Source organism: Necator americanus, chromosome II (genome assembly GCF_031761385.1).
Source record: "Necator americanus strain Aroian chromosome II, whole genome shotgun sequence".
NCBI classification, from domain to species: domain Eukaryota; kingdom Metazoa; phylum Nematoda; class Chromadorea; order Rhabditida; family Ancylostomatidae; genus Necator; species Necator americanus.
The window spans coordinates 12806041-12875814 of NC_087372.1; the positions used below are offsets into that span (position 1 = coordinate 12806041).

General features: G+C 39.5%; 8 protein-coding genes across 12 annotated transcripts in view; 5 read left to right on the forward strand and 3 right to left on the reverse strand.

Moving 5' to 3' along the window:
- Positions 1–2358: 2358 nt before the first annotated feature.
- Positions 2359–14425, forward strand: RB195_017668 (uncharacterized protein; the record flags this gene model as incomplete). Its single annotated transcript, XM_064184762.1, has 7 exons — positions 2359–2405; positions 2527–2662; positions 6285–6451; positions 6558–6743; positions 8168–8294; positions 8354–8470; positions 14258–14425. The coding sequence occupies 7 exons, from the start codon at positions 2359–2361 to the stop codon at positions 14423–14425; spliced, it is 948 nt and encodes a 315-aa protein (XP_064040643.1).
- Positions 14426–28294: 13869 nt separating this feature from the next.
- On the forward strand, positions 28295–29030 carry RB195_017669 (uncharacterized protein; the record flags this gene model as incomplete). The annotated part of the gene is made up of 2 exons (XM_064184763.1): positions 28295–28381; positions 28815–29030. 2 exons carry the CDS (start codon positions 28295–28297, stop codon positions 29028–29030), a joined length of 303 nt encoding a protein of 100 aa, XP_064040644.1.
- A 3274-nt stretch (positions 29031–32304) lies between these two features.
- On the forward strand, positions 32305–33938 carry RB195_017670 (uncharacterized protein; the record flags this gene model as incomplete). 2 transcript variants are annotated; one of them, XM_064184764.1, is made up of 6 exons in its annotated part: positions 32476–32546; positions 32609–32798; positions 32886–32999; positions 33586–33661; positions 33724–33788; positions 33891–33938. In XM_064184764.1, the coding sequence occupies 6 exons, from the start codon at positions 32476–32478 to the stop codon at positions 33936–33938; spliced, it is 564 nt and encodes a 187-aa protein (XP_064040645.1). The 2 variants fall into 2 exon arrangements, with proteins under 2 accessions (XP_013305155.2, XP_064040645.1); XM_013449701.2 differs by lacking the exons at positions 33724–33788; positions 33891–33938 and having other exon boundaries at positions 32305–32546; positions 33586–33723.
- A 1016-nt stretch (positions 33939–34954) lies between these two features.
- Positions 34955–38783, reverse strand: RB195_017671 (uncharacterized protein; the record flags this gene model as incomplete). Of its 2 annotated transcripts, XM_064184765.1 has the most annotated exons (10): positions 34955–35090; positions 35560–35720; positions 35774–35864; positions 35933–36040; positions 36121–36238; positions 36318–36461; positions 36538–36659; positions 38250–38336; positions 38430–38631; positions 38711–38783. In XM_064184765.1, the coding sequence occupies 10 exons, from the start codon at positions 38781–38783 to the stop codon at positions 34955–34957; spliced, it is 1242 nt and encodes a 413-aa protein (XP_064040646.1). The 2 variants fall into 2 exon arrangements, with proteins under 2 accessions (XP_064040646.1, XP_013305154.2); XM_013449700.2 differs by lacking the exon at positions 38711–38783 and having other exon boundaries at positions 38430–38476.
- Positions 38593–42267, reverse strand: RB195_017672 (uncharacterized protein; the record flags this gene model as incomplete). The annotated part of the gene is made up of 4 exons (XM_064184766.1): positions 38593–38631; positions 38711–38786; positions 40141–40192; positions 42189–42267. The coding sequence occupies 4 exons, from the start codon at positions 42265–42267 to the stop codon at positions 38593–38595; spliced, it is 246 nt and encodes an 81-aa protein (XP_064040647.1).
- Positions 42268–53827: 11560 nt separating this feature from the next.
- Positions 53828–54205, forward strand: RB195_017673 (uncharacterized protein; the record flags this gene model as incomplete). The annotated part of the gene is made up of 1 exon (XM_064184767.1): positions 53828–54205. The coding sequence occupies one exon, from the start codon at positions 53828–53830 to the stop codon at positions 54203–54205; it is 378 nt and encodes a 125-aa protein (XP_064040648.1).
- Positions 54206–59949: 5744 nt separating this feature from the next.
- RB195_017674 (uncharacterized protein) lies at positions 59950–64867 on the forward strand (the record flags this gene model as incomplete). Of its 3 annotated transcripts, XM_064184769.1 has the most annotated exons (10): positions 59950–60071; positions 60585–60694; positions 60773–60891; positions 61773–61910; positions 61991–62173; positions 62448–62592; positions 62732–62865; positions 64402–64536; positions 64590–64688; positions 64754–64867. In XM_064184769.1, the coding sequence occupies 10 exons, from the start codon at positions 59950–59952 to the stop codon at positions 64865–64867; spliced, it is 1299 nt and encodes a 432-aa protein (XP_064040649.1). The 3 variants fall into 3 exon arrangements, with proteins under 3 accessions (XP_064040649.1, XP_064040650.1, XP_013298020.2); XM_013442566.2 differs by lacking the exons at positions 59950–60071; positions 60585–60694; positions 60773–60891; positions 61773–61910; positions 61991–62173 and having other exon boundaries at positions 62430–62592; XM_064184768.1 differs by lacking the exons at positions 59950–60071; positions 62448–62592; positions 62732–62865; ... (1 more) ...; positions 64590–64688; positions 64754–64867 and having other exon boundaries at positions 60783–60891; positions 61991–62377.
- Positions 64868–67343: 2476 nt separating this feature from the next.
- RB195_017675 (uncharacterized protein) overlaps positions 67344–69774 on the reverse strand; it is a gene marked incomplete at both ends in the record, with an annotated part of 3870 nt that continues 1439 nt past the window's right edge. The window contains 4 exons of the mRNA XM_064184770.1: positions 67344–67430; positions 68458–68595; positions 68771–68870; positions 69410–69474. Of these exons, the coding sequence (XP_064040651.1) occupies positions 67344–67430; positions 68458–68595; positions 68771–68870; positions 69410–69474 (390 nt within the window). The remainder of the gene's footprint in view (positions 67431–68457; positions 68596–68770; positions 68871–69409; positions 69475–69774) is intronic.

Consider the following 69774-nt stretch of genomic DNA (forward strand, 5'->3'; position numbering starts at 1 on the left):
AATAGGAAAAATATACTTGAAAGTATTTAGTTTTATACTGAGTTAAGTACGTTTCGTTCCACTGGTAAACTTGTTTTGTTGTGCAAAATTGCGTAAAAGTGGCTGCGTAAGGAGTCAAACAGCTTCAAACTGTAGTATTTTTCTGCGGCCATTAGTGACATTTTCTCTGCTACGCACGCATGAAACAATTTTAATCACCGAATGTTGTGGTAACTGTCGGATTAGGAGAGGATCGCGGCATGTGTCTTACACAGACACGCGACAGTGGAACGCAGCACGGCGATCAAAACTTTTCATGATTTTTCAAAAATAGCTAGTATCTAACTACGATACAAATTCAATGAATATTCCAGTTGCTGTTATTTCAAATTACTTCCGTTAACTTAGTACATAGGCTAAAGAATAAAGATTAGAGCTTTTCTGGCTCATAGTCCTCATTTATGGAATGATACCATGCAAAAGTATGTGTAGATCTCATCTACCTTTATGATCTTGGCTCTCTTACTATTCTTTTCCTGAATGTGTTGGGTTTTCTCTGGAGAAGGTCACTGTATGTCATTATAAGAAACTCCATCAGCATGGATATTCGAAATTTTCCATTCGGAGAGTGGCTCGAAAAGATTCATGTTTGAAAAAGAATGTTGGTTTATTCAATTTAATTTTTTTTTTGTAATTTTTTCCAGATTTTCCTTTCTTTGTAATTACAACCTGTAATTTCTTAAACTTTCGGTCTATTTGCTGCAATGCTGATGCAGTAGGAATAAATAGAAAATCACCGAAGATTTTTCTGATTTTCTATCACTTCCTGGAATCACTCCTCAACTCTTGTAACATGGTTCGTTCCTTACAAAATAGCAGAATTATCATCGAGAGGCATTTCTCAGAGGCTTTTTGCTTTTGTTCCTGTTATTTTCCATTTTCCATTTTTCTTGTGGTAATGCGAATTTGTGGACCAATATTCTGCACCATCGATCACCCGTTTCCCATTTTTTCGTCCAAACCTTTACGAATTGCACTACATTCTCTTTTTCATCGTGATCAGGATAAGAGGCGTTCCCATCTTTTAAAATTTAAGGGCAGAATAAATGAAAGTTCTGTTCAGTGCATTACACTCCTCTTATCTCATCTTTTCTCCCGGGTCAAAAAAAGAAGTGGTTTGCGCTATCGATTCAGCAAATCTCAAAATGGCGCTTCACTGTGCTGAACTGGAAGCGATTATCTATTAGCAGCAATTATCTTTTTCCACTGGTTGATGGACTGTGCCTTCGAATTTCACATTATTTCCATCTTTCTTAATTACTTTTTGAAGAACATTCTCTTCTCGTCTCCGCAAGAAATTGTGGACCCTCATACTTCCTATTGTCTTTCATTCCCTACTACGGCAACAATTTTTCTTCTTATTCTCCTCTCCACATCTTTTAATAGCGCGTTGTTTTTTTGTTTTCCGATCCTATTCGGATAACTTTGAATAGCAACTACTAGTCGACTTATAGTTGTTGACATTCTACGCAACTACCTGGAAAGAAGAAGGAGGTCCAGCTAATCTCAGCAGATTCTTCAACGAACAACTAGCTGATTATGCAGGAACATCATCTGTAACTCACTCCCACTCACATGGCTTCCAAGAGTTTTCGCATGATCCTTAGTGTTTTCACAGATCCTTAATGGAGTAAATAAAACCGTAGCTGAATTATTATTCTGATGATAAATAAAGAAATAGGTATAGAAGTTGTTAAAATATGCATTAGCTTACGTATGATTCTGCTCTGTTGGCTTCCTGGAGATCTATCGTTATAAAGTTTTTTTTTTCCAAAGGTTTCTTATAGACTTCATATACAAAAAAAGAGGTCTCCTCTTGTTTTCGGATCTTCTCAAATGACAATGTCTACTCAAAAATTTTTGTTCCTTCTTTTCTTATGAAAATGATTCAAAATTTCACATGACAATCTACTGCATCTAAACATATTTTCAGTACAACTTTGGGTAATTTCTCTTTTTTATTTTCATCTACAAGTGCACAGATTCTGATCAGATTCGGAGTTGTGAAATATATAATATTCTACCACAATTTCTATTCTTTCCTATTTAGTTTCTTCCCCAGAAGATATTGTCAAGAATTCTTCATTTTCTTCTATTTTTTTTTTCTCGTTATTTCTCAGGAGGCTCCTAATCTGACGGGTATAGTTACTATTGCTAGCTGATAATGATGTGAGCGTGTTTTTCAAGAAGATCTCACAAATCCACTCTTCCTCTTCTTTGAAATCGGATTTTGATGAAAGTGTTGCATTTGCCGGCCGATCAATGACCAAATTCTTTACATGTCGTATCTTCCATCAATTTTAGATGGATTGAAGAGGCATGCTGAATGTACTGCTGTGGATGGCAGTCCTAAATAATGCAGTCGGGTTTGTGGCTACGGTTTTTCTTTGCATTCTCCTTCTCTTTTCTTTTTTTCACCACTTTAGCTTCATTTATCTTCGAATTATCGTATTCGAACGCACAGGCATGTAAATAGATGCATTTCAGTTTATCTGCTCTCTATCGTAATGGACCTTCTCGACGAGATTCTTTCTATCATCCGAGCACCGTCTCAGGGCCTTGCACTTTTCCTCTTCCATACACGAAAGAATTCGATATTTTCTGCCAGTTGGACTACCACAAGGTACAAAATATTTCACTATTTTTTTACAGCTTGATTTCTACCCATTAACCGTCCAATAATACCACTGGCGCTTCTTTTCAACTGCGTTTCTTATTTTCCTTTCCATTAACTCCTTCTTTCTTTGATTTTACTGCTGTTGTTTTTCGGATTGTTGAAGATTCAACAGTAAATTCTTTCTTTACTCACAAAAAATGTGTTTTGACGCTTCGCCAAAGTTTCTATTAGTTACGTAATAATCGTAATGGCGTAGGCCACATTTTCTTTTTGCTTCTGCTCTTTCACGTTTTTCTTTTTTCCTGCGTCTCCAGTAAGAAATTCCTTGCTAGGGAAGGAAGCACCATATCTATTTGCAAGATGAAATTTCATTTTATAACACTGCGCATTCTCTTAATTACCTCATCCGTCCTAGGAATTACGACGAGGGGTTTTCAAAAAAGGGAAAATACATAATTGGAGGTCCTGGGATGCACTGGGTACCCAGGAAAGGATAATGTAGCGAATTAATTCAAAAATCAAGTTGTTCAAAAATCCTCTCTAACCTGTTTTACTGGAAGAATTTTTTTTACTTTTTTTAAATTTCATTTTATTTTTACTTTTTTTTTACGCGAATTTAAAATGTACGTTAGGTTAGAGATGTTTCTCTCTGTGTGCAACTGGATAGGAGTGCTAAATTTTCAAAGCAGTTGCCATTGAACGTGCTATTGGTATTTTTATTGAAAACAAAAGTTTGTAGAGGGCGGCCTGCACGTACAAAATAGAAACTCACAATGTAGCGTTTCAAGATTTTTTCTTTAATTTTTCAAAGTCTCCTTTTTTCATGTAATTGTCGTCCATAGCAATTTGAATTGCATGTATTGTGGTTAGTCGGAGGTTTTTAAACTTGCCTCACTTTTCTTTTCCATTCTATCTACTGGAAAGTAAAAGTACTGGACAACCATCGCTGTTGTTGCCGTTGTCACCGCCTTTGTCCACATCACATCTCGTACAGAGTTGACTGGAACAGCACCTGATGATCCCTTATGATCCCATTGTTCTTTAAAGGCATCACTCCACGAATCTGAGGTGGTGCAGATTTCAGGTGGAGTATTCTTTTGAGGGATAGTAGATTATGGTGAAAAAGGTCATTCCGTCCATTTCTTCCAAATTGCCGTAAAAAACGGTCCGGAAGATTCGGCGCCGCACAAGGTTGGCGCGCTCCAGTCGAACTCCTTGTAGAAAATAGTGCGCCAGAACGCTCGAAGCCGTATCTTCCGGGCCGTTTTTTACGGCAATTAGGAAGAAATGGATGGAATCACCCCCCTCTTCATAATCTACTATCCCGTATACGAATACTCCACCTGAAATCTGCACCACCTCAGATTCGTGGAGTGATGCCTTTAAGGTATCATTAGGTAACCTAAACAAACAACTTTAATGTGCACAATAGTCATTACTGAGCAGAACTAGCGACAAATATTTCTATTTCCGATATTCTGTTGGCCTGAGCGTTACCTCTTCACCGAAGACCGAGCACTCCACCGATCAATTGGACAATGATTTATACGACGATTGCTCGAATGCCAATGAAAAATTATTCCAATACGAAAAAACATTTTTATAAAACCCTAATCAAAATGTGAATATGAAACTAAACGATAAAGAAGCAGATAAACATTTCAAGAAGAACAAGGAAAAATGCTTGCGCTACACTTTTTTCAGTCTTTTTTCTTTCTGTCTTTCTTTTTTTCCCGTTTTTCTAATCAATCAAAGGAGAAGGTATCGATGTCCTCGGAAACGAAATGAGGAAGAAAGTGACTCGTCAGGTCGGTGCAACACGTTCGGCGGCAACTGTTTCTGTGTTGGCGAACAAATTCCTTCGAAAATTACTTTTATTCTTCCGCTTACTCCGCTTATTTCCATAATTTATTTGTTCTCACTTCCTGTTGGCGTCACTCGTCGACATAGACGCTAATAATGCATAATAATCCTTGTATTACTTCTTGATGTAGCTTCGCTTACTTCCTACTCCGTGAACATCAAAAACCTCTCTATCATAAAATCAGGAAGGATTATGTGATGTTTGTGATTTTTTATTAAAAGCTGGGGATTACGCCACTTCCTCGTGAATGTTTCTTATTTGAATTATTATTGTTTAATTTATTTTATTCGATTCTGTTTTTCTACGTAGCTGTAATAAGCCAACCAATGATGGGACCTACAAGTTGATAAGGCGTTTTTTTGAAGTCGTTTGATACGCTTTATTTTAAATTCTATCCTTTTTGGAAATTAAGTGAACCAACAGTGACAATCCGTAGGGATCTTCATCTGAATCTACGGTAGGCCGACTCGCCCATAACCATAGATCTTCACACAAACCATTTCATTTTGTGCCTAGAATGTGAAAAAATTAACTTTACATCATTCACCTATACGATTAGAAAAAGATAACTAAGAAATGGAGTATTTTTTTGCGAAGCGCGGACTATTAGAACTCATTTACCAATCGAACTAAAGTGCAGAAAAAGCTATTAGGAACATTATTCCGATAGTAATCCACATTTAATTAAATTTGGTCGTTATTTCCGATTTCTCCTCTATGCTGATAATTCATTCCAACAGCAAGCTTTAGAGGCGATTGATGGAATGACATCATCGATAATTCCATCAAATTAGTGCCGATTTTTCCATTCACGGTATAGGTCTTCAGCGAACGATCCGAATGAAAATGAAATGGAGAAATGAAATGGAGTGGAAAAATAATGTGAATGGTAGCCAAACTTTCTTAGTCGTGAAGGAATCTGACACCGAAATAAGTTCAAGGGCAGCGTTTTTGAGAAAATTTTAGTTGAGCCTCTTCTTCATAGCAGCAAAGGTGCGGGCCAAACCCGGCCAAAACACGAAATTTAGGAGTCTCACGTCTTGGAAGCACCAGTTCATCTAACGACGCAACTGAATGCATCTATAGGATTGAGAGGAAGCCCATAAAGTGGTTCTTTTAAGTTTAGGTGAATAAAGAGTTGTGTCCCTTATTCTAGTTCGGGACCCTCTTTCACATGTTCAGCTAGAGTGGTCAGCGTAATTATTGCTGGAAGGTTTAATTGTCGTGAAGTAATCTGTCTTACATAGCAAAACAATAATTCTGCAGAAAGTCCACCTAACACTCGATTTGACCTTCAACTAGGTCGCTTTTATGAATGTAAAGCGTAGTCCCGTCCGCGTAGACTTATGTCTCGGAAGTTCCTAACACCTTCGGATTTTCAACGTTGTACATATTTGGTCTTTTAGATGCGATATTTGCAAAATACATTCTCGTCTTTTCGAACCCAAGGGATACACGTCAACTTTGGAAATTTTCCCGAATCCTGGGTTTAAATTCCAATGGCGCTATTCACGGAGAGCTTGATCCAGTAAAAGTTGTCATGTAAAAACGGAATGATTTGAAACAGTAGCGCAGCTATCGGGTAGGGAAATTATCTGAACTCTCAATCCTCCTGCGGTCACAAACACTTGCAAACATTGGTCCTTCTGTATCATATTTTGAAAACATTTTGGAAGGAATTTTGAATATTTTGAAAAGTGAAAACTTCCTTGCTCCACTCCATCCTCGTCCTTATTGTTACTGTAATTATCTCATATCTTTAAGACAACGTACATTTGTGATCCGGCCGGCATCCTCTCCCGAACCGAAATTGAAATGTTGGATCACACCGTCCGTGAGCTTAACATGACATCGTGCTTCTGTTCGTCAACATGTGGACGAAGTCGGAAAAAGCTCGGGATTGTCATAGTACCTGCCGCGAGTATAAACAGGTTGGATTTCTCATGCACAGCGTTTTGGATTTTCATTGCCTAAGAGACAAAAGTAGAAATTAGTTTAATTAGTTGATGTCAAAGATTTCTCATGTTTTCTTTGAAGCATAATCTCGTGCGACTCGTCACTGGATTACGCACCTCCTACTTCATTGCCAGCAGCAGCCTACCTTTTCGCTCAGCTTTTGAATAGACATTGGTCCGGACATTGCACAGCTGATCTGATGATTATTTATATCAGATCGTGGAATCCGGATCGAATTCGGAAACCTTTCATCATTCCCATTTATTCGTGAGTTCCCTCAATCTATTGACAATTAAACATGGCAGCATATCTTCAAATTTTTGTAGATAACATAATTACGGACGCAAAGTGAATAGAGAGGATGTCAAACAGAGCAAGAGAGCGTGCGTTGCGGTAAATGCGTTGCGTTCACTTGGTTAAACACATTTGGCGTAGACTACACATCCATCAGTATAAAGTCAAATACTCAGTAATCAGAATACAACTAGACTACGTTATCCTTAAATTAACCTGAACCTGAAATTCGCAAATTTCAAAGGCTACACGCGTGAAAGTATTACTTCCAGCTACCTATAGGAGCTATATTTTGCTTTACATATTTCTAGAGATAGGTGTTAGGAGCATATCTCACACATCGGATTTCAAAAATCTCGTTCAGTTGTTCTTCTGTTTTTTCCGGTTATGGTTTTTCACGAAAATTCTTCTTCGGCTTGACACATTTCCTCACCAGTGACACCAACGGAGATTTCCACTGTCAAAAATGAGAAGCCATTGGACGAATGGTTACAAAACTCCTCATTTCTACCCCGTTCGTGCCTCCGATATTTTTGATCCTGCCGTTTTTTTAAAGAGAAGCTACTAGGTGAACTACGTATTGTTGGTGGAATTTCTCTCAATTATTATCGTAGAAATAACGGTAGCATATTTAACGCCTATTTACTATTTACTTCGTATTTTTATGCGGCTGTTAAACGCTTCTTGTAGTACATTTATCAGTGAATCCAAAACATAATTCTTCCAGACCAAAATCACTTACTAAGTTAGTGAGCATGGTGTTTTCCTAGTTGAGGTCTTCTTCTAATTCTTGATGAATGCAGAACTAATGGCAGCCTGTTAGTCTTCTCATCTAAATTTTTAAAAATAAATTAATCGAATATTACTGTAGGAGATCCTTCTAGGATGTTAGATTGACCTACTTGACTCAAACAGCGCTATCCGCATCATCACTGGAATATTATAATTTGATATGAGGATCTCTTGCGAAAATCGGACACTGAATTTTTGAAGAGCAATGTGAATCAGATTTGATTGCACATTCGTCTGAAAATATTTATGTTCAGAATGCAGCTCGTTCAGGAATTGCACTCTTCGAATTTTCCATAATTCGGTCACAATCCAAGTCGGAAAGCCTCCATGGTCACTTAATTTTAACGCGAAATCTAATCTAAGCTTGTCTCCGAACCACGCTGAAACACAATATGAAGCTGTAATTCTTTTTCCAGTCATCACCGCAAAAAGATCCCCATCTCCAAATTCCCAGAAAACACATGTGTTTTCCTTGTTTCAATGTCTGCCATAAACATCCGAAAATGAACACGGTGAAAACAAAGTGAAACACTCGCAAACAAACCATCTACATTTGTTTTTGCTGTTCTCTTTGCGTCTCCTCCTCATAACAACGTGAATTCCAGCAACGCCCTGGAACGACTGCAGCGATATAGCCATCCAACATCAGTATCCTCACGGGAATCGGTGCTTGTGGCGCTGCAAGGTGCTGTGCGACACGCTCATCGCCTTATCGAAGCCGAATGGACCGATGTGGGGATTTGGCGATATTCTTAGGCTTGGGGAACCGAAAGTATTACGGAGAATTCCAGATTAACACCTCTATTCCCCATTGGGCGATGGGGCTCGCATGCGGAATGCTCGCCGTCGTGGTTCTATCCGTCTACACCGCGAACTGTATCACTAATCGGTTAGGGAGGCATCCACAGGTGAGTTTCCAGAATGGTTCTGCGGGCGATGCACTCAGAAGTTGGACAGATAATCAAAATAATCGTTTTTCTAGTAATTTCTCTAATCTTTCTCGATGGGTTTTTTCAGCGATACATTCATAGTGGGAGAAATAAGGAGATACGCAACTAGTTTAACTAACTTATCAAAAAAGAAGAGGACGAGAAAGCCTAAAAAGGAAGAAAAAAGAGGAAAGGGTATTTTTGGAAAAAAAAAAAAAAAAAATTTTTTTTTTTTTTTTTTTAAAAAAATTTTTTTTAACTGAAAGACCCAAGCACTGGGCAATTCGCGGACTTTTTCCACCAATAATTTGACTTTCTATTTTCGAAGATGAGAAGAAAATCGCAGCTCTTTTCCCTCACTCTTTAGTCTCCTCGAAACGATAGCGATATCACACAGATTTATCTGCGTTTTTCTATAGAACCCAAAAATTGACTTGAGATGTGATGCAGTTCTTTTTTAGTGGTTCGCAGAGGTTCTCATAGCCATTGCACGCTGATTTATTACCACCCAGAGATTACCAAGCGCCTCGTTCCTCTGGAGTCGATGAATCGCTATCAGATTTGTATGCGGTGGATAAAGCACTGACGTGAGACATCGCTTGGCCCGAGTGGGTCATCAAATCATCGTGCGGGCAACATACAGATCCACAAACGTTGACGATGCTAAATTCGAAGGAAGTCGAATGAGACATTTCAAAGGGGTTCCTCATTGTCATTCATTGTCAGAAAGTACTTTCTCAAGCTGACAATTTCAGAGCCTTTTCCTCGGCAATAAACTCTCCATCACAGATGAAGTTAGAATTTTCAGCCACTTTAATGCTACTCGAACCGCGATTTGGGTTTAGTAGATCAAATACACCGGGGGTACAGCTCCGCCCAACCTTTAAGTGTAGTTTTTTTTAAACATTTCCCTACGTGGACCTCACCGAGCTTCTTTTTTGACGAGAGGATTGTATGTGTATGTATCTTTAGTTTGTAAGTTGAATGTCGTCGCGATCATTTACATTTACAAAACTTCTAGAGAATAAGTAAAACGAAGTGTTTTATATTTCTCTTTTTATCAATTTTTGAAATATGTCTGCACTAATTTTATGATTTTTTAAGGTAATCTTATGATTTTTTAAGGTACACTTGTGTTGTGTTTCTATGTGTAAATTTTTTAATCTGTAAATGAAAAAGAGTGATCGTCAACAGAACAGAGTGACGGGTCTCAAAAAACAAGTTTGAGAATATAAAAACAATTTGTTTTATTTATTCACTAGAAGTTTCCCAGTCAAAATTTTCCTTTACTTAAAGTTATTGTTTTTCCATTTTCAAGTCCAGCTATGTTGACCTTGTCAGCCCCGATGCGCGCCTTATGATTTGAGCAACTTCTCGAGTGCAGCAAATGTATCCCGGACAGGAAGAATCAGCAAGCTGAAGCTCACCCGCTGGCAATTTTTTGAAAACAACCATGTTTGTCTGGTGCCGGGGATTTGTTGCTAAGAGTTTCAGTTCTCAAAACTTTCAGCATAGCTAAGTCACGTGCACAAAGAGAGAACGTCACTTTTGTGAGTTCTCTTGAGGAGGTGGTTCCTCTGATATTATATGAAAAAGGGCGAACGCTCAGAAACAGCACGAAGATTTTTTCTCGCAAAATTCTGTTCATTTGCAAATTGTTTGCAGAAGACGCGCTTGATGCATCGCTAACGAGTCTCGAACGAATTCAAAAACCTCAGCAAACCACGTTATATTTCAGAGCTGATTTCGATTATGCGGCTGGGTCTACAGGAATTTGAAAACTAAGTACTCTTGGATGGAATTTCCATCAAAATATTGTCTTATTTTCTGAATTTTTCCGAAAGAGTTCAAGATTACCATGATGCTTACCTTCAAACTTGACTGTACTGTAGTCAAAAAAGAAGAGAGCTATTTAGCACATGGAACTTCCCCTCTTGTACCACTCCGACTGTGGTAATTGATAGTAGTGGTGCTGGCTACCTTGTTTTTCCGTCTCATCATTTTATTAACCATTTCACGTAAAAGCCTAAGCCTAATCTTTAAGTAACCAGTCAAAAAAATTAAAATCTTGTAGATATTTTACTGTCGCATCGCTGTTCTTCAAAATTCTTTGGAGATTAGTTTACAGTCGCCTCCGGACGTAGTGCGACAGTGTGACGCGTTGCCGCCAACACGCACGCGAGTGTGCTGCCTCTCTGTACCACCCAATCAATGAGACAGTAATCGATAGGCCGAAAGCATCGAATCAGACAAAAATTTGCGATTCACGAAAAGATTTTGTTACGAATAATACTATGAATATTTCTACTCATGCACAATAATACGAATAACGGAGATAAGCTTTAAAAAAAGAAGAGTACGCAGCTTGTCGATGCCGCCGCGCTATCGATTACCATCTCATCGATTGGCGAGGACATTGCCGACTAAAACGCACTCCTTCGCCACTTTCGTAGCACATCAAACCTACAAAATGCGTTCAACAGCACTTCTCAACCATTTGTATCGGAAAAGCTGGATTTAAGTGATAAGATCGAAATTTAGCTTTTGGTGACTAGTGTCGCAGTTTTTCACTATATCCACTATAGTGTATTAAAACCATGCAGGCTCTGCATAGTTTTTATTTCCGCATCACTGCGAATATATGAGCAATTGAAAACTCGTTATGGGTATTGTCAAACACCAGCTTGACCATTTCTTTTTTCATTTTTTTTTTTTCACCATGTTCATTCTCACGACGAGTTTTCCCAGAAACTACCATAGATTCTCGTTTCTTTTTCCTGGTCCTTGAATATCGACTTTTTTGTGAAGCAGTTCTGCAGTGTTTTGTGTAGATCGATATATTTATGGTCAAGATTGATCGGAAAAATGATCGAACTAATGTTTAATCTGCATCGCTCCCATAAAAAAGAATGACTGAACTGAGATCAGAGCAGCTTTCTTATGTGGAACTTCATGCTGGGTTAGCTGGTTCTGGATCTGGTTTCCAGTATCATTTTTCCAAATGGATAAAAGTATTTTGGCGGAGGAATGGGTCTGCACTTTGGATACATTTAAAGGCATCACCCCACGAATCTGAGGTGGTGCAGATTTCAGGTGGAGTATTCGTATACAGGATGGGAGACTACGGAGAGGGGGGTGATTCCGTCCATTTCTTCCTAATTGCCGTAAAAAACGGCCCGGAAGATACGGCTTCATTCGTTCTGGCGCACTATTTTCTACAGGGAGTTCAACTGGAGCGCGCCAGCCTTGTGCGGCGCCGCATCTTCTGTTTTTTACGGCAATTAGGAAGAAATGGACGGAATCACCTCCCTCTCCATAGTCTCCCATCCCGTATACGAATATTCCACCTGAAATCTGCACCACCTCAGATTCGTGGGGTGATGCCTTTAAAGACTGTAGATAAAATGCCTGACGGTAATCAATCCGCTTGGGATGTGTCAACGGATCCACTTCAATTCTGTAGCGTTTGAGGGTTAGGGACGCGCTTCTACCCTATACAATGGGGGCCAGCCGATGTGTCGAATCGGTGTTTTTATCCTCCCAGACACGTCTGGTACCAATTCATGGAATCCGGAGGAATGAAAGGCTTGGCTGGAACCAGGGCGGTTTCGAGCCATCGTGCAGTCAGAGTGGAACCCGTTTCTTACTGCGTCACACCCATCCCTTGGGCACATCGCTACCCAAGAATGTGTTTTCCAAATATAAATAGATCACGCAGTGAAAATACAAATCCACTCGTTCTAGTACTATGAGTGTACGTCCAGAAAACGGCTAGGTACCGTAACGAATTACTATTGCATCGAGTTCGGGCAAACCAACAAAATAATATTGGATAGCAGAATCGGAAAAAGACATCTCCGATGGTTTCATTTCCATCGTATACGTGCTTCCAGGAGTGAATAAAGTGCCACAGGTTTTGGCGACAATGTCTTCCTTATGCTAAGACTTATGTGGTCTTGAATCCTGCGCCGAATCTATGTGCGGGTGCTGGAGAAGTCTGGAAAGTGCAAGAGCTCTTATCGAATTCAAAATCCCTTATTAGATCTTCTCAGCGGTTGGAAAAGATATGTTTACTGCTCCTAGGCTAATTCCCCAAAATCATGTATGCTTTGGTGCCCATGTTTTTCTGGTCGTCACGAAATAACGCGACTAATGGATGGCGCGACTGCAAACGCATGACGACGACGAAAATAGGGAGATGCTGGCACAGCAAAAAGCCATCGAATCCAATCTAGTAAGCTTAATTTTCATCCAGTCGATGGTAACTGAAAGGTGTATTCATAAAACAAAATTGAAAGAACGCTAAACAGGCCAAGAAACTTTCAACACCACCTAAGATTAATCTGGAATTACCAGAGAGCAAAAGATCATACAAAGCGGTCTATTTTCATGTTCTAGTTCAAATGGGTTTTTATGAAGGGTTTTTTATGAAGTTCTCAGGGAGGAAGCTTTCACTTTGGAAAGGAGAGAACAACCTGATCTATTCACCATGGGGGAACTATCCCAGGCTCCCGAAAGCTATATGTAGAAATTTTGTCCTCATACTCAGTAACTTTCATAATCATAATATGTCGTAAAATTACTTTTTTTTTCCTTTTTTATGAGGACAAATTAATTGACACAGTCGTTGGTTCGAAGCCACCCTAGTGCCAACCAGGCCTTTCACTTTCCGGAGTCGATTGATTGGTACCAGACGTGTCTGGGAGAATAAAAACAGTGACTTGATCATCGGCTGACTTCTACAATTCTTTGTATAAGCTCAAGCGTGTTCCAATATCTCAACGACTACAAATTCCAGTGAAACCGGTTGACACATCCGAAGCGCATTGATACGCCAGGGACTTTATTCTTGAACCTTTTAATTAATTAAAAACTAAATTCGGAGGTCAATGAACCTTTGATATTCTTTCGCTGGTGTTCAATATCCTTTAGCTTTTTATCCGTCCTTCTTATTTTTGTTCATCTGGGTTCCGGTATTTCTTCTTGATTTCATTAAATGACTTCTGGGAACCCGAGCTATGTATTGCTCATATGCATGAGGTGCTTGTGCATTCATAGAGACCTTCTGTCGAGATCTTTGTCAAATTTGCCTCCTTGCCAATAACTGCTGGGAAATTTCATCTTTCTTTCCCAAAGCTTGAGGACTTGTCCGTGTAATTTTTCTGAACTTCTGAAAACTTGCGATAGTTTCTGGGGCGAGGTGAGGTGGGAAATTATACCATTGTATTACTACTCTATTTCACTGTTACCATTATATTTTTTAATATTCATTTGCTTATTTGAAAATACCCAGATGTGTTAATGTGCCATAAGCTCGAAGAAAAAACCCAAGGCTCAATAAAATCTCATCTAACCAATATAGAGGAAAGTTGGGTTTTTTTTTTGGACATCTGTGTGATGGACTCACAAGTGATTCTCCTGCTACAGGAGGTAAGAACTTCCCAGGCGATTCTTTTCCCAAGTCAAAACTCAAAAATAAAAATATTAAAAAAAGGAGTAGCGACCATTAATTGCTGTAGTTCGAATTCGTACAATATAAGAGTAGGAGCATATCGCAAAAAATTAGTTGTTCCTCTGAGAGTACCAAAGTGGCTTTGAGTTACATGCATCATTAATTGATAAACGCTGTGTTCATCAAATCAACATCCCTTATCAACATTTTAATGAAAGAAATTTCCTGAAATAAAATGGTCCGATACTTTTATCCACTAACGAGGAACGGTAAGACAGGCTAGAAATCCTTTTTTCAAATCCCATATTTTTCAGAAACAACGTTCCGCGGTGGCCGCAGTCCGTAAGAACAGCGACCGATTCCGAGCCGGCTTCGGTGGTGGAATGATGATGAATGCGTCAGCTCAACAGAAACGAAGTGTGATGATGTTCCGCACGTTCTCAAAGGCCCCGAACAGAAGCGGTGGCGGAAGTAGATTGTGAGGTACAGAAGAAAGTCCTACACACCAACGTCACGCTGGAAGAATGAGAGCTTTCTTGCTGAATGTAGGAGTGATCCCATGCCTTTGACGATCTCACTCATTTTTTTTTTCAACTTTCACTCATCGGAAACTTTTAATCTCCCTCTCCTCACTTATTGGGTATCTCTATGCAGAGTTAATTCCGCAATAAGAAATAAGTGGAACAAATATTGTAGTTGGAATTTTATCTATAAGAGGCTTTTTTTTCTTTGTCGCTTTTTCCAATTATACGTAAAACGTTCTACAGTGTATTTTGCAGATGTACAACTTTATGAGAAAAGTATTTTAATAGTTAGGGTTTATTCGCTGTTGTTGCTCAACGAACACAAAGTTCGAATTAAAGCTATAATAAAGAATTCATTTATGTATAGTTCTATCAAGGGAAATACATAGAGAATTGATGAAAATATGAATGGTTTCTGAAGCAACAGAAACTTTTCCGAACATATCTAAATTACTTGTTTATTTCATGGGAAAATCTGTTCTCAAAGAACTAAAAAAAACAAGCGTTGGAAATGACGAACAGTGCTTTGTGGTTACGAGATAAATCATTTTTAAAACTCAAAAATGTCGCTGAAAAACGCTTTAATCGCAGGAAAAATTGGTTTACGAAAACCGATGTGCGGGTTAATAATCAACCTTATTCTTCAAAATATATAGATACTTCCTCCAAGGTTTCTTTCCATCACGAAGTTAATCTGCCGCCATCGCCATCTAAAAATATTTTCATGCATTCTGAAGATTGGACCGCTCTACAGAAAGTGCCCGTAGCTTCCATTTGATCATGAGTAAAGGTCCGAAATCGGAAAGTATTCACAGTACTCGAAGGTCGAAAGGAAATTAAGATAAATCGCTTTTTTCAATTATACGTAAAACTTTCTCCGGTTTATTTTCTTATTAGGTAAATATGGAATTAATATTAGAGTTGCAAAAATTAATTACCGTAATGGTTGTGCGTCGCGATTGCACCTTAACACTACGTACAGCTATGCAATAAATCAACTTTAGACAGAAAATACCTCAAAAGAATCGAATATTTGGTTTGAAATGAATTTTGATCTACAACTCACAGCTCGTGGAAATTGCACACTTTACCGTGGTCAATTTTCACAAGTTATGAGTTGTAGGTCCGAAGCAAACACTTCGCCAAGCGAGTCCAACCGGCCAAACTAATAGTTGCAGCATAAACTAAGGTCAAATTATGTCGAACTTGGTCCGCAGTGGTTTCGCGCGAGCCAATTCGACTAGCGCGACCGCAGTCTGGGTAAATCGGCGACGAAATAGTCTGCACACAGACCAACAAGTTCAAGTAAACAGTAAGCTACTCTCCTCCCACTAACCACTCTTTCGCCTAAGCGATGCAGTGTCAGGTTAGTGTCGACTCATACGTTCTAAGCGTAACAATAAACCAAGTGGTATGTGACAAGTGGACGAGTTTACCGGTGTTTTCTGCAGACCATCAGAAGTTCCTTGGTGTTCACTCTTGCTCTCTTGATAGTTCTTATGTGCTTTTTTGTGCTATTTCTTCATTTTGTGTTTTTAATTGTGTTTGTACATTGTGCACTTTTTATATTGTAAAGTCCTATGTTGCTGAGACACATTTCCTTTTTTCTTTTCCTCTGGCTTTTTTTTTATAGTTCTCCACATTTTTGTGCTAGTGTATCGTAGTCAGTATGAGGTTCCGACGTGACTACATGATCAATAGATGGTTCAAGACCTCAGTAGTGCCAGCCAAGCATTTTATCCCTCCGAGATCGATAAAATGGTACCAGATTTGCTGGAAGGATAAGAACACTCTCGACACATAGCCCATACCCGCAAGTCATCTGCAGTTGTAGAGTCATAGGGCTGGATGCACATTTACAAACGTCGAACCGTCCTAAATTAAAGGCATCACCCCACGAATCTGAGGTGGTACGGATTTTAGTGGAGTATTCGTATACGAGATCGTCGAGTATGGAGAGAAGTGTGATTCCGTTCATTTCTTCCTAATTGCCGTAAAAAACGGCCCGGACATTACGGCTTAGGACGTTCTGGTGCACTATTTTCTACAAGGATTTCGACTGGAGCGCGCCAGCGTTGTGCACGCGCCGCATCTTCCGGACCGTTTTTCACGGCAATTAGGAAGAAATGGACGGAATCACCCTTCTTCCCATAATCTACGATCTCGTATACGAAAACTCCACCTGAAATCCGTACCACTTCAGATTCGTGTGGTGATGCCTTTAATTCAGGACGGTTTGGCGTTTGTAAACGCGCGTCCACCCCTACAATGACTTGCGGGGATGGGCTATGTGGAGACTTTTGGAAGCTGCGAGTATCGAGGCTTTCTTGATTATCTCTCAATTTGCATCGCTCTAAAGCCTAAAAATTGTATTAAATAAAGCAAAAAATTCTTCGTATTTTCAACGCGAATTCCCACTGAAAGTTAAGAATAAACGAGACCTCAAACTTGGAAATTTGGGGAGAAACAAACACCTACGGATGGGGTGTTTTCAACGCAAAGTTGGGTCTGTTGATAAACTGAATCTTTAAACTTTAACTTTGTTTGTATAAAGAGATCTTTAACAATGTGTATATGAACATCTAACATCTACCAACGAAAATTCGGAGGAAATCAAACTATACGGCTCTGGGGGACACGTCATTCCCTTCGGTCGTGCCAAATAAGCAAGACTAGGCCTGCTCGGATGGAAGGGGGACGTGTTAACTATCCCAAGTGTCATGAGCTTTTGTTCTGCATCTTTATATGAAGGTAGGAGAAAACTTGAGCTCGAAGGAGGCGCTGATCTAATCCCGTGTAAAACTTTGGTACAACTTTGGTATATCCGTCAAGCAAAACATTGTACTGACGACTATATAGTATATTTCGTTGTGGCGCCTCCAACAGGGCGATTTCCAGCATAGAAAAAAGAGCTTTAAAATTGCAAGTTTCCCTGTGTGGTTTTGTCGCTGTGATAAACTTGGAAAGACTTTCCCCGTTTGAAGGAAGCACACCACGAATCTGGGTGGTGCGGATTTCAGGTGGAGTATCCGTATACAGGGTCGTAGATTATAGAGGCGGGGGCAGGGTCAAGCGCATAGTTGGGAAAAATCCCTCCTAAAAACGACCCCCCTCGCAGACCCTCCCAAAAACGACCCCCTTATGTCGTTCCTACCAGTATAGCTGCCCACACAGCAATCAAAATTTGGGTATAATAATAAAAAGAATTTAAAAAACAAATGAACGCCTAATAAATAAATTAAAATAATACGATATAATAAATAAGTAACAAATTATTTTAAGAAATAGTAATGCTACAAGTAAAACAAAGTAAAAATATATATTATAATACAGTGATATTAATGGAATAAATAATAACTAGAAATTATATGTTCATGTTAATTATATGTTCAAGATGCCGCGTGACGTGTTCCAGATGGAAGAAGATCAAGAAAAATAATCGAGGTAGAAAAGCATTCAACCTCTCGATGGACCGATCTAAACAAGGTTAGAATATTGTGTTTGATTTTGTGTAAAATTTCTGTAATAAGGTGTCTTCCAGGTAGCTCTTCTGGAGATGTGGAACAGTGCAGTGAGAAGACAACAGAGGAAGATGTTTATTGGAATTTGCATATATAATAAATTTAATACATGGTTTTAATTTTCTATGTCGAGCAGCAAAGACCTCGAGCGAATAGACTGCTCGAGTAGTTCTTGATGTTCCTGGACTTCGCGGTCACGCTTCCTTTGCTGTTTCACAGCGTTTCGTTTCACAGCTCAAGTCTGAGCAGAAATAATGATAATAGCAGAAAACATTTTGCAACGAATTTCAAAAGCTCACAAATAGACTGGAAAAAAGTGTTTGCAAAAAAAAAACCCTTACCACTAGCGCGATGATCGTTATCAAAGCGATTAATCCGAGTACTGCGAAAAGAATAGTAGAAGATCGATCAGAGGGTGGAGCTGTCGTCGTCGTCGTCGTCTTATGTTGAGATGTGAGCCATGCATCTCTCAATTTTTTCTTCTTTGCCAGCCACTCCGCTGAAGGTCTTGGTTCGGAGTTAAATTCTTAAAACCGCATGAAGCTCTCGTCAGGAGTAAGGAAGGAAATATCCTGGTACATCTGTAAATACTGCAATTAGTGTATGAATAGATCCAATAAATGATTATCATTAGTCGAGGAGATTAAAAGACGTGTCAAGATAATAAAAAAGGCTAACTAGAAGGCAGTCAGTTTGTCGAAGATGCTACCGGTATGTCGCGACCCATTCCACATTGGCTACTCACCAAAAATATCCTCCAGGTATATTTGCTCAGATTAGTGCGAGGTAGACGTTACTGCAAGAATTAGAAGTGAGTCAGTGTATATGTAGACATATAATTTAAAAAGATAAGTGAGGTCTAAATGTGTATTCGGGAACACAATTGTACTGTTTGACATTGATACATAAAGAGATGATCAAAAGTTCGATCCCAGCAGGAACCATTATTTTTGCAAAACAAAAAAACAGCTGGAAAAGAAGGAGAACACCTTTTAAAACAATTTTCACACTATTTCCAACTATTAACAAACAATTTTACTCATCGTCAATGGAAATGAACAAATGAGAGTTCGATCCCCGCCGAAATCTAGATTTTTGCAAAACCGAAAAAAAATCACTGAGGAGAACATTCCACCGGTAATTTTTTGAAAATGTATTAAGAGCAGTGTTTGCCACATACAAGTGCTATATAGAGGTTATTTTAGCGATTAAAACCGGGTCTTAATTGGAAATTACTGCTGGACAGGTCGGATTTTGTTACCTTGAAATAAACATGAATAACTCACTAACGAAGAGACATAAAAAGATAAAGCTGGCTGCTTTGTGCAGAGGAAGATTTGCGCTATAAAATGATTAAAAAATCTTTTGTAGGGACCCTCTGGTTTTTTTAAAACCTAGTTGAGAAAAAGTTGAGAAATTTGGCATTTTTCTCAACTTTTTCTCAACTAGCTTTTCTAGAGACGAAAACTACCTGTAAAAAAGTAGAAGCAAATTATGATGGCAAAAATCATCTTCTACAACATGCTTCAAACCGAATCCGTTTTTATAAACTATGAGCAGAGTTATGGAAAATTGTTTGAAGTCACACAGATTTTGACGCTGCGAAAATGGAAAAAAAATTGCGAAAATCTGAGATTTCGCTCTTTCTCCCGTTGCGAGGATACGGTAGCGCCGTTGAAAAATTCGACTCCATATTTGAATAGAGGGTCAAGGAAAACCCTTGATTGCAAATTTTGGCCTCTGTAGGTGTTCTGGTTCTCTCAAAAGCTAGTTGAGAAAAACTCGGAAATTTGAGGCAAAAATTGGGATTTTTCGCAACTAGGTTTCAGAAAGACTAGGAAAGCTAGAGCTACCAAACTTTGTAGAAATAGAATAGAAGAAATCTCTCTCTACAGATCGCAGCCATTTATTGCATAAAGTTCACATTAAGCGTAGATATTCAGAAACTCGTGGAGCCCACTTTTTACTAATTATAACCCTAATTGCGCCTGTAGATGTCTTTTTTTTTTTGCTCGGTGGCAGCATCATAACTGCTTTTTCGACCGAAAGTAAGAATTTCGACCCTGTAGGATGAGAAATGAGCTCTTTAAAGTCTTTTACGCTAAATGCAAAAATAGCACTTTTGCAGGGATTGATCCCTGACCGTCACAATAAAAAAAGCGCGGCATCTCGTTGAGCCACCCAATCTTGGTGAATTAGCAGCATCAGCCCTCTTTCAACAGAGCATTTAATGGCCAATTAACAGATGTCCTTATCGAAGTCTTTGTAATCGCGCACAAATAAGTCTGCACTACACTTACCAACTTGAGCCAGCGTACTTGCTTTTCATTGCAGCTATGCTTCTACTTTTACTTAGTGCTTTTACACTTCTGTTAGCTTCTGAAGATCTCGTTTGTCATCCGTTCCTAAGCGAATTTTCGACGCGGCGTTCCCCTACAACTGTGCAAGCTATGAAGTTTGCCTTTTATGGTCTCTTAGTACTCAATACGAAGTCACCTCTGGTTAGATTCATTTCTTTCATATAAATTAGTAACACACAATTTTGTAGTGTAGGCTGTAATTTTGCGGTTTTGTTTTGTAGAACTGTAATTTTGCAGTGCTTAGACTTGATGGGTTTGACAACAAGTCGATTTTTTGAAAGAATAAAAACTTTTAGGTAGTTAGTTGCATTTAAAATAATTGGTTTCCTATTTTATCACATCACAACATTATCAGGTTATTTATTATGCATCACATTTATTCAAGATTTCAATTGAATAAATGTGTGCATAATAAATGTTTGTGCTAATTCAAAAGTAACCGGGAGGCTTGTTTATAGAAATCTTGATGTTTTAGAGAGGATGTTATTGTCACTAGTACGTTTCCTTCGTCTACGAGCTTCTCCTTTCTGAAGGCTTTCCTTTTCGTTCAGGTAATGTGGACTCCCTTACCGCCTTGCACGTACGACGACTTATGATTTTTCACGGTTTGTGCCACCGAAGCGACTCCGACGTCATCAAGCATCAGTTAGAGCGGCAAAAAATGCTAAGTCGTCCATCTTCAAGATTGGCTCAAAAAGCGCAGTAATTTCATCACCAGAATTATGAAGAATAAATTTTTTAAAAATCATTTTTTGGCTTGTGTACCCTCTTTTTATTCTAACTTTTTATGTTACAATAGTCTTCCTCAACTGCAACCGCGAGTCTTCTTCAATCGTTTGTTCGAATATTAAAAAAATTTATTTATTCTATATCATTTATTTTTATATTAAACAGAACTCAAGTACTGAATATGCATCATTGACGTTTTTTCTTCTTTGAGACAACTTTTCCATTTTTTAGTCGCAGATATCGGGATCTGAAAAAAAAGCCTTAGAATACGTTTCAGTTGTGAATATCTTCTGATATGCGATAAAAACATGCCATTCACTGCTGATCATCCTTCAAGTTTCAGCACTACGTCTGAAACGAAGCAGTTTTCACTCCTGTTTTTCTGCTGAATGTCGCATACCTAAATTACACTTCATTTTGTACACCTTAATATGTGTTTGTTTGAAAACGACAACCCCGTCTTCCTTTTCTCTTTGCTCCTTTCATTTTTTCTGATTTTCCGACCCCTACTTAAATTTTTTCTTAATTTTCCGACCCCCCCCCCCCCCTCCGATCCGACACCCCTCTTACGACCCCCTGTTGAGAAATTCTCAACACACGCTTGGCACTGGGCGGGGGTAGTTCCGCTCATCTCTCCCTGAATCACCGCAAGCAGCCGGCTCCGCGCCACTCTTGCACGCGCAGCGTCCCTTACTGCCTATCGGGGCAGTCCGAATTGATTTTCAACGAATCGCAGAGCGAAGGCGGCGCAAGGGGTGGAGCGTTGCAATAGATGGCGTCGTACAAAACAGCATTCTGGAGGCGGCTGTTTGCAGTGATGCAAGGAGAGATGAGCGGAACTACCCCCGTCTCCATAACCTGCGACACCGTATACGGATACTCGTGAAATTTGCATGGTATTATTTGAAGAGGGAATGGAGCAACATGTTCAACGTTGCTGCAGCGAGCAGGGATGAGGAGCGAGAAAAGGAAAGTGAGAAATAAAACTTTGCATAGGGGAATTATTGAGTTTCTCTTTTCTTTCATATGGAAACATGCAGTGATCACAGTTTTTACACCTGCTGAGAAGATTTCGTACTTTCTCAGCTAATCTATAGACTTCTGAGATAATCTATAATCTACTTTTGAACAGGTACTTAAGTATCTGATAAACTCACTAACTTTCTCGTATTAGTGTCTTTGTTTCAAAAACAGTGTTATAAGCGCATGACAACCAGCGCTGATTCTACATATCACTTTTGTCTTCATCGTCGAATCGTCATCTGTCTTTCGAATAAACCTTGTTATCTTGTCGAGAGTCCAATTTAGTAACAGCCAAGATTGTTAACAAACTTTATTACGGCTAACGTTTCGGCGTCATCGCCTTCGTCAGAGCCTGGAAAGTCAGATCATTTGTGATATATCTTCTCAAATGCCTCATCCAGAACAAGTAATCATTTCCTAAGATGATACATTCAAAATCGAAACCAAAAGAGTCCAAAACGTTGTGTTTACCTAAGTAGCCGCGTTGCGGATATTAGCGGACCTCCGCGTGATAAAATCGCTCCGCTAATATTAATTAGGATGCGACCTGAATATGACCCCGTAGATCAAAACCCGCAAAGGTCTTGATACAGAGCCAGCTCGTTGGTCACGGCTATGCACTCTTCCTTTCTATTCATTTGGACTTCTAGCGTTTATCCAAAACGCCTCCAAAGTTCTGCAATCTACAACTTCGGGTCGTGCGATGGATTCCGAGAGGAGTTGCTGCGTTTGAATGTTTCATCCCATCTAGTTGTTCTTTAATACGGACACAACGAGGTCGCTCTATTTCGCCTTGTTATCATTTTAATTTCTTTTCCTAGATATCCCGTGAATGTTGTCAATAATAACTAATGAAAAGGACAATTTTAGTCCTGTTCTGTGGCTGTGGTCAAGAGTAATAATTTCTTGGATGAAGTACACAGTGGACTCCTTAATGATTGGTGCATTTCAGTTAACTGCATGATGACGATGATGGAGAAGATGGTCTTAAATGGATATTCCGGGGTTTCAAATGCGATGTGCGCGTGATTGAGAAGCAAAGGATTTTATGCACCATTTGAAGTACCAAATGTAGAAATTAAATTCAAATAGAAGCACTGCTATCAGCGCTAGCAGCAATGTATACACTGTTTGAGCACAAGAAGCAAGCAAACAATAAAAATACGCTACCAAATTGTTTAACGACGTACTTGGTCTAGTTTTTGTTCTAGCGCGAATTTCCAGCAGAATGGTGGATTTTCTCGCTTTTCTCAAACCAGTTCTCATAAGTTGGATCGAACAGATGATCTATCTCTGTGAGATAATCGCAAAGCGCTGCGTGTTTCGCTATCGCTGATCATCTGTGAATCGTTTCCGTTCACAAATCCAATTAATCGGCCCCGTACAGCTACGGTGGCTGGACTCATAAAAGTGAATGTGGGATGTCCAAGCATTTGTTTGCTCTCATATTTATTTACTCATCATGTTGGAACGCAAGTGTTAATGAAGACGGAGGAATGCTAACGTCCCCAAGCGCGCGGACCACCTTCATACCTTTGTAGGAAAGGAGACCTTCATAGCATGGCATCGGTGGTGTCTGGTGTCTCACTTTGGAGGGCAGCTGTAGCTAAGGCGGGAGGAATTCTGTTAAACTGGTACTACCTACTCTTGATATTTAGTGCTAACAAAAACGACGAGTGGACTATAAAAGGCGACGAAACACACAACACGTTGCGGTTATCTCATGGAAAAGAGCCACTACCGGCTAGCTCCAGCTTCGGAGGCTGAATAAGAGAAACGCGAGACGGTCCATCACTTTACAGAAATTTGTGCCACTTTCGGAAATTATTTAGTGAAGCGTTTTAAGGAAAATTTTGCCAATTCAACTCAGTGTAAACAGATCAGATACGTCCCTATACTATTTTATAGCGTAGTTTTATTATTTACATGCTTCCCATGTTCAAACAATGTATATATTTTTCCTAGCACTAAGTGCACAAAAGGAAGGAGTGCTTCCGTTTGAGCGCTACATTTGAAAGTTGAAATTTTGAACAAAACATTGTGCTGCTCAATCACGCGCACATCGCACTTGAAATTAAAATTCGTCTTGTCTCCTTCCTAAAACACAGGATATCCATTAAAAACCATTATGTCCATCAGCGCCTAAAGTAAAGGTGCATTATGAACGATTTTAAGAAGAGCGCATAAAAGGAGCTCCTGAGAATATGCATAGTTCCATTTCGAGTTTACGCTTCTAATGATCAGCCTAACAATTTCCTTTTTTGGAGGCTTCCGACTTACAGTCGGAACTGTACTCCCTCAAATTGTCTCATTATTTCTCTGCATTCCTTTTCCACTCAGTTGACGGTACCTTTACAAAAAGCTTACGATGTTCCAGAATAAAGTTCTATGCTTCACTGATCCTTCTCGTTGCCATCGTTTCGATGGCTTCTGCCTTCTTATACGTTGGTCCTGGTGTTCCACCCATCAGAGATGATCCAAATCTAAAGAGGTGGTGATAATGATCCACAACTGGTGATAAAGATCCAGAACGAACTTCTATGCTTTCCTATCTTTCTCGCTACAATCGCTTCCGTCTCTTCTTACTGCTATGTTTGTAGTAATTAGGGAAAATAATAATTTTCTGAAATAAAGCTTATCGAGATGGACGGTGATCCTGAGACAAATCCTAGAAGGTTTTCTGGATATCTCAGCAGAAAATGTGATTTGTCGCCTGCATCATGCCAGTTTCACTGCAAAAAACTCGCCCAACCTGAGTGCCGATCGTTGGATGCTGCTTGTGAACCTGGCGGAACATGCGAGGTAATGAGTTCAGTGAACCAAACAGAGGATATAGAAGAACCATTTTCTTCATTTCAAGCACTTCCTACAATTATTTTAAGATCGGGCACGTAGAAGACTGACTGTAAAGTCACGATTTACTGCATTCTAGCGGTGGGATAAAAAGAGGTGATAGAAGTTCAATGAATGCTGGCTAAAGGAACGTTATCTGTCGTGAAAGTTGCGATGACACTGTTCAACTGATCGGGTAGTTTTGCTACTGTGAGGCGTTTACTGCAAATGGTTACCGAAAAGAATATCATGACAGATATATTACATACCAGTTTCCTCACAAAGTTATCTATTCGTTTATCCAATAGTGGACACAGTAGCCGTCCTCATTTCAAATCGTTCTCAATTGTGTACTGTTCCAAATGGTGAGAATAGGAACAGTTCAACTGCGGATGCTGCGACCTTGAAGGTTTATTATACTCTATTAGAAAAACATTTATGAAATTTAAATTTTATGTCGAACGCATCACTGGTGCTGCAAATATTTATTGTCTTTAGGAGAACGCAGAAAAAACCTTTCTTCATGTGTAAAAGCACAATCAGAAATAATCTATACTAGCAAATATCGTAGAAAGTTCCCAAAACTCTATCTCGATGTATACAACTTTGCCTATTTTTGTTGTAAAGTATCAGAGACTGAAGCAGTGTCTTGCGATTATACTAGCTACCTCTTCTGACACACGAAAGGACTCTGTCAGGCCACGCGGTACTTTCTCACTACCTCAAACTTGGGTAATTGAACCTAATTTTATTCAATGAATAACAAATTCAACGAACAGACAAAAATCAATATGATCTACAATAAATGAATGAATAAATGAACAGCAATGAGAATCTGCAGAATGAACGCGAAAACACTGACTACGGTTCGTGTGGACTTTTTATACGCGTCGATGTTATTTCATGACGCGCATTCCCTAACCCTTCAATTCAATCTCCGAGTTATGTAACTAAACATACACGCGTTTTACATACCAACAGACGCATGGCTATTGAATATATCAACCTTACAGATTACAATTATCATTAGCCGTTCGGCGACAGAGACTTCTATTGGCAGAAGCTACTGTCTACTATGATCCAAAACCAAACCGCGACAACTGCATTACGTCATTTAGTGTAACTTTCGTTCTTTATTTATCTGTATCATTAGATGGTAGATAGGACAGAAAGACTGTTCAAAACGTAGCTGTTTCCTTTTACATATTCAGACGAATCGATACATAGTCACACATTATCAAACAAGTCAAATGCAGTTGATAAGAATTGATGTGCCTTTCTTTGTCCGGTTTTTTCTGTTAGTTATGAATTCCAAGGTGTTCCAGAAAATTCCCTATCTTATGTTATTTGCACGCGAAAAGGGGTTGTTGGCAAATATCACTGCAGTAGCACAAAAACAGGCAGGAAGCTATAGGGTCCTCTACAGATCTAGAAATAAATGAAGATATAGAAATGGATAAGAAGTATCACAGTGATCAGACTACTTGACGAGGCAATTCTTTACACTCGTAAATGTGATGAAATGAAGCCGTCTAGAGTTCTTTCTGGTTACTTCTAGCGTGTAAAGAGTTATTTAGTTGGATGAACTGATCAGCATGCAGCTACTGATCTGATTTCTGAATATTAAGGGTGCTTAGCGTTCTCGGTGTGATAACTACAAAGTTCCGAACCCTACTCAGTACCGGAGAAAACGAGACATCATAAAATTTCCCAATTTGGTGTAAGACTAGCTTCAACGCAGACTTTCAGTAATGAAATCTATCCGTTCTTCTGCATTGATATGGTTCCTGACTCGCTTCATCAGATCACCACTTTCGCGAATAAAAGCAGAGCATCACGATTCTGAAGTTGTGCGAAAGCCACAACGAAACCATAGAGTTCAGACTGTAGATAAGGGAAACCAACTTGGTTCGATCATCTTTTCCTAATCGTCGTAAAAAAAAGCGGCGTGGGAACGGTGTTTGTTCCTACGAGACACGTTAGAACGTGCGCCATTGCGCACGCTCCGACCTCTCAACGGTCTGTTCATTGGTTATACTTGAATAGGCTGGTGAGGACATATCATTGATGTTCGACTGCTCGCCTGTGGCGCGTGAAGTCTGCCGTGTTGCAGCCGATTTTTAATAGGAGAAAGAACCGTATTCAACGGCATTTTTTTGCGACGATTAGGGAAAGATGAGTGAAACCAGGCTGGTTTCCGTAACGTACAACTCGAACTCTGTGCCTTTCCTGTGGTTCTGTGACCACATGTGCAAGTTCTTCCCGTTCTGCAGTAATAGGTAGTGGCAATTGACACAATGTAAGCACCTTTTTGCTGTCGATCACCAGATGCCCCAACTAATCAGCGTTATCAACGAATTGAGACATCGGGACATCGCAATGAAGATTTCCACTGGTGTAAAAAATATGATAATAAATATGTACAAATATGTATGTACTCATTAGAAATTTGGTGGTGCAAAACAGTCTGTTACTACAGATGTTGCTAGTATTTCCACGTAGAACGTTTTCTGTAGAACTCAGCTGTAGATCCTTCTTTTTCATGCGTTGAGTCTTCTCATTGCTTGACCGCTCATTCCTCTTTTATTTACCTTTTTCATTTCTTCGGATGTTTATTTCTTCATCGTTATTTTTCTCCTTCTTTTCTAGATGTGACCTGTGTTCCTTTTTTGGTAGGTTTATTCGTTTATAATTCCCACTTTTTTTGTTCATTGTTTGTCAACATGTCAACGAGCATGTGATCAGTAAATAAAGTCGAGCCAATCGTGCTGAAAATGGCCTTACTCCTCATCGTGGTAATCAGTTGGAACTAGAGATGGTCCCACCCTGGTCCCAACTGCTTGCACAATTCCTTCTGTCCGTTTTGATCCGAGTGGAAATAAACGTAATACAGCGATGCACTCTATTCCTTGTTCATGTACCCGTGAATAAAAAGTTCGGAGAATGCTAGCAATACATTGAAGAGAACACAGGGGATAAATAAGAAAAGTGGTGAATGAGAAAAATAGATTTTTTCCTTTTTTCCATGTTGGACTCTAGAATCTATGAATTCAATACCATTGCTCCCCTACATCCTACTTTTTTGCGAGCTGTTTCACCTACTTCTAACAGAATTGTGGGGAACTCTCCTGACAGAAAATGCGCTCAACAGCTTTCGCTTTCGAGCCACGCAGCTGTTCATATTCGTTTTTTTTTTGTCGGAAAGAACCAGTAATTATAACGTTCTCTGTTAACTGGCTAACCCTCACACCATTCCACTCTATTCGTAGCCATCGACAATTCATTTCATTTTGACGTGTGTATTTTTACTCGAAACAAAAGTTTCTGATAGAGTAGGCGGTATTTGTCCTTCGTTGTTGCTCATGAACGGTGCTCTCGGTAATCCGCTAATCCCTCTCCAACCATCCAAACTCATGGCATCGATGGCAACAGGCAGCTGCATCGTTGTTGTGAGTTGACCTCGTCTGACCCTTCAATTAACCCACCCGTAACCAACCCGAACAGCTGCATGTATATATCTATTACGCGGTAATATATCACAGTTAATTTGCATGCGTAATTAAAGGATAAAAGAAATGAGAACATCGTTGTTGTTGTCCTGTGTTCATAAATCATTCGGTAATGATAGGATAATGTAAGAATTTTTTCGTGGTGAACTTCTTAGAGGATAAGCACAGACCGTAGTGGTTAAGTTCAACGATGAGATGTGGTGTGCAACATAATAAGAGAGATAGAAAAAATAAAAAAGCCTCCAGAAAATTTTCAAAAACACTTTCCTCTCGAGAAAAAGGAAAAAAGGATCGAGCTAGAGAAAGCTGTAATTACCAAACGTCAATTCGCGTGATTATATTCCTAATTTCAATACTAATAAACTTTTCTAAGCGTTGGAAGTCGAACCGGTCTGATGTTTCCGACAACCGTCAGTATTGGTGTAAAAATAACGCGCTCGAAACTGGAAGTTGCGCTCGGATGTTTTGCGCTGCAGCTGACTGCAGGAGCACGAGTTTAACAAGGCGACACCTATTGATCCGCTGTCCATTTCATTCGCATGCTCCGCTTGTTTCCGGTTTCCGATTTCGAATTTATATGTTGTCCTGAATGGTCTGTGGTGGAATATTCCCTTTCTTTTCTTTCAATTCCGTTCTAGAGTTAATCAACTATGCTCATTCTGTTCCCGTTCCCCATTTCTCAACTTTTCTTTCTTTTCCTGTTTTTTTTTTTCATAATATTCCCCGGTTCCCTGTCTTTGTTCCTCTACATATGGTTCAAGTAAAACGAAATGTATAAGTAGGAAGTTAAAAAGAAATCCCAGTGAATGGATTTGTACTTTCTGTTCCAATGTCTTCATTTGTCATATTTGCAGCTAAAAACAGCATGATTTGTTTATTTATTTGATCATATACATCAAAAAAGAGGGACGGTGTTGTCTCCAAATCATAACGCAAGGTTTCCCCATTTTTTTTCTTTTGAAACACAACTTTAAACTTTTAATTACCCCTTTCATAACGAGTTGTACAATACAACACGTTATTGTGCGTAATATCTTTCCGTTTCCGCAGTTTTATCATACAATTGGAAGAGCAAATCAATTTGGAGAACTTATCCGGTCAATGGTTGATGGCTGACATCTCTCAAAAAATCCAATATTAAAGGCATCACCCCACAAATCTGAGGTGGTACGGATTTCAGGTGGAGTATTCGTATAGATTATGGAGATGGGGGAGATTCTGTCCATTTCTTCCTAATTGCCGTAAAAAAAACGGCCCGGAAGATGCGGCGCGTGCACGGGTCTGGCGCGCTCTAATCGAACTCTTTGTAAAAAATAGCGCGCAGGAACGCCCGAAGCCGTATCTTCCGGACCGTTTTTTTACGGCAGTTAGGAAGAAATGGACGGATCGCCTCCTCCCCCCTCTTCATAATCTACTATCCCGTATATACAACTGAACAACTGAATACAAGTACTCCATCTGAAATCCGTACCACTTCAGATTCGTGGGATGATTCCTTTAAGTTGTCACCGAAACCCTGGTATCTGCTGTTCTACTCTAGCCTTCTGGGTATGGATAAAGGTTCTCGCGTGAAGATCTCTCACTTTCTGTAGCAACGGAATGTCCTTACAGCTCACTACACAATGTGTTAAAAAGGGTCAATTTTGCTGAATAGAAACCAGGCTAAATTTTGGTGACATTTGTTCTTCTAAGTTTCTGTTTCATGGCACACGTAGCGGTATTTTCAAGTAGAATGAATAATAGTGGACATTCATACATGTTTAATCGTAAAGTCTTAGTAGATAGAATTTGAACGTGACTTTCTCAATCCCTATTTATAAACTGTTTATATTGTCTTTGTTAATGGAAAAATATGATCAAACTACAGTACAAGCGGATTCACCTGAGCAGCGGATCGCATACCTCCAATTATTCCACTCTTATGTTTTTAATGTATGTCAATCGTTATCAGAATTGTCAACTACTTTTGCTCCCATTTCTCCTCCTACGCTTCCTTTTCGTTCTTCCAAGCGAGGATTTTATGTGCGTTGTCTTAACGCTATGAAGCGAATTAGTTGGTTTTTGCATCGGCTAGTCGACGACTCGATTGAAACCTTGTTTAATCACTGCTCTTTTTCTAAGGCTTCTTCTGATGCATAAAATTCCTGGAACGGAAAAGAGGATTAACTTAGTTTCGACACATATCCATTCGCAATTATTTGAATAAAACCTGCTTCAGTGTTGATGCGTCCTCCATACGCTGCTTTCTTTGCCCCTCCACGCCTGTGTAATATTTGGCAGTGATATGTCAAACTCGTGGATGACAAGAAGATTGACGGATGGTTATAAGATCAGAAATAATGTTCTTGTTCCATATTCTAAGAAAACTATAGAAAGCACGCGATCGTGGATGTGTTGAGAGGCTCATTTGCAATATCCCTAGGATTCATCTACTTAATAACATGACACTTTGCGATCTTGTGCTCATTTTCTTCCAACGACATGAGTATTTTGGAAGAAATAGGAATAAAATAAAGTATTTCTGCGAATTGCGTAGCAATAAGTAGCATCGAGGACTAATTTCATCTTTAGAGACATGAAATCGCCAATACATTTGCGTAAATTTGGTCGCGATAGGAAAGCGCTGCACTATTGCAACCAATCAGAATTGATAGCTGTGTTTGCGAAACTTCCTAGGGAAGACCGGTGGAGAGAGATACGCCGCTACTTTTTTTCAAAGTAAAGCGCACTGATGAGATCATTAGGTACACTAGTGACATTCTCCGTGTTCCATCACAGGAAGCTGTCTGCTACTTTAAAAGCATATCGAAACGTGACCAGAATGTTGGCTTTTTGTGTCTCTCAGTATCTGATGATCATTTGTATTTATCACTGCGATATTCACAGTTGAACAACATCGGTGGAGTTTCATAAATCTTAAACGAGATGGTTGAAGAATGATGAGAATCATGTCAAATTCATCGGTAGCTTCTTTTAATTCGTAAACGAAAAAGAATATCCTGAAAGGAGAGGTTGTTTTTATATCTACTAATGACAGACATTTTTCAAGAAAAAAAATTTGATTGATTTGTGGAGAGAAGCTCCCTACTATGATTGCAATACATCAAATCAGATTAAGCACAACTTTCTTTACACTAGCAACAGATTACGAACGTGTTCCTTTTCTATCTTTAGAGATAACAAAATGAAAAGCTGTAAGAGAAAATCTTTGCATTTCCTTCTTTCCATTTTCCTTTCTTTTTTTTTGTTGGTATTATCTTGACCATTCTGTCACTTATTGATGATTAATTGGCAAAAGTAAGATTATTTCTCTTCCTGATGATCATTTTATGGTTTGCCCGTAATTGATATTATACTTGAACGCCTGATTCTTTATATTTTCATTTGAAAAAAATAATTAACGAAATGAACTCCTAGCGATGTCTTAAGGCGGGATGGTATGTACTCGCAAAATGTTGTTAGTCGCACAAAAGTTAAAAACATCCACTTCTTTTAGTATTTGACTTATATTCTTACAGTATTATTTTCTTCTAGTGTTGCAGTAATCAGGAGTAAGAAAAAGGTCTGTGCGATTTTTTTTTCGTTAGCGGAATTGTAAAATGACTGAAAGAAATGGTATGATTTTGCACTGGATGATACTCACTTCGTATCTGTGTATTCAGAGTTCATATCCTCCTCTTCCTCCTAACAACTCGCAGTATCGTACAATAGCATAATATGACTATGTATGGCATAATATGACTGCTTATCATATTTCGTCACGTTGTGTACAAAAAGTAGTTCAGGAATTTCTGTGCGATTGTTCCAGATATTCCTAACAGCAAGTGAAGCGATTTGGAATAACAGAGAAAACTAATCCAACAATGGAATTCAATTTCATTGGAGACGATTATGGGCCATTATTTCACTATCAGTACAGAATAATCATCATTGGTGACTCTACTGTCGGCAAATCCAGTTTATTGAAATATTTTACTGAAGGAAAAATTGCGGAAATTAGCGATCCAACAGTTGGGGTTGATTTTTACGCACGGATGGTAGAGCTGAGACCTGGTTTCAGAGTAAAACTGCAGCTATGGGACACAGCTGGACAAGAAAAGTTTAGGTATGGCTTTTAAAACGTTTTTATTTTCAGAATGATTATTATTTCTATTGTTGGCTGTTTAGATCAATAACAAGATCATATTATCGCAATTCGGTTGGTGTTATGTTAGTTTACGATATATCAAATCGCACTAGCTTTGAAAATATTAATGGTTGGTTGCACGAGGCCGAAGCTAACATGGGAGGACCAAATCCGGGGAAGTGTGTTTTCCAGTTGATAGGACATAAATCTGATAATCAGTGCGAACGGCGGGTGAGTTCCTAAGGGGTTCTCACTGATTTCCTTCTCCCAAACCAATGCATTATATTTCGTTTTACTAGTACTGTTTCCTAATTAAAGGTAGACTACGAAGAGGGTGAATATTTTGCCAAATACCACAAGATGAAGTTCATGGAGACATCAGCAATCTCGGGGAAGAATGTATTTGATGCGTTCCTAATGATAGCACAAGAGGTACACTACTTCCCAAGTTTATTGTTCTAGCAAAAATTCTCCAAACTATCTATTGAGTTGTCTATCATGTACGTTCACTTTTAATCCACTTTCAACCTAGTTTATTTTCAACACCATTAATAATTGTCTCTGTCGTTCCACCAATATGAATCAAGTCCAACACTGCGAGAATACTGTCTCCGAAATTATCCACATGACACGGCTAAAACTTAGTTGGTGGTGGGTACACTGAGTGGCGTCTTTATTTCTGGAAGTAAATAACTAAATTACTCGGGGCCCTAAGAATCAAGCAGTAGTCTTAGAGGATTCATGACATATAGGCTAAACTAAGAGAAGAAAAGTAAGATAGATAGCATCTAGAAATAAGGGTGCCACTGAGTGCCCTCTCAGTGGCAGTTACATTTCCCCTATGACTCGATATTTAAAAAAAAGTATCTGTCATGTGGTACGTGTTTTCCGCCGAACTTCCTGTTTGTAAAGTGGACATTTCTGTTTCTTCTTAAAGCTTTCGCCATTTCGTGCAAAGCCGGTTCATTCTGTCATAACTTGTTTGACTATATTTTTGTGCTTATTCTGTGTAATTTAGATAAATAAGCGCGTTGAGGAGGGATTTCTTCGCCCCACTGATGGATGGGAAGGTGTCAAAGGAGGACTGATGCGAAGTCAGTCCATAAGCCTCTCAGATAAGGATTTGACTCCACGAGATCAGTCTTGTTCGTGCTAGTGAGGTTTCACTTCGAGATCAAACGAGGACTGGATTATCCATATAAAAATGGTGCTGCTAACCAGGTAAATTTTGCGTGAGCTCAATTAGCCGTGTTCTACTTCTTTTTAAAAGAAAGTTGTTGTTTTTTGATTCTCGAAGCCCAATTTCCACTGGTATTTGTTCAGGAATTACGGCTTATTGAAAGTTCCTTGATCGATGCTTGTTGCTTTTGATTATACTGAATCTGTTTGCTGATTTGTCCCTAAGAAATCGCCTTCGACATAATTCACCCAGGACCCCTCCTATTTGACTTAGTGGGTGACTTAAGCTGTTCGTGCTCTGACGAGAGAAGCTCAGTTACTGCACTTTTCGCAGTAAAGAAGCCTGAGAATAGCACAACTAAAAATGGACGAAGTTCATTTGCGTGAATATATGTTCTCAGGAACTTCTTATTTGCTAAACAACATTGTAGATGTTGATCATTTTGGGTGAATTATGACACATTTAAGCAACTGCTTCGCTTATTAGTTTTGTTCGGTCTCTGTTTACTTGAGTTTTTAAAGTGTATAACCTAGCCGTAATAGCTTCCTTTCACAGTACAGCTTATGGAATGATCAAATGCTAATATGCATGTTTCTTAGATTCAGTGACAACAATATGTGCATGCTATGAGGATCTTACTTATTGATACCCTACAGAATTGATATTGTACCTATCCAACATTTGGACTGTTCACTATCGGGTGCTTGCTATTCTACCACATCTAGTTGGATAAGAAATTTGCTAGAAAATTAAGCGGGTAGATATATGATTGTTGTGCTTTCGGTGACTTTGCAGTAGTTGTTCAACCTGATTTACTGTAGAGCTGTATTACAGTTTACTCTCACCCTTCAATGTTCTGATTCAAATTGTTGTCTACTCTCTCGCCTTGTTATTGTTGTTTTCCAAATGGATCTGATAGTTTATTGCGAATTAGCAAGTATAAAGTGAACTCAATACTAATATACTTTCTCACCGGAATACATGATATTAAAAAGTGATCCGAAATAAAAATCTAGGTCACCGTAATCTTGTGGTCACAGACTCGTTGAAATCAATGTAATGTATGAACTAAACTGGAATTGTTGAGCTGTACATGCGAAACATAAAACTTTCAAGCAATTTGAAGAACAAAACAGTGCAGAAAGATGATGGAAGACATAGTATTAAGTAACAGCGCATACGTATTCAAGAAGCCTCTTAATAATATTCATAACATACTTCGTATATCCCAAATCATAACCACCCTGTTCTGGGTAGCCGTCACTAGCCTGCCTGAAGTCTCCTGGAGGTGCATCGCTGTCACACCGCTACGAATTTCATGTTGGACGGAGAGCGGAGTGAGACTAAAAGTCAGTATCGACTAGTTATATTTAGCTAGAAAAAAAGGAAAACTGATTCAGCAGCAAATTCAGAATTTTTGCTGTTGCTTGTAAAGTCCTTAAAACATGACTCCATATATACAATCAAGTAAACCATCTTGAAATGTGGTTTTTATATTTTCCCTTGGCCGATTCTGTCGAAACATCAAGTGCAACATTCAAGCATCCACTGCATGGACATGATTTCCTTCTAATGAAAATGCGACTGGAGATGAATTAATCATCAGAACTATTCCCCTACTTACTCTTCTCGAAAGTACTTTACGAATTAATATTACAAATAAGATTACGGTGGTACTATAGTGCTGAACAAATTCGAGTTAGACAGCGATAAATGAGGAACTTTCAGACAGCAGTTTTTTTTTTCGAATTTTGTCAAACTACAGTCCAGTTGCATATAGAAGTGTAATGTTAACAATTACAAACTACCCACTTGAATTGTTGGGGATTGTCCTCCATCTTCTTGTGACACATGTTACATATGCGGACTGGCAACTCGTAGCCCATTCGAGGAAACACTGTCCAGTTTGAGCAACAAGATCCGCAAACAGCTTTTCCACATGTTCGACAATGATGCTGTCGCTGTCCCACCGTCTGAATGGTTCTCTAGGATGAAATGAACACTGATCAAATGGAACAGTACACACCTTTCTTTGCCACATGGCAGTAAGATTCCAAAAGAACGGTGCGTCGCAAACTTCACAATTATCAGCGGTTTTCCATCCAGGTGTCTCTAGTCTTGAAAAATTATAGTCACTTGTTAAACTATATGAACAGATGCAAAACTACTTTGCAACTTATCTGACCTGTGAGCAGACATATCCCAGCATACTAACTTCCCTGCATCGTCTGCAGAAAAGAGTCGCGCAGCGCCAGGAGCGACAACGAGACTAGTAATTTTCGAGGAGTGCCCACTAAAATTAAAAAAAAATACTGCAGTTGAGGAAAGAAAGGGAAGAAAACATGTTTAAATAGAAAAGAGTCGTTAACTTACTTGAGTTCGTAGGCTTCGCCACGTTTCCCACCAATGTCCCACATAATAACCAAGTTGTCATGGCTTCCGGAATAAAGTATTTCCTTTGTCCTATTCCACGCCAACGAAGATACAGGTCCTAAAGTGAGAGTTCACTCGTCATCAACATGTTATCATAAATCAATCTGCACAAAAACAACGTAGATAAAGAAAAGCACCTGTATGAGCGCTCAGTTTGCTAACCATCTGCGCTGTCTCTCCAGTGAGTCTCACTACAACTACATTTCCGCCATGGTCACCAACAAATACGAATGGTAAATCAATAGCCATCGCAGTACAACTGCTGTCACAATGAAAAGCGCCTGCAACAACGAGACAGCATAAGAGCACATAGTCTCAACAATTTAGCTATTAAAACAGAACTGATCAAGTGATTACCCCGTTTTATTCCCGTTTCAGAGCAATGCCAGACAACTGATTTGTCTTTTGAACAGCTGAACACTAGTTCAGCATTTAAGGCGATTCCTAGACCAGATATAGGACCAGCATGAATGGTCCACCTGAAAATTATAGTTCATAGCTCATAGACAAGGAATCTAATCAGAAAGTAAACATGTAGTAAGTGAAAAGAAAAGAAGAGTGGAGTGTAAAACAAAATTAGGATTTCCAACTAAAGGTCTACCTCATCACGAAATTGACGATCTTGGGATCTCTTCGCGAATAGGTAGGGATAGCGCGTGTTATTCATGAGTGAGAGCGTGCTCACGCCAAATTCTCTCGGCAATTCAGAAAGAGGCATGTGAAACAGCATGATTTCCCGAACAACTTATTACAGGCTACAAAACGTGAGCAATCCGCAACGCGTTTGCGACTGTGCAGGTTTGGCAATTTCTGTCACATCTTTCAGCTAGATTAATTGGATTGCAGACATTGGACTACGACGGAATTGCCCTCACTCTATCTTGTAACAGGCTGTTACTAAGAACACGAAATCAAGCAATGGTGTTTTACATTCTTTTTCCGGACTACCTTAGGAGGAACTGAACGTGATCACACTCATATTCCAGAACCACACCCCTACCCTTATCTATTCGTGGAAAAATTCCAAAATCGGCAGCTTTGTCATATGCTGCTCTTAAGAATGTTTGTACGGATCGGACACTATCAACTATTTAGTGAAAATGAACTTTTTTTCAGTTTGCGACCTCCTTCACTTCTGGACGATAGGCGAAAGGACTCCCTTCACCTGAGAAGGATCCGGGTCCTCCCTATCGCACCTATGACATATATATATATATATATATATATATATATATATATATATATATATATATATATATATATATATATATATATATATATATATATATATATATATATATATATATATATATATATATATATATATATAGTATAGTTAGTTTATACATGAGAACTTGGTGAAGTTGCGACACGCTGTACCGTAAGTTCGTCGCTATATTAACTAACAAAGTATTTTTCTTCAAATGTTACAGTTTTGACCACTTTACAGAGAACGGTGTAATGTTTTACTCAAACACAAAAAATTATCAACTTATATGGATGCAAAACGAAGATTCCTCTGGATTAAGAAACGGATAAACGGAAGCTATGAGAAGAATGTTGAAATCAGAAGATATTTTTAAGCTCCACTACTACATATACATTTTATTGTAGAGTAATCATGACAACGACTTCTACCCCATCTAGTTATATCAGCTATAAATTCAAACGATCAAGAGTGCTGTGTGAAAATTAATTAGAATTATTCATTCTAAAGAGGTGTTGTGCATCCAGAAATGATAGCTAAGTTATAAAAATGTATCTAAAAGTACTTCATATCGTTATGGTCTCAATGTTATGCGCACTACAATGTTAAAAGACAGTTGCGAGTTGATCCTAGCTTTCGATGACTTTTCTTTCATCATTGCTGCAATTTGGTGGTCCTACAGCAGTGTCCCGCAAATATTTACTTTTGGGCATACATAGTTTCTGTGATTTTGTTGTCGTACTTCATGTTTTCAACTCTCCAGGAGTAGAAACTATTAAAGGACAAAAACAAGTAGTATCGCAAAAAAAAAGAAAAAAAAACTCAGTAAAAACAGAAGCATGAAAAGTATAGAAGAGATTACCTTCTAGCTTCGGGGTCGCTCATGGAGTTGTAGTCATCTGCGACATGATATTCGTATACGTGACCATTGAGAAGGCCCACAAGAAGTCTAAACATGAATACTTGCTCTGATAAGGGGAAAAAGTTCGTTAAGAAAACTCTGAGAAAACTGTCAAAACTTGAAGAACTTTGTGAAGAGTACCGAGAAGTTTCTTCACTGTAATGAATGCAAGTGGGAGCCACAGGCATGATCTTGTGAATAGATGGCCAAAACTGTCCATTGTCTCGTTTGAGATAAAGTCTGACGGATCGATCATCGCTTGCCGTCCACACTCCTTCCTCCTTGGATAACAGCACCACATCGTTTATTCGAGCCACATGACCTTCGATTTTGTGAAGCAAAGCTGAAGTATGACCTGCGCTGTATTGCCGCATATTAACCGTTGAAAGTGAGATTGACTTTAAATTGCAATTTCAACTAACCTGGCCGTGCCTCTTCGCCAATGCTATTGGCACTTGCCGAAGATGTAGGCCGTGAGTTGATGACGGCAGACATTTACTGGAATCAGACCATCTCATGTCATTAAGCTTCTCATGCATATGACTTAAAGGCATCACCCCACGAATCTGAGGTGGTACGGATTCCAGGTGGAGTATTCGTATAACGGGATCGTAGAGTATGGAGAGAAGGGTGATCCCGTCTACTTCTTCCTAACTGTCGTAAAAACGGCCCGGAAGATACGGCTTCGAGCGATCCGGCGAGCTATTTTCTACAACGGGTTCGATTGGAGCGCGCCAGCCTTGTGCACGCGCCGCATCTTCCGGACCGTTTTTTACGGCAACTAGGAGGAAATGGACGGCATCACTCCTCTCTCCATAATCTACTATTCGGTATAAGAATACCCCACCTGAAATCCGTATCACCTCAGATTCGTGTGGTGATGCCTTTAAACAAATACAACGCTAATGAAGAAACATGCAAAGTTTCTGCGAATATTGATTGCTGAATCAGATGATTTTGCACGCATCGGGTGAAGAAATCGTAAGCAGTTCCCCGACGGGGTTTCGAAACAACAAAGAGAGAAAACATAGTAGGATTACATGGGGCTCTACAGAATAGATGAAAAAATGCAGAAAAAATTCTTTCAAACTAGAGCAGTCCTTTCGCTCTATTACAGACAAATGGAAAATTTATTTCTCAAGCACAAATATAAAGAGTGGTTGAAAATAAGAACAAAACGAAAGAGAAATGAACTAGGAACAGGCAGTCATGAGATCAGAGCAGTATTAGTAACCTGTAAACTAAAGGTATGAATAAATTAATTCATACACTGACAGGAAGATCCGTTTCTGTTCCCGCAATGCATTCCGAAAAGAGGGTCAAATACGAAAAATAAATGGTGTTGAAAGGACTAAGAGCCCAGAGACGTGTAATATACACAATTTTTTGTGTCCTAGTAAGCTGACACTAATTTGTCCTCGTACGTCTACACCTTCACAATGAAAGAAAAATGGATTTCGTCCAAACTTCTTCTGACACAGTCTTTAGCTTGCTTAGGATAAAATTAACATAGTTGATCTGAACAATTAGGATACGTATGTAAGATATGTTGCATTCTGTGAAATCTGTTCAGGCATTACACACCGGTACTATATATCTGCTAAAGATTATTGCTAATACCACATTGCACATTACACACATCTTTCGCTCTTTCATTTCCCTCACGGTTTTCAAAACGAGACACCAAACACGTCGCCGGAGCCGAAAACGTAGTTCGTATAAACTCATCTCCAAAACGTTTTTCTAGGACAAGGATTATGTGGGGATTAAGAGGAAGAACCGGTGTATGGGAGTTAATCATGGTTTAAACTAGAACTTTTTTATAAAAAATTTTTTATAACAAATTACATACCTGACAGCTGGGAGCAGTAGTAACTGCTGCAGCAATGAGTCGTGGCAATCTCCTCAAAATATTCTGGAAATGAAATAATCGGTGGATGAGTAAGGGGGTTACGAAAGCACGAACCGAAAAGAGATATATGAGGAAGAAAAGCAATCCCAAAATCATGTGGAGTCGAATGTGAAGTGTCCGATAAGAAAGAGAGAATCCACAAAATCAGGTTCCAAAGCGGAAATTGCGAGACTTGTTCAGACGCTGTTCGTTTCGCTTTGATACCGAAGGAAAACCGGAGAAAAATTGAAGACAATTGACCGCATGGAAACACAACAGAGCGGGTTCGCTGATGACACTTGCGACAAACTCCACCGTTGTGATAAGCTACGTGATGTGGACAAGTGAAAAAATCGCATTGGTCGCTGAACCGCATCGCGGACGCCGCGCATCCGGCAAAATAACCACGCGATATTTCGGGAGTGAATGTGCTTTGCGGTGTTAGTTTCGCTGGAAAGTGTTCCTCAAGGAGACAGTCGCCTCAGGTGCTGAGAGGGCTGAAGGGATACGGTAAGGCAGTTTTGGACAAGTGACGGAGCAGCCATGCAAGTTTCCGGCTGTATGAGATTTCCCGCTCTTTCTCCTACTCTATTTATTTATTTATTTATATACGATAGCAAAGCTTAGTGTGCGCTGTTTACAAAGAAATGCCATCCTCGTAGACGATATTAGATTTTCCGCCTGAAGTGATTAGGACAGAGCACGGTATGCTACAGCTCGAGGCTCAGCTATGATGTGCAAAGTCATAGTTGGGTCAGAACAACTTTCTGTCGTGTTGGGACCATTGCTTGCCGTGAGTGGCTCTACTTGCTGAGACGAGTGGAGCTAGCGAATGTCCGTACTCGATAGGAACCGTTAGTTCCACCGCCGAGTTTCGAGCGCAGCTGCTTAGGCGCTGCGCGATCCCTGCCAGCTTCAGGTGGTTTTGATCTTACTTTAACGGGGTTTTGCCTGTGTTTCCGTTTGGCAAAGTGAGTTTCTTCCTGTTCCCTCCATATGCCCCCAGAAGCGTGCTGTAGTGTCAAGCTAGCGGTCATTGTCGGAGGGACCCCTGTTGCTGTCGCTGCAGTTCGCGATGGTCCTACTTTGATCTCAGTCGTATGCTCCACCGTAGCGCTTCGAACGCAGACGGATACGCAACAGCACCGAGAGCTTTATGTCGTTTTAATCCGAATGTACCATCGAATCGTTTTGGAAGAGGAAACATGCAGCGACACATCACTGCAATATGGATAAGAATTAGGTGTTTGGATCCCTTCGGCGTGCACCGATGTGTTCGACTTCCATTCAGAATCATACAGGATTACGAATGTCCCGAACGCTCATTCAATTTTGGCAACAATTCGTCGGGGATAATGTTTCACGTCAGTGTTTTTGGTGTCCTTTTAGGCAATCCTAGTACCACCTCATCGATCCGGAAAGGTAGAGAACTCGGCTAGCCAAGGCCAGATTCGAACCATCGACTGTGCAGACGTAGTAGAACCTTCTACCATTGCGCTACATCCCCTTCTCATAGAATCCGTGAAGATGCTAATTACCGCCTCACGAATATAATATCATTCATGAAGCAACTTTATAGATGGTGGAGTCATGGAGTGATTGGGCCGGATGAAACAGGATTCTTGAAATCTATAAATTAATTCCTTCATTTCTTGGAAGTAACGACAGCGAAGCTCGTGCTCCTTCATAAAATCCGTCCCAGAGAAGTGGAGTCAGGCCAGAAACTTCAGAAGTTCGTCGTTCCTGATGCCGCAGACACTGACAACGGAGCGCACCGCAAAGATCAGGAGATTTGATGTGACCGTAACCACTGTAAATAGGATCAAGAAAGTATTTTGAGGAGCACATTCACTACTGACATAAAAAGACGAAAAAAGCCCAGTCGAATCTACCTGATTTCGTCGATTTGAAACTTCTGGGAGAAACTTGGGAACCATACGAAGAGACTTTATTTTTACTTCGAGGAAATATTCCACCGAGCTTTTATACCACGCAGTTGTGGTTCAAACTGAGCTCTTTTCGCCTGTGCGAGAATGCGTAAGTAGCTGTCCAGGCCGCTGCGATGGCAGATGAGGCCATGCCGACCATCTGGACAATCGCGCAATCTTGATTCACGCCTTGCTGCTAACAAACAAGGATATGAGGATTGAAACTATGAAAAAACTGTGAGAATAGTTCGCATAAGGTTTTGTCAACATTGGTTTGAATGCTAGAAATTTTTGCATGTGGAAAAATGTATCAGAAAAACACTCAAATTCGCATTTTGCAATTTTCCACCAGAACTGGTGACGCATGAAAAGCAATTTCACAGTGACTATTTTGCAAATGTTTTACGTTCTCGTGTAATAGTTGCTCTTTGTGCTTGTGTCCTCAGTAGTAAATTGGGTCTTTTTTTGCGTTTTGTGACAAAATATGTGAGCAAATATATCATATCAAGAAACCACGAATATGCTTTTGTGAGTTCACCATTTCTGAGGAATCATAATAATTTCCCCATTTGAATAAATTTGGCTTCGAATTCTGTTCGTGAGCGGCAAAATCTGGGGATGTATATAGTATAGCGTGTATGTGGAAATTGGAAACCTCTCGTAAGCAACGTGTCACTGCGTTCGTGCATTTCCTACAATAGGATCGCTAATTCTACGATAGAAGACGAAAAAGACGAGGATTCTCGTCTTTTTCGTCTTTTTTCATAGGTCGCCTCAATTTGATCTTTATTATAAGATCTATACATCAATAGATTCGGTATTGCGAGCTCTACCGAATGAATTTAATAAGAACTTTCAATAGCTATCAGGGAAACCCTTCTTGAAAAACTTACCAGCGTATGCACATTAACGGAGAGTAATTACTGTAGTACCTCGGCTTATAGAAGAAAATACTTCGTTTCAGGAGTTAGGAGAATAGGTTTGAACAGTGAGATAAATAATACAGCTTCTCGCAATGTGATTGTGGAACGTTTTTCAACATGAACTCGGCTTACAATAGGGAAAAAGTTGAACAGATAGGGCGGTGCTCCTTAAACGGAAGCAACTGTCTTTGATAGGACCCCAACTTTGAGATGGAAACCTTTGAGGTGATGAGAAAACCTTCGCTGCCGAACTCCTGTATAATATTATAATTAATCGTTCAATGAATTCGCTTACAATCTTTTTTCATAAAAAAAAACTCGCAGCTAGGGAGAAAGAAATCTTTTTTTTTATTTTCGAGAAGCATGTGAACGAAATGCATCAGAAATAGTTCAACCAGCTACAGGAATGTGACGTTTGAAGTAATACTCATAGTCACTAACGTCTCTTTCAACAAAATTAATCAAACACGACCATAGTATGAAGTATGTACATGTAAAGGCATCACTCCGCAAATCTGGGGTGGTACGGGATTCATGCGGGTAATGCCTATAGAGGGTCGTAGATTGCGGAAAAGAGGGTGATTCCTTTAATCTCTCCCTGTATCAGCGTAAACGAACGACTCCGGAACGCTGTTCATTGCCTTTTGCGCTGCGCCCCGCCCCGCCTGCAAAATCCATTCGGACGAATCGCAGGAGTGGACGGGCGCAAAGGTTGCGCATTGCATTAGAAACTGATATTCTCACCTTTAAATGCACTTCAGTCTGTATATAGTGTGCAGACATAATGTAAATCCGTGAGCGACTACAAATGACAAAAATTTTCTACCTCATTCCCTCCTTACCAGAAGATAGCACCGATTGCAATCCCGATGTAATCAGCAAGTATTTTTACGTGATCATTGAATGTTCCACTTCGAAAGTTTCCTTTGGTGAGAGGAGCATGTACAGATTAACGGAGTTTAAGAAGGACGTTTATTGCACGCTATCCGCTCCAGTTCTTCTCTGGAATTAGTGGGATTGTGGAGAAGGTACCACGCATGCAACAATGCACATCGAACTTACGGCGGTTCACATTCCATCTCGAGGTGGTAGATTTCCACAGTCCACTCTCAAGGTTTCATTGATGGTGCAATATTGCGTTGGCTGGAGCCTAAAAAACAGCAGAATTCCCAACAGTTTAAATGGAAACCTCAAAAGTACCATTGTATATCACTATCTGGATCAACACTGTGAAGATCTGAAACTTTGGAGATTTGGTGATTAATGATCTTCTTCCGGGAAGTTCACTTTGCGCAGCCGACGAAGGTACGCCACACAATTTCCACTTTTTTACTTCAATCCTTAGATGAGTCTTTCCTTCTGCAGAAGCATTTAGGATAATACAAGTGTAGTGCTATTCCCTAACACTTTCTTCCTCTCTTGTTTCCCTGCAGTTGGCCAGTACCTGAGCTGTTAGGAAATTTTGATGTCACCTGCCTAACCAAACACTTTTGTCAAGGGAACAACCTGACAATGATAAAGGATAAAGTGCATGGAGTTAATCAATCCGTTTGGGATGCGCCACCATGCTCACTTCAATTCAGAATCGTTTGAGGTTTACGAACGTGTAAGTGGCCTGTAGCCGACGTGTCAAGTCAGTCTCTTTGTCCTCCCAGAGAGGTCTGGTACCAATTTATCGACCCCGGGGGGATGAAAAGCTTGAGCACCAGGGCGGATTCGAACCTCCGATCGATCGTGCAGACAGCGAAACCTCTTGGAGACAGCGCCACACCTGATACTACAAAAGCATACCTATCATACCTTCACCCTTGCGTGTGAACCCAGGTAAACTAACCAACCTATTCCTGTTATGATCTCTTAGCGATTAATGATCTTTTATGATCTTAAGAAAAAGTACTAGGAGTTGAAATCGGTTGAACATGAACAAGGTATTGCCCATGTTCGATTGTCTTTGAATCTCGGCATGTTGAAACGTAATTTTTAATTGATTTCCTTGAACTGTAGCCAAGATTGTTATTGATCGTCTTCATTAGCCAACGGCTAACGTTTCGGCGTTATCGCCTTCGTGAGAGCCTGGAAAGTTCAAAGCCAAGGTATGACGAACAAAACGAACAACGCGAACTGAACAAGGTATGACGAGAAAAACGCTGACAAAGTATGACCGACGAGTCTAGGGTAAAGACTAGGGCAAATGGACTGATCACAAGTAAATCTTCATCTCTCGGTGATGCATTACTCTAATTCGAACGTAGATTCTCGATAACCATCATATCTGCAACGATGGTAGTTATAAACGGGTCAAAACGACAAAACGAACAACGCGAACTGCAGGGATGGGTGGCGGTAGAGAGGATCCTTACACGATCCCAACCGCTTCGCTCCAGTTCGAGCGCAGCCGCTTACGCAACTGTCTGCGCTTTATTTCGTTTTGACCCAACCATATCTTCATGCTACGTAAGAAGGGGGGCTTGTGCCGGCGTGGGTCGCTGTTCTATGAAGCATGAAGATAGCTGACAACGTACTTCGTAGGCAAATTAATCCATCATGTTACGAGTGCAGAAAAAAATTGAAAAATCCCACCAAAACCCTGGAAGAATATTTTTACTTTGCAGTATGTAATAGAAAGACGAATGGCCTGAGAAGCGACGGGAACAGTGTGCTCAGAGCATCAAAGCGGAATCACAAATCAAAACTAAAAGATTCGACTAGTTTCGGTGGCCTGCGGTCCGCCCGCGAGATGTATAGTGTCATGCGGTGGTGTGCTAAAATTCGCCCTTCTGCACTTGAGATCTGTGATCCGTCGTCTTATTAATTATATGGTATTTATGCAAGTAAACTCTCCGCATACCGCAGAAGCTGGCAACTTTCCACTTCCGTGTGAGAGGAAAAACAAAACTTTCAGTTCCCATCAGATGACGAGCCAAGCATAACGGGTAGCATTTGTAGCTACTAAACTAAATAAGCTTAATAAGACTAAATAATGTGATTTTAGCATTGACCGCTTACAAATAACCCGTCACTTTTTTATTTATCGAACTCAAATGTGAAATTTACGTAAGTTCGTCGCTGAACTTGTTCGACACTGGAGAATAGGTGGGTGGTGGTAGCGTCGACGGATGGATTGCGCAAGAGTTTACGATTACGGCGCTAAGCGCATCAGGTCACATTGTAATCATATTCCGTGTCGTTGAGTTCGTATTTTGTAGAGTTTCGATAGGGTATCAAAGAGTCTTCGCTTTTCGGGAGCTATCTATCGCCTGAGTTCGTTGTTTCGATCCTCTTAGGACCTCTTTGGATTCCAAATAATCTTCGTTTGATTTTACTGTCTGTGCTGTAATGATCCTTGCCATTGGAGAGATGTAAAGGCGACCTCCAGAAAGCTGCCATCAACACATGTGGGAGGAGCGTGCGGGCTTGTGCCCTATGCAAATGAGTCTGAGGATTGTTTACGCGATTGGCTCGTTGTTTACAAGGTCACGTTGTTGGTGACTATCGCCGACATACACAGCCCATCGGTCAGTCACCCTGAGGACATGCCCTCTATTATGGCACCCGCACGCAGCAGTAGCTCTTCCGTCCAATCTATGGTTTTAATGGGTTCTTGCGATGTGTTTGAGGTCAACAAGGGTTAGAGGACTCGGATTACTGGTGCAGATCCACGAAACACATTTCTGTAATTTCACGTGAATCTCTAGAAGACTTTATTTCTAAGCAATTTCTGTTGAAATCTTCATTCTTGAGTCTTCTCCCACATTAGTCTATTGAATAATTTTGATTTTTTTTTTGAAAACTGAAGAAAATAGTTTACTGCTGTGATGTAAGCCTATCTAGGCTTTCTCATTCTTGGATTCCGCACATTAATGTGAAGTTCTGACCTCCTCTTGATTCGTTCTTTTATCTTCTTTCTTTCTTTCTTGACTTTCTTGTCTTTTATCCTTCTTACTTTCACATCCACAGATTCACACAATTGATCCCAATAGAGCTAAAAACTCGAATTATATGGTTGTTCTTCCGAATTTCTTAAATAAATCATTCAGCTGGCATCTGAAATAATTTTGATTTTTTGGGATTTTCACCTGATAATAATTTTCTCACTAATTTGTTTACTTTGCTATTTGAGATGTGTTTCTAAAGGGTGCATGGTTATCACCGATAATACCAAATGTGGTTTTGGCTGGACTTTTTCTTCTTAAATCCATCCTCACATCATGGTGTTCGGTGTTTGTTTGTCAGCCTTTATGTTGTTTGTTTGTATTGTTGTTTGGGGCATGTTTACAAAGTAAGAAGTATTCGTTTTCTTCTACAGTAAATCTACTATAGTGTAATAGCATAGAGTTCTCCTATAGACTAATGTAGACTACCATAAGGTTAGTTTATATTCTTAGTTTCATTTTTTTTATCATTTATTCTTTCATGAGAATCTCCTAAAAATAATGTAGTGAAATCTTTACAGTTTGTTGAAAAAGACAAGTGAGAAGTGCGAAATTAGACCAACCATGCTAATTTTGTGTGAAACGGCCTGTGTAAATATACACGAGAAAGCAAACAATTTGTCAAATCGCATGCTGTAACAAACCGCAAGTATTATTTGTTTTTTATTTGCTCTTCGTATTTTCACGATAAACAAAGTGTTCCTAGAAATCTATTCCCGGTTCACGTATTCGTAATCCATTTACTTTACGCTATTTCGTTGTTTGACTGCTGGGAAGCTATGTCTGGCTGAAACGTGACATCAAGTTCGAATTTTTGGCATTTTTTCAAGAAAATTCCTTCCTGAGGACCTATGATACTTACTATCATTCAAATAAGAAGCAACTATACAGGAGATAGTTCCGTGTGTTCGAAATGTTCATGAAAAATGTTCGGGAAGCAGCACAATGAGCAAGCGAGAACACGGAGAATTGAAAATGTATTTATTGAAATGTCTCGAAAAATTCCAAGAATTTTTCTTCTACAGAGTTACCTTGTGGATATATGACATTTAGTGCAATCAAAATAACCACAGATCGATGGGACTATTTCATAAAATCTGCAAAGGTCTTTCTCTTAGTTGTTTTTTTCTGATAGCTATTCCCTCCGCATTGATTTACATAATTGTCCTTTTTTTAATTAAGGCAACTGTACATGTTCTTTTCTGTACGAAAAAAGAAATCTACAGAAAAATAGAGGTTGAAACATTTTTTTGAACTTAGCAGTAAATTAGCTGGATTTTGCTCCTTATTCATTTCACTGAATTGTAGGGATAGTGTTTGTTCTGGAGCAGAAGATGAGGAACACTTAAAGATGACTACTTTGTATCTTAATCAAAGCAATATGAACGTGTGGGACCCGCATGGGACAGTTGACAGAATTGACGCGTAGATCTTTTCCTACATAAGGATCCATGTTTGCGCAAAATGTTCTACATAATAATATATTATTCTATACTGTACTACATATTCACGTTATTTCCACAAAAACGTTGGTGAACAGCTGTGCATTATGCGCACTGTTCATTTCAAAGTGGTACACCATTTTCTGTTCAGGAGCCACTAGCAATATCACTCAACGAAACGGTTCATTTACTTTGATTGAGAGCATCCAATGGTGCACGGGATTTCATTACTACGCGGCTTATTTGGTTTTATTGGGAAAATACGACCAGCTTTTCATGGCTACGAGCTGGTTTTTGAAATGGTGATTAAACAAATTATAGTGTCAGTTTGCGCTGAATTTGAATAACGCCTGACTCTGTAAAAAAAAATTACGGTATGAAACTTATGATCGTTACTATTTTTTTCTGATAGAAATACATATCGGCGTCGCTTTGAGTTATATAAGGACATAAGGCCACGAAAAAATGCATATATATTTAAATATGAATAAGTGAACATTAACAATAACATAATAACAATGATAATAATAGCAGTAATAATAACTTAATAACATTAAGAGATGTAATTAGAAAGTAACGTAATAAATTACCACGATAAATAAAAATGAGTAGAATGATAAAAAGTATTATTGGTTTTGTGTGGTTCCATTTTTTGCTCTAAAAGGCCCTGGAGCTGAAATCAGCCAATAGAAGCACTTCGCGACGTAAGCAACGTTTCCGTTTGTATGTACGAAAATTTAAGGATCATGACATGATATCCTTTCTTTTTGAATTAACTACTGAGGGGTAATAATATTGCAGAACTGGATAATGACTGCATGCCTCTTTTAAGGCCTGTTTCTTCTCAGCTGTTTCCCCTTGGAATGAAAATTCCTCTGCTTCAGGAACTCACCACGCAGTCTTCTCCAGCGACCACGGATCCCTCGTAGCTTGTCTAAAATCTGCGCATGCAAATCCGTTCATGGTCTTTCGCTCTCGATTTGCAGAAATATTCGTACGAAGCGCGTAATTCATCGCCGTCCGCGAATCCGTTGCATTGTGCATTGGCGGAGATGAAAGAGTGATTGCGTCGTGTGCATGCCGTCGTTTTCACCTTCGTTCGTCGTTCGGTTTCCCTTTCGCCAACGGGTGTTGGGTGCGACTTTCACCGAACGATGATCTTTCTTTTCATTCCTTTGTAGTCAGAATCGCACCCAGATTTCATCTATTCACCTCGTGCCGCGCCATTCTATCGCTTCCCGAACCGGGTTTCCCGTCACCATATGAGTGAAATCAATTGTTCGGCGCCAAGTTCACCAGGTATTAGTTTTCACTTCTACGAGACGAGAAATGAATGCAGGAGCGAATCCGTGGTAAATGCTCAAAAAATTGTGGCGTTCAAGTCGGGTCTCGTCCGTTGTGAATTTTAGCGAATAGTTTTGATAGACCAATTGATCATTGATTATTTTGGCAAGATAGTGATTGTATTTCAGGCGGGCAGCAAACTTTTCCTTTACGGAACGGAAAAAGATCTGAAAAACGAAAGAAACATTCTCCGTAAAGCTTTCTTCTGTTCTTTTCTCTTTCATTTTCAAGATGACGTAACGCTCACCTTTGGAAGAAAAAACGTTTGCAAATTTTTTGCCATCTGGGAATAAGGAGTAGAAATTTTCAAGACCGTTCTCCATTTTATGATCTGTTTTAGTATGTTGAAAGATGAGGGTACACGTGTACACATGATGAAGTGGAATAAGTAAAAAGTTCCGTAGAAAATTTCCAGTAAAATTTTATCGGGACATTTGTAGTCTTTGAACTTTAACATTTTACTTCTTTATTTTGTTTTAGTCCATGTTTGCTGGAGTCTTTCGCATTTTCTTTAGCTTTTATATATTATTTGTTATAGTTATATTAGTTGGGACAATTTCTTTCTCGTGACATGTTGGCGCACCTTCGATAAATAATTGCAAGATAAATAGACAAAAAAGTGAATAAATGAAGAAAAAATTGTGTAAACAGTTGGAGGAAGCTATAAAAAGCGGTGAAGAAAAGTAAATAACCAAATAAATAAATAAAAGTACGAGCGAGTAACATTATATTGCACCGGATCTCTAGAAATGGTTAAAAAGTGGAAAAGCAGAGTATTTACTATCTGGTGCTGATTTTTGTTCACTCCTACACTTACCAATTTTATTGAGTATTGCTGGACGCAACTGAAAGTAGTCTACACCAGATCATCAAAGAAAAAAAACTAAAAGAAAGAGGAACAACCTGTAACTATTCTATGCTAAAAGCTAACAGAACTGTGGCGTACACGATGGACATAGTTGAAGGAAACTATAACAAAGCGGCGAAAAAAAAAACAAATTGCAAATTTATCTAAGTTGTGCAAATTCGTTTCACCGTTCGAATTATATGTATGTAAAAGTTCGTATATTTTCTTAATATTTTTTTCAGGATTCTCTGTCTTGAATGTAATTGAGGAGAACTCCTTTTTTTAAGACTTTATTTCTTTCTGAAACTCCTTTATTTCCTATTCTCTTTTTTTCGCTCCTTATATTTATAATCCTATTGCGTACATCGCTTTCCGTAGTGCTCGGATTCCTTACACTTCGTTCCATTATCAATAGCATGTTTAGATTTATAACTGTTTAGTTTTGTAGTGGATCTTATGTTGTCAGATGATTCTTCATGAATTGATTTTTTGAGGATTTGAAACCCAGAAAGAGTAAGTAATGTTAATGTAAGTAGAATTGAAGAGTCTAGTTTTAAGCGAACTTTTCTCAACCATTTGTCGACCATTCCTATTTTCGGTTATTGCTTATCTTATCCTTGAGATCCCTTGACCTGCTAAAATTAGCTCAATAAGTCCTTCAGACGTGGCCAGCGCCTCTTTTCCATAAAGGACCTCGCGGCTCATTAGGGAAAATTCGCTTCGGCTGAGAAAATGACAGGACGAGGATCAGCACGTCTGAACTACGACAATTCAGTGATTAATGCGTTTCTGCAAGGACATATCAAGTAGGAAGGAACGATAATTTGGCCGTCGGTTGTGTGGCGAAATGAACGGGCCCAATTTGAGGATGGATCTCTCTTTCTTCTGTGCGAAGAATCAATTTAGGTTTAAGGGTCAGTTCACACCCGTCGCTGCATCGGCCCGTCGCGAGGTCGACAATGCGTCTTAGTGTGGTGAAATTCGAATAATTTTCAGTTGGTGTTCCTCGCCGATCATGACGGATTCTCCTGTACCTTCGCAACATCTTCGTGTGTTTGCCTGTGGAAGACCTTGCATGGTTGTTTTCGGCTGGTGGCAGCGTCAGGGCAGGTGTGGTGCCGTCTGTCACCGATGCTGCTGCCGCCCCAATATGCGCTGTTTGCCTTCGTTGTTTACGGCAGGTGTCAGGTCAACTACACACTTTCACCTCACTCACTCACTCACTACTCGTTTCCTTCATTATCCCATCAGGTCACGCTCCAAACACGTGCTGGTTTTTCCTTCAACTGCTTCTCTTTCATACAAAGAACTTCTCATCGTCTCCATCCTGAGGATCCCTCAAAAGTCCTACTAAAATCATTCGGGAAGGATAATCCCTCCGCGTTATTGTTTATCCCATCCCTTGGGAAAATTCCTGGAGGAGTTTATCTGACTATTGGAATGTGGTGAACTTTCTCATTTACAACTTTCACTGCTGTCATTTTCGTATCGAGGTCCAGATTCCTCTACTGAAGAAAATAACTTTTTTCACGTCACTTGTAGCCAACATCGATGACTTCTCCTTAACAGGTCAAATTATTTCAATCGATCAGCTGGAACCCATAAAATATGAGATGGTTGTGATGGTAAGATAAATGATTAAGAACATAGGACTCCCTTTTTTCTTTGAACCAAACTTACTGCATTCAAGTGCTACCTTCTTTTTTCTTCCAAGAGATGTTTCAACAACATGCATTTCAGTTTTATTCTCTCTTTATGGAATTACAGTACGAATGTACAACAAATCTGACCCTTTTCTCTCTTTTCCTAACTTTTTTCTAAGGAGAACTTCCTAAGAGTTCGATTGTCATTCTAATTCATTAACAAACCTTTAAGCTTCATTAACGGTTTTTTTAAATTAGTGAACGCCTTTTTTTGGAAGGTTTTCGTTCATCCTTGATTTTGGTTTCTTTTTCCTTTCCCCGTCTCATCCAGCTTTGTTAATATCAAGCAACTGGGCGGTGAGGGATCTCCGATCGCATCCGCACCGACCGACTTGGGTCCGATCCGGGAGATCCGTCATTTAATAGGCGTGAACCCACCTACCGACAACCTATAGGTTGTTCAGCAGTATCCAAATCATCCAACGTTTTGTTGTTTTCATGGTTTTGTGAAGATGGTTATTTTGAGATTTTCTTTTGTTTATCCCTGAAAGTTGCTTATAGAAAATGAAAGTGTCCCAACAGAAAGAGAGATAGCAGCAGGAAAGCAATTATGGAGAGTTATGTGTGTATGTTTACGATGTATCAAGTCAATCATGCGCTACCTACATAAACAACTTGTTTTTTTGGTAGGTTAGTACTTTGGAGCGTAGCCTAGAAGAAGTGCGGAAAAACAGCATGAAATTCACTGAAGTGCTCTATGTCTGAGACACTTCTGAATTTGAGAAAAAAAACCGCAAGTGGTTCGTGAAGGTGTCCGCTCTGTTTTTTTTTCACAAGGTCATGCATGTAGAGATGAGCAACTGAAAAAATGTGTTCGTGGCTGAGAAAAAAAAAACAGAAAATAAAAATGAAAACCTTAGGAAAGCGTGAGGAGAAGGAAATATGTATGTATGACCTAAAAAGGCTTTGTTCGTTCATGAACATATGTAAAATATGAAAAAAGTGAACAAAAATCGAAACGATGCCTAATTCGCCGGTTTTTGTCCAAGAACCACATCGTAATACTAAGTTGCAATCAAAAGATCAATGTCTTGACATTCATGGTAATTTTTTTGCGAACTTGTTTTTGTTCTCTGTTCGCTACCGATATTTCTGCACTTTTTTAAACTTCTTAAAAAGGGATAATTCCTCGAAAAAATCCACGACTGATTCGAGGAATATGATCAGAGTGATAGAAAAGGATAGTCCTTCATTTACGATAAGTTGATCCCTTTTTTCCCTTCAACTTTGAAGAATATGGATGATCCACCGAAAATTTTGGCTCCAGAACTAAATATACGATGTTGATGCGATTAGTGGAAAAATATGCTTAAGAAAACTGGAATTAGAATACCACTTTTTTCCCAAAAAAAACCCAGCGTATCGTTCAACTCATAGGGAGCCAGCGCTCGTTTCACATGCGATCTGTCATACCGTATCCACTCATCCTCAATTTAATTAACTAAACCCTCTCTAAGTAGATGATATGATCTACTAGTTGTACTCAGACCGGACGTAAGAATCTCGAGGTATTAAACTGTTCAGAGTGGATGAGCATTGAGGATCAGGAGCAGACATCGTCGATGTTGTTGACCTTAGAGCCCAAATTATTGTTAGTGATCCGCGCAGATGGTTCCGGGACCACAAGTTGCTCGCTCTCGAAACAAAGCCGAAACGCGCCAAAGCAAAGGCGAGCGACACGAAAGAAACCAGTCCACTTCATTGCAGAAAACCAATTGTGTGTATGTGCTTCATACGGTTGGCGGCGACAGCGACACGTGCTTCGCATCAACGCACCAATTCGTCCTTATGAGGTGCGTGAAGTGTTTCGGGATGCTTCTTTGTCTCCCGCCCGCATCTGCCCCATGCCGCAGCCGTCGCCATCGCCTTCGCCGCCGCCACCGCTCCTCCTCCTCCTACGACGTTGAGGATACAGTTCAAGGACAGGTCACACTGTGTTCATACTAGCCATTTAGCACACTCTCTCGTTTTGGCGGGCGTTGTCATAGAGGTAGCGATGTTGTGCGTCGCTACCTCTTTGATGACTTACTCTCATCATATACTACTCGTTAACGTCATCATCCGCAGATTATCTTTTTCTCCCGTGGTCGCACTTTATCGAGCTGCTATTCAAGATTGAAGTATTCTGGGCATTTCTCTCTACGTTTAACGACCACATTATCGATACTGTAGCTATATATGCTTGATTATTTCACATAGAATGTTACAGTCTAATTAATTATCACAAAAATTATTACTAGTCAAAGAATCAGAGTTTAGATTATTGGATTAGAATTTACCATCATTTATATTATATTATGATGAATTATTTGGAATGGTTAAAGTTTACGCAAATTCTTGTCCTTCTCTCCAGGTTTTTTCCCAGCAAATAATCGTTCCATTCATTTCACGCGCGATGCAATTGTAAGGATAAAAAGAAATCGTATTTTTTCTTCAAATTTTCCACTAGAAAAAGCTCATGCGTTCCTCCATTTGTTGTTGTTTTTCTTGCTTTACTATTTTTAAGTGATTCAGAACGGTCAGTGTCTTCACTTCTCAACATTTTTCCTGCTTTTGTGCTTCTATGTAGCTTTTTAAAATTTTCTTTTCCATTTAGATTCCCTTTGTCATGTCTATGGAAATTTATGTAGTAGTGGCTTTAGAAATGATCCTCCCAATTTTTGTTTGTTCAGGTTAATTTATTCTATTATTTCGTAATATATAAAAGACACAAGTGAGACTCAAATTACTGTTACAAGAATTAAGTTCCTTTATTGATTATCCTACCATTTTTCTTCGTTTAACTATTCCTCAACCTTAGTGAATATGAATGAATATGAATATGAAGGTGCAGTGAGTTTGAAAAAATTGTTTTTTTTCTGAATCACAAGAATGAGCAGCCTGCCGTTCGATAAAATTTGATGAAATTTTTACTGCACTCAATGTTCAAATTACTTTCCAAAAAGATAATCTCGCCTAAAAATTGGGACCTTATTTGAGGTCTCTCTGCTTGGTCTAGCAGAAATCCAGTTCGAGTTACATGGAGTTTGTGTGAGCTCTACGGGGATAGACAAAGACGCCTACCTAACAGATTTTTCGTACACTGAAATTCCTTTCGAGAACAAAAAAAGGAAAATGCGCAGTATGTATTGTGGAAAAAATCCACTTACTTATTTCTCGAAATGTTTTAGAGTCGATCAGTATCCGTAGGATCCAGCATCCAGAATCTCAAATTTTTGTTTGATGTTTGAACATCGTTGTTTTGTGTCAAAAACTGATCTTCTAGAAAATCCCACAGAACTTCCGTTTTGTTGATTCTTCTTCTTTTTTCCAATTTTGATCGTACTGTTCCAATTCCATCTTTTCTCTTTTCACCTCTGGGACCAGAGTGCTTTTTGTTGCAGATTTGCAGACGAGTACAGAAAAATCATCCAAAATCAACTTCGTAGGCGTTTTTGTCCATAGATTAAGAATTTCTGAGCATTAAAAATTCACATAAACTTGTATGTTTGTACCCTTATTATTCTTCTGGATCTCTCCTCTACACCGTTCGGTTTCTCCTGATCTTACCTCTAGCACTGTTCTCACCACCCCAATGGCAATGGCTTCGTCTGACCGCGCTGGTCGTCGACTGTCGTCCCGGATTCAGGAATGAAAGGGATGCAACTCGGGTCACTCGGTCGTGAACTTGATAGCCGCCCGTGTTCTGCGTCCTCCAGCGGTGTACACATTTTTCGCGCAGCTCATCCACAATCCATTGTGGGTCCGTACCGTACGCCTCCGCGCTCGCCGCGCTCTCTCATCATGATCCGCTAATTTTCGCCCGGTCTCGACGTTCTTTTTTCGCAACCTTCACTCCTTTCGCTCTTCAACAGCCATATTAAGGTGGTCTCCGCAACATTTCGTGGATTATCTCGCAGAAGAGGCGGTGCCTGGGCTTTTCTTTGGCTAATATACTAGGATTTTTGCTTCTTGAGCTAGACTTCTTCGTAATGGCTTCACTAATTTTCAGGCTTTCGCACATATTTTATGTTTCACTGAAATTTTTCACAGTTGTTCAAAGAATGCTTGATTATGAAGAAATCATTTGGAGTTTTTACAAAAAGATCCTTATAAGTGCAGTCATTTACTCAGTGCATAAGTTCATTTTATATTGTGAAAAGAAAAAAAGTGAGAAAGGCTGCAAAATGATCTGCAGTGCTTTTCTCTTCGAATATCGTGGAAATATCAGGTAATTACGAACATTATTGATGATTTTTCATGCAGAGTTAGCTTAGGAATTGCATAATAATGTGTGAAAACAGTTTACTTTTGTGCCAACAGATTTCAGGTATACAGTCGGGGTTTATGAATGAATGTTTTTATTAAAAAAAACAAGACGAAAATTTCCTTTCTTCTTGAAAAAGGAGACAAATTCGAATTTGATGTTCGCAGCTACTATTACTTGCTGTTACTTCCATACCAAATTATTTAGGAATGCTACCAATTATTTATTTAATTGTTAAAAAAACATTTCGCAGTAAAAAATTTGATCAAAGATTCCTGCATCAGTCTAATATTGCAGATACAGCAAAGATACATACCAGGTCTCGATGTCCTATTAGTCGTAACTTCTGGAATTTTTTTTTGTTTTCCAGAAATATTCCTGTCAATCATATACATCTGTTGCTTGGTGTTTCTTTTTGAAGGAGTTGTCCAAAGATTTCTGGCAGAAGAAAAGACTTCAGGATGTAGTGTTGAATCGGGACGAAACGGATTAGACCACAGTATTCTAGTGTGTATTCATTTGCTTACATATTTTCCGGCTTTCGCTCAGAACTGGAAACTTCTGTAGGAGAATTCTTGCAAGCAAGTTGTTTTTTTCGAACAAGTGCTGGGATGTGCTGGTCCATTTCCAAAGTCCACTCTCTGATTTCCAGTTCCTAACCACATCATTTTGCCGACCGTTTGTCCAGCGATGACTCATTTTGTTGCTGGCAAAACCTTTGTTTAGAAAAGGAGAACCAGACGCTTTCGTGCTGTCTGGAGTGCTATTCCGGATGACGCAAGAAAGTAATTCATGAGATGGTCCCTCCCCCCTCCTCAATTTCTTTGTTGGCCGAGTTTTCCTCGCAAAATCCACCAACTGAGTGAAACGGAGGCGTCCGTTTGAATGTTTGGTCCTCTCGCAGTCGAGCACAGAGACCGCTTATGTCTATTTTTGTTTCGCAAGGCGCCCGGAGGCACAGTGCAGAGATTTACGCTACGATTCGCCGCCGCACCGCAAACGTTCCGTTGTTTGCTTACGGTGACGAAAATAGCCACAGCCTCTTTTCTGCATGGATGAACTGGACGTTGTGTCGACCGGACAATACCCGAGGGCGGCGGTTGTGGTCAGTTTGTCTCCCTATTCTCAACAGTTCGTTTACCGCACTAGCGCTTTCCTCATCAGTCAACACCCGTTGTTACGTGCTGCGCTCGCCTCTCACCTCCTAGGACCTCCTCTTAGCTGCGCTTACTAGAATTTTTTCGGGACAGTAATCCGTGATTGTAGCGGTGAACTGCTGACGATCTTGCCAGCAGGGATTCTGAGCAGGTTGTACTGCAGTCAGTTCTGATTTTGTGACAAAACGGGCCATTTTTACTGGAATTTTCGTAGTATTTTTACCTATGAAGAGTCGTGGTGGGCACAACTATGTTAAAGCTCTCCTCTCAGCTATTCTAAATATCTTAATATGATTAGAAAAGTTCACAAACCCCTCTGACAAGGTCTCCAACCAAACTCGGATCATCATTGTTCCCATTCGTTTACCTACCGCGCGTTGATGGTGCTCGCTGAGTTTTTTTTCGTTTCGAGATCTGGAATCCTATTATGTGCGGACGCCAAAAATAGCGGAAACTTTGCGCAGGGCTTCCGAGGAGCATCACATCCTGTTTTATTTGTCTTCTATTCTGAGCACCGCCAACGTTGTTGAGCAATTTTAGCATCTCCGCTGTCCAGAATGTACTGTTTTCACGTAATGTTTTGTCGTGATGTAATGCAATGTTTTTACGGATTAATCCCACAGATGCCTGCTAAAAAAAAAAACCAATGACATCTGATGATTTCTGTGAGAGAATGAGTTTTGAGGATTCGGCATGAGGCGAAGTTTTCGTTGTTTTTCCAGTGGACATTGAAACGATCAGTAATCCCCTGGAGAGCACTTTGTTTCGCATATTTCGAGAACCGTTTTCATGGTTGGATAGCTTAGATGAAGTCATTTTATATCCTAGAATTCTCGCAGGCTCACTATTTTTATCTTGAATTTTTCAAAATTAAGAATCGCTCTCGTAAGACGTTTTTTAATTTTAATGGATAGGTTTTTACTTTTGGAACAAGAACGTAGGCGTCGTAACTAATGTCGAATCTTGGAATTCCTCTTAGCGCTTTGGTAAATTCAAGGAGACTAAATTTGTATTAATTTTCCTCAAAATATTCCCTCTATTTACTTCTATCAACCAAGCCCAACTGAAAAAAGAAGTAACTAAAAATTTGAAGAGGGTTTCCAAGTTTGTGAGAATAGCCCTTTCTGTGATTTCGAACTGAGATCTATGATCTAAGAGCAATTAAAAGGCGTCAGGGATGCTCTCATCATTTATTCTCTTGCTCTGGAAGAACTTTGCAAGCAAATTTTTATTAATTAGTTCTTGATTTTCACGAAAACGTTGCTGATCACCTCACTGGACCCGCAAGCATTCCATCCAGAATTAAAGAAAGTAAGTTAAACTGGGATGGACAGATCTCGCATGAAGATCTTTAATTTTCTGTGAGAGGAGTAAGAACAGCTACAAGAAGGCTACATAGAAACTGCTGTTTTTTATCTCTAAAGAAAAAACCCGCCAAAGCTCTCGTTAAGATTTTGACGCAGTGTTTTTTTTTTTGGGCTTTTTAACTATACAGATGGTTTATATGAGGATAAACAAAAGCATAAACAAGTTCCTCTTCTAGCTATTGATGAGAGTAATGAAATTATGCATCATCCTCGTGAATATTTATCGTTTTCTGTGTGCGAGTAGCTCCGTACGGATGGCCAATGTCCGCTCGAAAACACAACAAAAGCTCATATTGAGCATGCTGTGTGTATACTAGTTCTGTTGCCGATTCAGGTCTCGAAACTGGGTCAACACAACGTTATAATGCGCTTTACGCGGTTAGTCGATGTTGCAGCCGCGGCAACGTTCGAGCATTTCGTTTGTAAAGCACGCAAAACCACACAGTAATAACTGTTCCCTCTTCTTCTGAGTCGGTTGTGGGCGCGGAACTCATCGCGCTTTCCTTCACGAAGCGCTGCACGACGAAGGCAGAGCATAACTCGTGAGTACTATTTTATTTATCTTCGCGCCCCGCCCTAGAGTCTCGCGGTTTCGAGACGGAAAATGCTGCGTAAGCACTGTTTTGGTTGTGGTAACGGAGCGGCTTGGGATCCTTTCTAGATGCAGGTGCTTTCAGGAAAAAAAAAACTGGTTTTCTCACAGAGTACCGCCTGTTGGGATTATATTTAGGATTATTCGGATTATGAATCTACCGAGAAAGGGAAGCCTCAGTTGAGCACTGTCCACGTCTTGCTTCGACAAGGATTCTTCCTTGCCATATGGGAACCTCCGTGTGACCTAACACGTAACCGTTTTTCTGCCTTTCGCAGCAATTGCCGTGATGAACGAAAAGAGATGTTCCCTTGACGGCTTTCGCACTCTCCCCAGAGTTGACCGGACGTGCACCGGGGCGGAGCGAGAACAAGGACATGGATCGTTCGAAGAAGAGAGTCGCTCCGGACGGTGAGAGCTGACCTATTCGGTCTGAAACTTGCGCGGAACCTCATCTTAGAGACCGCATCGCCGCTCTCCACGATCCTCGTATTCTCTCAAGCCGATCTCCCGCTATCCGGACCCAGCAACAGGTTCCGCCATCGAAATGGAAATCGCCGCGGTCACATCTGGCTGTGTGTTGGTTGGTCAGCGCCCTGGCCGGTTTCGGACATGTAGGTCGACCCCTAGGGGGAGCGCATCCGGGTGCGGGTAATTGCCCCCCTCCCTGCCCTTCTATTCCACCCGTTCTCCTACACCTTCCCGAACTTTGCAGCTAAAACCAGGACTCGTTCTAAGATATGACGTTTCACGCTAAGTGCATACGTTTTACACTTTTTGTTGTTGTAGCATCAATTATTTCCAAGGATTTTCGATTTCTCCCGTTCTCTCGCTCTCAGTACTTATCGTTCCCTTCCGTTGCTCCATCGTTCTCTTCTTTTGCTAGGTCATTCTACGCGCTGTTCCTGATCCTTTCTTTTCTAGATGGATGTTGATTCATCCTCCTCATCGCCGTCAGAACGGTTATCCGTTGTGTGCTCAGCGTCAGCCGAGTACAGCTCTAACTCGTCTGAATACTCACCAAACTCTAGAAGGTGCGAATAGTAGTGTTTTTTTTTACTTTTTACTTCTTCACTTTTATTATTCTCTTTTAGAATTTTCGCCTTCTAAAGAAAATTTCAGAAATTCAATGAATGAAAGCGTTGTAAAAGATGAACAGTATTGGGAGAGGAGGCGGAAGAATAATGATGCCTCGAAGAGATCACGGGAAAAGCGGAGAATCAGCGATATGGTAACGTTTTCTTTTTTTTAAAATAAATTGTATTGACATCATAACAGACTTGTCCTGTTTATCTCTGTTTTGAATTATTTTTGTTTTTTTTTACCATCACCTTGAACTTTCGCTTTCTGGTAGTGTTCTTAACCAGTAGAAAGCGGAAGAATTCAGTGGAGAGTTGTTTCTGTGTGGAGCATAGTCCAAGTCGTAGTGGGGTTCCCGCCTTTTACAAATTCCTGTGGAATTTCTACTCACCTTTTGAAAGTTCTCCTATTCATGTTGTGGGTATTGAGGGTTGGCGAGCGGGACGCCAGTCCTGTTTACCACTGTTCACTCCTTCGACTACGGTAGGGTTCACATTTTTTAGATTATTTCGATTATTGCACCTCTTTTTTCACAAGTCCATATAGAGCAGGATTTTGGGATTTGTACCACAAAAAATTTCATTTGTATTCGACTATTTGATACACCGCTTCGTTTCAATGGGGGACGGATCCTCGGAAGGGGCTCAGAAACATGGAACAACCTTTCGATTACTAATTTAGACTAACTTTATATGCAATTAAATATTATTGTCCAAGGAATAAACTAATTTATTGGCTGATGAAAAAGAACAGTAGAGGAAATGCTATCACGTGTCATAGACTTTGGATAACTCTCTGCTAGCCTACGTTTGTAAGATCCTTTTATTCACTCCAACGGGTTCTGTTCGAACTGAACTTTTTTTTTCATTGAAAAAGTGCGGGTGTTCCAAAATATATAACGAAATCAATTAGTAGTGCAGGCAGTTACTATTTTAACAAGATTTTGGATTCTTACTGACATTCTCATTGGCGTGGAATTCCTGACATTCTTACTGAGAGTAAAATCTCCCTCTAAACATATAAATTTCTCAGGCGATGGAACAACGCATTCTGGCGCTCTCACAGGAGAATCATCTACTGAAGTCTCGCTTGGAATCTCGTACAGCCGCCGAGAGCCTACTGCAAACGGCTCGTCCCGACTTTGCGTCACTACCATCGCAGAGTAACACGGTGCTGCCATCCACATCCAAGGCTAGACTTACTGGCCCTCTGCAATCCCACTGGACTTTCCACTTATGCTCATTTTTCAGACGTTGTTCACCCATCAACTGCCAGCGTCTTCTGTCGGATTGCAGTCGTTAGCTGCCCCTCCGCTGTCGTCGCTGCATTCGTCGGTTCCTAGTCTATCACTATCACAGGTCCCCCTACTCTCTAGTACATCGCAGATTCCAATTATGCAACTCTGTCAACTGCAAGCTGCCCTTCAACAACAGGTTCGTCGCCGGCACCGTGCCGAGAACCGTCATATGCGTCGTGAGAAGCCGGTTCGGTACTCAGCAGTAGCAGCTGTTCGAAACCATCGTCCATGGATGGCGAAATTGAGGTCATACGGGCTGCATAAATCGAGCAATGCTGCTGCTGATGGTGCTAAGGCTGCTGTATACGGCATTTCGTATAGTATGCCTTTCTCGAGCTGACACGAATCGGTTTCATGGCGATTTCTGAATCGATTCCATCATTCGTATTTCAATGGTTGTCCTGTTTCAGTATCGTGCCACTCCGTCACCGTCTTTGTTTTCGATTGGGTCGGCTTTTCAGCCGTTTCAAGCTCACAAGGAGTCAGTGATCATGAAAGCGGAACGAATCAGCCCGGATTCGAGCAGTGATCGAGTAGAACGAGTTATACAACGAGGTAAGTTCGTTGCTATCCAGGGAGGTGAAATATGAAAATTTTAATTTATAAGAATTTTATGCTATTCCATGCGCAAAATCGGTAAATGAGTACATTTACTTCAATTCCAGACTTCCCGATATTGACTCCTTCATTTCAGTTCCCTCTCCCCAACATCAGGAAAGAGCTCCGTCACAGTCACTTCTTGGAGCATTGTTGGCTTCTCGTAGAACGTCACCGGCAGTGCCTCAAAGCCGAACCGAGCACCACAGTCGGCTTGGTAGCCCTCCACGGGTTGGTTTATAGGATTTTTCTGAAGACATGAAATTGACATTTTTTGATCCGTAATTCACAGCCTTATACACAGTAGCGAGCACTTTTTCGGAGGGGTACTTTGAATTCTCAAAACTTGTTTTCTTTGATCTTTTCAACATTTTCAGCGTTCACCTCCATTTTCTAAGAGGTTTTGCGAGAAGAAAAGACCCAGTAGCCATGTGAAGTGTACAGTACATGTAAAGTGTAGAGTAGAACAACGAAGTCTATCTAGGACGTTATTTTTTTCTCTGGCTGCCTTCAATTAAATGATTTCCTGTTTTCTCTTTTTCTTATGGACTTGCTCAGGGGCGTAATTCACATACCTCCAACATTCAACATTCAGTATTTAGAAGTTGCACGTGAAAAAAACGTTTTTTGGTCGACTTTGTGATATCAATATTCCGCAACGACTTCTAGTCAGTGTCTCTAGCATGTCGTTTCAGAGTTTTAAGATATTTTCATGAAAAACGTGGTGGAAAAGTTAATGTAGATGCTTGAACCCAATCCTTTTGCCTCTCCTTCCTTTGAATTTAATTAATTTCTCATGGACAATTTAGTGTTCTGTCGGAATAAAAAATAATAAATAAAAATAATAAAATTGTCATACAGTATGCTATTCCACTTGAGATTCAAAAACTTCACCGAGCATCAACGCATTCAACAAAGTGGAATCAAGAAGAAGTTAATTTTAGATGAGAACAAAAAGTTATTTGCTATGAGCTGACATCAGCTGACATTTACGGCACCATAGTTCGAGGGAATTCAGGCGATAGGTAGTAGTTCAATTGGCAGAATTTATGCGCCGCAGATTTTTTTGAAATCACATCAAGTTTTTAAAATGTTCAGGGAAGAAAAGCGCAAAGCTTCCAGATTAATAAGTCAAACCTAATCATCAAATATCAGAAATAGGGAGGGAAACCCATAGGTCTCTTATGGTCTAAAACTGCATTGCTTGACGTCTTGGTGAACAAAAAAAAATTACTTGTTCACAATACTACTTGCAAGAGTTTTTCCAACTTTTTCAAAAAAAAAAGAATAGTTTTCTGAACTTTGGTGTGTCGTTATACCTTTAGTCGACTTTTTCTTTTGGTTTCATTAAACGGCAGAAAAAGAATTTGTCATTAAAGAAGTGGTTTAGCCATAAAACCATGAGAGAAAACCAATCCTGGAGAAAAAAGCATCAATTTAGAAACTATGAAGAGATGCCTGCAGCATCTATTTCCTCCATTAGATTTTCCTCCATTTTTGTGACGTAACATCGACCAAAATCTTATGAAAATTGATTGGATCGCGAAGTAAAGTGCTTCGGTGGATCCAAAGAATATGATGGAGAAAATAAGAATAAATAATGTAAATAATGAATAAAAAAATTGAAATAACTTAATGGAGGGAATGATAGGAACGAAGAGAGAAGAAGAAAAACTGAATTATTTTTTAGTGCCGGCTAAGTATCCAGATTTCTTTTGATCTTCCTCGGATAGGGTAGCATCTGAAGACTAAATTCCTCGTTTCAAGCTATCACCATCGAAATCTGACTGTGAATCGATCTCCTCCTCAGCGTCACTCTCTCCTTCGCATTCGAGCGAAGATCATCCAGAATCGTCGGCGATTAGAAGAGCTTTAGATGGGAACAGTTCCGGCGACAAAAAGGTTCTTTATCTTTCCACAGTGGAAAATTATCGGAAACTCCATGTACTTCTTAGGAACAGTACATGGATCGTCGTCGTCGAAACAATGAGGCAGCAAAACGATGTCGAGCAAATCGTCGAGCTGTTTTCGAGTATAGAAGTCGTCGAGTGCAGGTGAAAAATGTGTGATGATTTCGCGCTTTCGCAAGGATTTCCCTTAAAATCGTTGTTTTTTGTAGTTGTTGGAAACGGAAAACGATCAACTGAAGGAGGAGATCGCCAAGTTGAAACGAGAAGTCGATCAGTTCAAATCGCTTCTGACCGCACAAAATATTATGGACACCACTCAATAACACACTCTTCATCTACGATTCGTCGTTTTATGCCCACGTGTTCGTTTGTCCGTTGCTTAGAGTATATTCTCGTTGTGGAAGTGTTTTTCTTTTTCGTCGACTAGTATTTTTTACTTAATTATTTTCTTCTTTTTTTCTCGTAGTCTGTCTAGAATTCTCTGTGGCCAATCTTAAGCACTACCAGAAACTTACTGTAGGTCGCTAGCGCGCGTTAATTTCATTGGATAGCTTTTTAACATCTAGCCTTGCCCACCTCCTCTCCTTATATTCAGTCAGTCGTATTCGCTAAGAGAGTATCCATTCCCTTAAAATGGATACTACTGTTCTGTATCTACATAAAATCCAGGTAGTGTTGTGTGCCGCTGAGCAAATTATCGAATGTCCTTTTTTGTGGTCCCCGTCGTCCCGCTGCCAAGTTTAATGTGTGCAATTTTACGTAGATTTTTGAAGCAATTGTTTTCTTTTTTACTAATCAGCTTTACAGTGTTCGTTTTCGATCGACTTTCCGTGGATAAAAATTTTTCACTTTACTCACGATTTTCTCGTTTTTTTTATCGGTGAAGTTCTTCTGCAAAGCCGTGCACTGGGCATAGAGTTTTTATGCATATTTTTTGCGTAAATAATCCATCGTAGAAGAAGATGACCTTGCTGCATGCTGCGCACAAAGAAAATGCCACATTTACGCAAAAAATCTCGAGGTCGATCGAGTGCATCGCAGCAGCCGAACGTACCGTGTTTGGAGCGGATTTTTAGCGAAATTTCGTGAATGATGGGCCCGTTCCGGACTGGATTCGTAATTACTCCGCGTGAAAGTCCGTAATGTTCGACGAAAGAGAGGTGTCCTAGATTATATCGGCTTCTCGCCGACGTTGAACGCAAAAGGTAAAATTTATGACGTCTGGGCTACATAAGGATCACATTTTGCTAGGCTGTAGGCTAACGGATTCAACTCCAGAGATAAAAGTGATGGAGTGATCTGATCATGAGATTCAAAAGATGCTCAAATTGTAAAGGGGAATGGTAGAAAACGAAGTTATTTCATATCATGTATAAATTTTTCTTAAAGACAGCAATTTTATTAAAATTACATTGAGCAAGGACTTGTAACACTTGAGTTTCATTTCGTTGGTGTTGGTGTTGTTACGCGAAATGACGTATTGCTGTCCGGATTTGATATTTGGATAGTTTTTTAAAGTTACTCTCATAATTAAATAAATAGTTGATCAAACACATGTTGGTCTGCTATGAAGTAAGCTAATGGTGACATGAAGAGACAAAAAATTAGCCAGTGTTGAAAAATAAATAAAAAAAATTTTTTTTTTGGAAAAATAGAATCGCAGATACCATACAGAATTGAAGTTGAAGAATTTTACAGTTCCTCGTCTAAGCATCTACTGTTCTTTTCGAAGAACTAATCTCTGGAATAGAGGTAATTTTTGTGTTCTACGGTTCTTTGTGTGATTTGATCTATACCAGTGGATGATTTGTAAGATCGGTCTAATTCATCTTCAGAGGAATCATGTGGGAAAAAGAGAAAATCGTTTCGTATAGTTGCAGAGATTATTCTGGAATCTGAAACAATGGAGACATTGCAAACGCGCTCAATCGTCATTGTTTGACACGATTACATCGCTTTTTGTTTGTTTTCCGAAAATAGCTCCGAATCGTGTAGAGCAGCAAGGATTATTTGAGAACTATCACGGCTCATGCTCACGCTGGGGACCGTGCCAACACACCGAGGTAGTTTACGAGTTGTTTCGAGGGAAATCGACTAGGCGTTTTGTTTGTTAATTTTTTCAAACATTGCTTACCTTTTATAAAGTTTTTGTCACAGAATTCCACAACTTCGTTGGCACTTTTGAGATGAATTTATTTCTATTGGTTCAGTTTTAAACTTAGCCAATGAGTCACATGAATGCAGACCTGGTGTCTTCTCCTGCTCTTATCTTTTTTCTTAAATGGAGCTTGCTGCAAGAAAAAAGAAAAGGAAGAAAAAACTTTCAGAAGCAGCACATTGGCAAAGGAGAGCATAATTTGGCTCATCGAGAATTGGAAACTTTTTTCGAAGAAAAAGTCAAGGAAAATCTAGAAAAAATAGAAATAGTAGGGATTTACCTCGCTGCACATTTACTTAATTCTAAAACGACTTAAGCTTCGGTTTTAATTAGCAACGGTGAAGGATGATGCACGATGAATGAATGAATATGATTTATGAACGATGATACGAAGGATGTTTAGAACATTATTAGAGGATGAAATTTTATTCAAATCATATGTGTACAAAATGTTTTACAAAAAAAAACGTTTGCATGAAATATTGAAGAGATGAAAGAAATTTTGGTTGCATTTGGTTGGTGCATTGGTTACAAGTCAATATTATTAAGTGTTGCTGCATGCATATATCAAGACCCGACACCCTGTTTCCAGGATAGAAGATATTTGGATTTAAATTGTTGCATTGCAAACAGATCCGCGATCACTCGATTTGCTTTCTTTCGATTGTATCCGGGACGATGTTGTTGTTGTTCTCCTCTACAAAATCTCCGCTGCTCGTTTGCTCGTTCTGAAAAAGAAATTCTTAAAAAAAAAACTTTCGCGGATCTTATCTATAACCTTTTATATGTTTCTTTTATGAAGATATTTCATCCTATATCTCTATTATATTTATATATATATATTATTTATTATTTATTTTCTTTTTTATTCAGTTTTATATCTCTTTCCTGTTATCTTTGTTATTTTATTGTTTTTATTCAGGATTTCCTTCTGATCTCTATCCATCTCTAAGATTCAAATGAAGCGTGTGTTACCAAATAAGTAAGCAACAAATAATAATAAAATAAAAGAATCAACAAAGATGTCTTTATTGAGAAGCAAAACAATCGAATAATGGTAAATTTGCCCTGATTCTCATTTAAGAACACAACGTTTCGACGGAAATAGGAAGCTATCAATGTTTAATGGGAAGAGAAATTGAGGACAGAAAAAAAGAGAACGGATAAATTTTCGATGTTGGGTTCTATGCGCTCTACACATTAAGAGGATCGGAAAGCAGTTCGTAAATGTCTCCACGTATACTTACAGCACCTCTAGCAGGTTCATAATCCCGCAGTCCCGCTACGAAAACAGGTCTCAGTGAACCCAAGGAAATAACTTTTTACACGCATGGGATTGACGGAGTGTATTCTCGTCAAATGGATTCTACTGCTTATTACACATGTAAAGAACCACTTCGCCGGGTAACTGCACCACCGACTCACTTTACGAGGTTTCATTTCATCAATGTTCGGGCGTAAAGAGTTCCATCGTCGGGTGAACTGATACCTTCAATTTTTAGATTTGTAGGTGATATTTCGAGTTTCGATGTGATGCTTGCATATCCTTTGCATCATTAAGAGAACGGTAGATCGGAAATTTCTCGAACGCTGTCTTCAAATGCATGGGACAGTGAGATCACGCGCACACACGCACAAACACAATTGTCTTGTTTTGAGCAAAATTGAAAATGAATGGAAATGGATTTCTTCGGTTTTCGAAATTATCGTGGGATAAATTTAGATGAAATAAAAGTAAATCGTTCGGAGACTTACAATTTCCTTTGTAGTCTCTTTCTTCGCAGTTTTAGGCAGCCTTTCCAAGGGCCTTAAAGTCAGGATAAGTCCAATTATGAAGGTGATGAAATAGCAGTAGAAACCTTCATGAAGTGACGAGAAAAGACGTTGTTTTAACTGAAAGAAGAACCATTATTCATCTTTTTTTTTGGAAAAAATAAACTAATCGTGTTCAATATTTAAGTAAGTACATACATGAAGCAACTGTTCAATTCTTCTAGCTCATAAAATGGTGATATGAAGCGTAAAATTTGAGAAACATTTAACATAGGGTTCTCCAAAAAGTTCAAACCTGAAGTGCTCGTACGAAAGCGCATAGAACTCCAACGCAAGCACTCAATCGAAAAAGCCTCCATACAGTTTGAGGCTTGCCGGATGCAAAGCCGGAAAATCTAGAAATGTACATGAATTCCATGTGATCCTCAAATCAAAGAAAACTATATGTGCAAGAAAATCACAAGAACTGTTTTCGGACTGAACTGTTTAATTGTATTTTCGGTTTCATAGGCCAAGCTTTCAAAGGAATCAAATCAACATTTCAACATTTAATCCTCGTGATTTTCTTGTAAACATTTACAAGAAAATCGAAGGAAATGCTTACAACATCATTATTTCAACATTGCAGAAGAATAAAAAAAATTAAAAATAAAATAAAGAGAATAAAAAAAAGAAAGAATAAAAAAAACTTAAAAATTCCATTTACGATAAATTAGACTCTTGAGGTAGATAAGGTATGATAAGGAGTAGATAGTATTAAGGAGGATCATTTAATTTTCTCCAGTTCGAAAGATGAAAAAAAAATGTGAGGAATTTTATCACTGGAAAACTTTCCAAGCGACAAAAATAAAATAAAAATTTAAAAAAATATAGAACAACATATGTAACAACAAAATATTGGAGCAAAAGTCAAAAAAATGATTCGAAAACTCACAGTAAAAGTAAAGTGATGGCAAGAACCTTGGCCGACATTAGAAGTACTCTCTCTTTGCTACCAACCTGAAACAAGTATTATTTAAGGAGCCAGACTTGACGGTTAAAAATGAATCATTTTTTCTAGAATAAAAAAGAAAAATGAATAGATAAAATAAACACATAAATTTTCTACCACATCACTTTTGAATGGCCTTATTTAAATACTTAGTTGAGCAACTTCCAAAGAAGCTTTTGTAAAACCAGAAATGTGAGTTTAAAAAAAAACAACTACTAACACAATCTCATAATCTTGCTCTCGTACTACTTTTGAATAAGCTTATTTAGATACTGACTTGAGAAGTTAGCGTTAATCTGTGGACAGAA